Genomic DNA, 72,089 nt, shown 5'->3' with positions numbered 1-72,089 from the left:
TTCTGATTGTGTACCAATTTATATTATCTATAACATTGACTCAATAACAGGAGGTAAGCCTCTTTAGACTACTTCTGCATCCATTGTATGAGACAGTTGATTTTTATTAGCCTTCCTAGAAAGAAATATGCTTTCAAGTGCTGTTGTCAGCATTTTGTTAGTTACATAAAACATAGGGTAGAGTTTATTTTGCTATACTTGGGATTTAGAAGAGATTACGTGGCATATCTGGGTTTGAACTCTAGCACCCAGGACCCCAAATTTACCCAGAAATGATTCCTGAGCACAGAGCCAAGAGTAAGCCCTAAGTCCTGCCAGTTGGGGACCCAATGCCAAAAGGTGTGGTGGGGCATACACAGAGACGGAAATGAAGAAAGAGATATACATGGAGAATATGACTTCATGTGTGACCTTATGTTATTTTTCAAACGATGGCTGCTACAGGATGCTCAGGAGTTCCTGGGATCCTAGTCTGGAACTATTGGCAAAACTGCTAGATGATTCAGTGCAAGAGTTTGAGAGTAAGATGCTCCTTGGACCCTATGACAGCAGAAAGGAATGAGCCCTAATCACATCACTATCTCCAAATCAAGTATGAGTTCTTAAAATGCTTAATAATCCCATTTATGTAACAATCCAAATATAGTATTTTTAGTTTTTTTATTTACAGTATTTTAGCAGTGTGATAAAATTTATTAACATTTATAAAACTTCAGATTTTTTCTTCTCAAATTAATAAATGAACAACTTCGTCTTCATGTTCAAATTCATTGTCACAAAATTTGTATACCAATCTTTCAAAAATTGTCTTGGTGCTTGTAAGATACAAGATGTTTTATTTTTCAGTCATGAACCTGCAACCATTTTTGTCAGTTATTTTCACAAGTATTTTGTAAATGTCAATAGTCTGTCAAAGAAGCAATTCTAGATGTTACTTTTTTGATGTTTATTTCAAGTTTGTCAATTTTACAGTTTTATGTCTTGACTATATCTAGTCTTGTTTTTCACTAAGCATACTAATCCTTTTCTTGGATTAATTCACACTTAATTGGAAAAATAGTTGCACTTTTTTCATGTATTTTCTATTTATGCCAGTTGCATAAATTTTACCAGGTCTAATCTGAATAATCTCTCCTCTGATAGAATTTGTGTACCTCTTTTGTCAATAACAGATTTGCATACTAAAGTTGACCAACAAAGATTTGAACAATTTGCTAATAATTCTAACTATATATTGTTTTGCTTCTTACCAAGAACTTATGCTATAGAAGTTATTCGTGGTATACCAACACTTCATATCACGCACTCTACCTCCAAGAGCATTACATCACATTTGATGGGGTTCAAAACAGAAGGCAACTAATCTAAGAGGGAAATATACATATATATTTTTATATGCATATAAGCACACAAGGCTCAACCTTTAACAACATGTTAGTGATCTCTTATAGAGAGACTTAATGACTCCTAGTTGAAATACAACAATCTTCACACTCGTTCCCCTTAGGAAACTTTTTGTATTATTTTCAGTGGTTTTACATAACAAATAATTAAAAATATATTATTTCGATTCTGCTTTGGGGCAGGGGTTGGGATTTAGGATAGAAGCATTCAAAATGTGGTGGAAAGGTGTAATGGTGGTGGGATTGGCATTTGAATCTTAAATATAATCAAATATTGTGAATTACTTTATAAAATAAAAAAACTAAAAAATAAAAAGATGGTAAATTTTTATTTTTAATGGAAATATTTCTCATTATAAGATTTACATGTTTATCTGTTTGCTTGAACTTACAGTACTGTTATTTTATATAAACTTTCATTTATGATTGATGGTTTTTAAAAAATCGCTGACAATCTTTCCATCGATTATATTTAATTTGTAAAATTCATAGATATTTTAGTTGGTTCTGATTTTTGTTACTTTTGTTGATAATTTCTGATACTATAGACCTTCGAATGAAAACATCTAGTCTATCTGTATATATACACACACACACATATATATATATATATACATATATATATAAAACATGGTTCATTTTTCCATATTTATAAAGTGGCATGGCCGCCACTGTGCCTAGCTGTCCTCACTGGGGCCCCTTGGAGGGGGACGCGTTGAGTTTCCCTGCAGAGCCCTGGCAGCTGAAGACCTCCTGAACCAGCCACAGCCATGCTTAAGACCACTCAGACGAGCCTCATGCATGAAGGAACCAGCAGAGGAACCCAGGTGTGCATGACCCATGGCTGAGATTCCCAGTCCTGCTTGGATCTGGACTGGACCTCCTCCACCCAGATCCCCCATCTTCCAATAGCTACACAGTTACAACCACCAACTGACCCTGGAACCTTGTAATCCCATCAACTGCCAAGATCCAGAGACTTTAAAACTGAGCTCCCAGAAGCAAACGCGGCCGCGTGACCTCTTATTGTCCAGTTCTTTCTCTTGGAGAACCAGGCAGGCTACCGAGAGTATCTTACCCACACGGCAGAGTTTGGCAAGCTACCCGTGTCATATTCGATATGCCAAAACCCAGTAACAACAATGGGTCTCATTCCCCTGACCCTGAAAGAGCCTCCAATGTGGCATTTGCTAAAATCTCAGGGCTAGGACAAATGGAGATGTTACTGGTGCCTGCTTGAGGAAATCGATGAACAAGGAGATGACAGGGATACAGTGATAAAGTGGCATTTTTTATGATTTTTACTGATTACTTTTTAAATTCATGCTTTTAAAGTTTTTATGATTAGCCATTGTATTACTATGTTTATACTTGACTGTTCCTTTTACTATACTTGCATTTCCTCACTGAAAGTAAAATATTACAATAATACATTCAATTTCCTCCCAAACTATAATCTGTAATATACAGTCATAAAAACTAATGTTAGTGGTAAAACAGGTATCATCAGTAATAGTAGATGAAACCATAAAAACTAATGTTGGTAGCAATAGAGGTATTATCAATAATAGTAGATGTAATCATAAATTAATTACACAATTAACTAGCACACTATTATATACTATTATATATGTTTTAAAAAAATTATGCTCATATTTTTTTCAGACAATGTCACACTTTTAAATATATAGTTTAACCATTTGATCACTTGAACACTTGACATCCTGTTACTCATCAATTTGCTTGAGCAGGCACCAGTAATGTCTCCATTCATCCTTGTCGCATGCTAGTGTAGCCCAATGGCATCTGTTCACTCCAGAAACATGAAGAGCCTCAAAGCGATTTTTGAGGGTCTTAATGAAGAAGTCTGACCATCTTGTAGGTGAGCGGCCTCCTGATCTTTTGAAGTCCCGTGGAATCCAGTCTGTAAGGCTCTAGTCTTCTAGTCATCTCCAAATCACATTATGTTCCCAGGCCATCTGATTTTCGACGCCTTGGCAAATGAGACAGCATCTCTGATTCTCCATCATCAACAGAGGTCAGAACCTGGATTCTTTCACTTGAGCGAAGTGTGATACTCCAAGCATAGCTCTTTCGATTCCTCTTTGAGAGACCCAAGTACATTCTCATCCTATTGTTGTAGGGCCCAGGTCTACGAGGCATATGTTAATGTAGGAAGAACAGTGGAATCGAAGAGATGTGCCTGGAGCCAGAAGTTTTTCATCCTCTTAGCTATTTCTTCAATGCTCTTGAAAGCGTTCCAAGCCGCTCTCTTCTGCCTGTGCAACTCAGGTGCCAGGTCATTCGTCATGTTGACTTCTCAACCTAAATACATATAACTATTGCATTCAGAGATGTTCATTTCATTGAGAGTGAATGGAACATCTGGAACGAGACCATTATTTATGAACATTGTCTTGGTGACATTCAGCTGTAGTTCGACCTTTCCACACTCATGGTTGAACTCAGCCAGCACTTGTGCAGCTTGGCTAATATTTGTTGTTATTAGAAAGATGTCATCAGCAAAGAGGAGGTAGTGTAGTTGCCGACCGTCTATCAATTCAATCATCAATTTGCTCCAGCGGGCCCAGTAACGTCTCCATTGGAGACTTTGTTGTTACTGTGTCTGGCATATCATACGTCACGGGGAGCTTGCCAGGCTCTGCCGCGCGGGCGAGATACTCTCGGTAGCTTGCCGGGCTCTCCGAGACAGGCGGAGGAATCGAACTCGGGTCAGCCATGTTGGCTGCGTGCAAGGCAAACGCCCTACCACTGTGTTATCGCTCCGGTAGACCGTCTATCATCACTCCTATTCCTTCCCATTCCAGTCGTCTCATTACGTTCTCAAGGGTGGCACTGAAGAGTTTTGGTGAAATGGTATCAACCTACTGAACCCCTTTCTTGACATCGTTGATCACTTCCTTGTAGAATGGTGAGATTCTGGTAGTGAATTCATAATACAGCTCACAGAGTATCCTGATGTATTGAGTTTGAATGCCCTGTTTGGCTAGGACTTCAATGACCACTTCAGCCTCAAGAGAATCAAAGGCCTCTTTAAATTAATGAACATTAGACAGAATGTTATCTTGAACTCCCAAGAAACCTCAATGAACTTGGTTACCATGTCGTTAACCACTGCCTGCTATTCATTCAACTTGCTAACTATGTAGTTATATAGACATTAAATTATATTATATTTAGATGCCATATAATGATATCTTATAACATTTAAATTATTGATTTAAATAGTTGGCATGTGTAAATATTATATTTACATGCTAAATTATGTCATAAAGGACTAAGCTATAGACCTAAAACTAGAAACCAGAAACCATCAGCTCCAATATCTTTATTTCGGATTATTCAATAATCCCTAGACAAATATTAGAATACATTTATCTCAAACACTGATTCATGCTTCTCAATTGATTGAGCACATATTGAATTTATTTATATTTTCTTGTCAAGAAGTATTTTATTTCATTATTGTTTCCTTAAATAGGGGTCAGAAAATTATCTTAGAGTTATAGTGCAGTTCTAGTGTTAGTAAAGCCTGAGGTTGATCCCTAGCACAGCAAAATCCTCAAGCACTACCAGATATGAGCACACTGAGTCCTTCTGGGTCTGAGCTGCACTGCATTACCACCTGAATTACCTTTCTGGGTTTTCTGTGAGTAGAATTGGGGACCCAGAGCATTGTTGGGGGGCACCTCTATCAAAAATAATTAAGTAACAAACAACTTACCTTGTTCTTTTTGTTCTTGCACATTTTATGCTACCAGCTACAAAACTGTTTCATTTTTTTCACTACTGTTGATGATTGGTGTCCTAAAAAGTTGTATAAATCACAGCTAAGTTTTTTTTTTAATTTTTAATTCAATTTTATATATGGCACTGTAGGATAACATTGCTTTGTTCTTTCTCCCTTGCCACAAGGAGCTTAGGTTTATCAGGTCACACCCATCAAGGTGCTCTCAAGTCACTCCCATTCTTTTGTTTATCTGTAACCACTTCTCCATGCTCTCTTCCCAAGCAGTTAATCAGCTCATTCCCCTAATAAGTTTCTGTTAATTTGTAAGGTCAGATCTTTCTAGGACACTGAACTTGTATTATAAATTAATATTGCCTTTTACCTCTCCTTATGTCTTTTGAATAGTTTATATTTTTTTAAATTTTTATTAGTGAGACGCAGTCTCCTGCCCCCGCGCCTGACTGTCCTCGCTCACCGGGACCCCTTGGAGGGGAGCGGGTTGAGCTTTTCTCCATGCCCCGACCAGAGCTCCGGCAGCCAAAGACCTCCAGGACCAGCCACCACCATGCTGAGACTACTCTCCACACACATGAAGGTACTGGCAGAGGGACAAAGTCATGCGGGTTCCGGGGCCGAGATCTCCAAGCCTACTCGGATTTGGGCCGAGCATCCTCCACCCAGATCCTCCAAATTCCAGTAGGCGGGGTCACACCCACCAACTGGCTCCCTGGCGCCATGTAATCCCATCAACGGCCAAGACTCAGAGACTATAAAAACCAGCTCCCGGAACGCGGCCGCGCGACATCCTATTATAACATCTTATTACCTCATTCCTACTTTGGACAAACTGGCAGGTTACCGAATGTAGCCTGCCCACACGGCAGAGTCTGACAAACTCCCCTTGGCGTACCCAGTATGCCAAATACCAGTAACAATGATGGGTCTCATTCTCCTAAAGAGCCTTGAATATAATCTCAGGGCTAGGATGAAGGAGACGTTACTGGGGCCTGCTCGAGGCAATCGACGAATAACAGGATGATTTGTGATTTGTGATTGTATTTAGTGAGACACCATGAGGTACAGTTGTAGACTTACAAACTTTTGTGCTTGGGTTTCAGTTATACAATGATCAAGTACCCATCCTTCCAAATTTGCTCATATTCCACCATCACTAATCCCAGTATCCCTCCCACCCCCTTATTCCCTCATCCCACCCTGCCTCTGTGGCAAGGCAATGAATATTTACTTTAAAGCAATGTCCTTTTGTATAGACCAAGAAGACAATTAATATTATGCTTTTGTAACTTGGGATTTAATTGGCTTTGGATATTATTCATTCCCGGGCATCAGCTTACTCAACGTAAGCCTCAGTTGCCCTTACTTCCTAGAGCCCCCAAAAGCAGAGTCCCAACGAGGGACTGGATGGAACCAGGGCAAGCGGTAAGCTATGTGCTACCCTGGCATCGAGATGGGCCTTGCCAAAGTGCCACGATTCTTAACTATAAGTTAAGAGTTTGGTTATGGACAAATGCCATCATGATCCAAGAGTAACGGTGTGACTAGGACCCTGCTATGGATAGAAAAGACTAATCTAGCCTGAGTACTGTAGTCTGAGATTGGGATGACCCCAGGAGAGCAATTCTATAAGCTTAATGCATGTCTTACTGTGTCCATACAAAATGATTAATATTATGAATGCTTATATGTTTGCTGGACAAGAGAGGAGAAACATACACATGGGATTCCTACTGAAAGAGAATCTGTCCTAGAAGCTACATTCCCTGAGGGAAAGAACTTTAACCCTATTGATTGTGACCACACCTATATGTAAGCCCAGCCCCTCATGGTTTTAGGATTTAACTAGACTGTAAGATTGGGCTGGAGGATCAAGATTCAGAGCCAGAGCTAGGAAAGAGGGGTTGCAGATTGGGCCCAGGAGAGAAGGAGAGAGAGAGAGAGAGAGAGAGAGAGAGAGAGAGACAGAGACAGAGACAGAGACAGAGACAGAGAGACAGAGAGAGAGAGAGAGAGAGAGAGAGAGAGAGAGAGAGAGAGAGAGAGAGAGACAGAAGTGAATGGGGATGCGAATAGGATAAATGGCATCTGATCAATCCATCGGCTTGGCCCTAGTCTCCTCCACCATCTGCCCCATGGCCCAGGCCACCCCGGCTGGGGGAGCTGCCCGAGCCCCCCAGAACCTGGGAGGCCAGGGGAAGAGCCTTTGGGGCCACTCCATTTCACTTCCCCAGTATTTCCCCCTCATACCACAGTTCATTATGAAAATCTTCTTAGAGCATTTATTTCCATACTGCTCTTTAAATACCCACATATGTGAGTAATCTTTTTGTGTCCATTCCTTTCCTTCTAACCTCACTGAACATGATACTCTCCAAATCCATCTATGTAGCAATAAATTGCATGCCTATCTTTTCCTAATACCTGGTTGTAATCCATTGTACATTTGTGTCCCAAATTCTTTTATCAATTCATCTTTTCTTGTTTTCAGATTTTGGGCATTTTAAATAGTTGTGCAATGAACATAGGAGTACAAATACCTGATTAGAGTTTGGGGTTCTTCCTAAGAAGTGGAATGGTGGGTCAAATGCAAGCTCAGTTCTAATTTTTGAGAAGTATTCATATTGCTTTCCAAAAAGGTTGAATCAGTTAACATTCCCACCAGCAGTGAATGAGGTTCTTCCCCACCATTTACTCCATTGCTGGTTGTTTAGGTTCTTTGTGATGTATGTCAGTCTCACGCATGGTGCATGATATCTCATTGTTGTTTTTGATTTGTATCATCATAAAGATCAATAATGCAGATAATTTTCTGGTCATTATTTCTTTTGTGGTACAGATGCTTCTTAAATTGATGTCCCATATTTATATCTTTGCTTCCACTAGCTTGTCTTAGGCATTGAGTCACTGAAAATTCCTCTAGATTCTATGTCATTAAGTGTTCAGTCTCTGTTTTCCTCAATTTAATTTATGGAATCAGTTCATATATAACGGTCTTTAATCAGTATGATTTGGCTAGTTTGCAGGGAATAAAAAGGGGCTGCATTCATTTTTTTTTTCTCTTAAATTGTGTCTGAGCAGTTATCCCAACAGCATTTGTTAAAGAGGCTTTATATATTCTATATTTTGACCATTTTTCAAGGAATAACAATCCACATACCTGAGGATTTCTCTTAGGATTATCAGTTCTATTCCAATAATCTGAGAGCCTGTCCTTAAGTTATGTGCTCTAATTTCCCCTAATATATTTGTGCTTATTGACTCTGTCAATATCATTACTATGCACCATTATGAAAACGTTTCCAAGTATGAAATAGAACTATTAATCATATCTCTGAATGTTGTTTGCTCAAATAGTCTTTGTTTATAGTGCAGTAAAATATATATAGCATAGAGATATATCAATTCCATTTATGTTCATGGCAGAAATTAAAACTGTGTTTTCAATGCCAATCAACTGTTTAACTCAGGAAATTTGTTGAAATTCCTTTAATTCCTGTATATGGTATACCAGTTACTGTATGGAACTTTAGAGATATTTTTGAAATGTTAATGCTCTAAAAAAACTGGAATTTATATCAAACATATTGTTTTAATCAAACAGTGCGTTCAAAGTTCTTTGGAACTTAATTATAAATGAATTCAATTTCAACTCTCATAGTCTTCAGTAAAAGATTTATTGTAACATTTAATTCACAGTCTTTTCAATGGTATAATAATTTTCTAGCTCATCGCTGCTATTTAAAAATGACATAAAAGCCTGGACATATAAAATATCTTCTTGTTAATAATGATTTATTTTTGTTCTTCGTAGGTGTTCCAACTAGCTAATACAATTTTCTAATTCATTATTATTGTTTTAAAAAAGGATTTTTGAGTTCCAGGTAACTGCATCAATAATTTCTATGAGAAAGCATCTTATTTGATAATCCTAAAAGCAATAGATGAAGTTATGTAGATGTCATGCATATATATATATATTAACATCAAGACTGTATTAAATGTTAGAAGGTATTCTTGGTATTAATACATATAATTTGATAAAAACAAAGATACTGCTTTGTGAACTATGGATCTGATCTCTAGCAGAATAAAAAGCTAAGGGATTTAATATTCCCATTATCCCTAAGAATTTCCAGAGTTGGTGACAGTAAATTATGAAGTCCCTTTTATATGCAGAAATTCACTTCCCTTAGAAGTTTATTTTCCTTTATACCTACCTTTATATATGTTAGTCAGACTTCAAATTTTTATGATATTTAAAACTTTTTATTGTTCTTTCCAATAAAAACATTATTTCTGATATAAGACAACTTTATATTTTATTTTGTTCCATAAAACCAGATTTTCTCATATGGAATCCAATATGTATAAGTCTTATGGAAATTCTTTCATGATCAAAGTTCCTGACACCTGTCTTAGGTTTTTTCCATGACAAGTATAAGTTATGCCTACCTGTAACAGCATACGACAAAAGAAAAACTACTCACCGCATTTTTAGATTCCTTCACAATATTGCTTCATGTTTCTGTAATGTACAAAATTTAAAGAAATTTTAGACTGTATTTAGACTCATAGACATTCAGAAATAATGCACTAGAAAATGATTATGGTATACTTGACAGGTGATTGCCTAGACATTTCCTATTTGAGATTATTGACCTCTTAAGCAAGCTAAGCATTTGCCTTTGCTTTATTAAGCTTGTTTTCTATTTTTCATTTTTTTTCTTTTTTATTAGTGAAACACCATGAGGTACAGTTGTAGATTTACAAATTTTTGTGCTTGGATCTCAATCATACCACGATCAAATACCCATCCCTCCACCAGTGCCCATTTTCCACCACCAGGATAATATCCCTCCCCCCCCATCCTCCCATCCCCCCATCCCCCCCTGCCACTGTGGCAGGGCATTCCCCCCTGTTCTCTCTCTCCTCCTGGGCGCTGTGATCAGCCAAAGAGGCATTGAGTGGCGAACATGTTCAGTCCAGTCTACTTTCAACCTGCATCTCCCCTCCTGGGAGGATCCTCCAAACACCCTCCACTTGGTGTTCCCCTTTCTATCTGAATTGTCCTTTCCCCTAGAATACCCAGCTGGCCTCTAAGTTATGGAGTAATTCTCCTGGTGTTGCTCTCAGCTATTCTTGGGTATTAATCTCATATTTTATTATTTTATATCCCCCAGATGAATGCTATCTTTCTATGTCTATCCCTCTCTTTCTGACTCATTTCGCTTAGCATGATACTTTCCATATTGTACCACTTGTATGTAAAGTTCATGACTTCATCTTTTCTAAGAGCCACATAGTACTCCATTGTGTAGATGTACCAAAGTTTCTTTAACCAGTCATCTGTTCTTGGGCACTCAGGTCTCTTCCAGTTTCTGGCTACTGTAAAGAGTGCTGCAATGAACAAATACAAAATACTGCTTGAACTCCACAAGAAGAAAACATCCAACCCCATCCAAAAATGGGGTAATGAAATGAACAGAAACTTTCTCAAAGAAGAAATCCGAATGGCAAAAAAGCACATGAGAAAATGCTCTACATCATTAATCATCAGGGAGATGCAGATCAAAACCACAATGAGATACCATCTCACACCTCAGAGACTGGCCCACATTCAAAAGAACAAAAGCAACCGTTGCTGGCGCGGATGTGGCGAGAAAGGGACACTACTTCACTGTTGGTGGGAATGTCCACTGGTTCAGCCCTTCTGGAAAACAGTATGGACGTTCCTCAAAAAATTAGAAATTGAGCTCCCATTTGACCCAGCGATACCACTCCTGGGAATATATCCCAGAGAGGCAAAAACGTATTTTTCATTTTTTTTAATTTTCAAAATATTTTTTATAACATAAATTATTTTTATTTATTTATTTTTTTTCTTAATCATTTTTTTTATTAGTGAAACACCATGAGGTACAGTCACAGACTTATAAATTTTTGTGCTTGGGTTTCAGTTATACAATGATCAAGTACCCATCCCTCTACCAGTGCCCATCCTCCCCCACCACGGGTCCTAGCATCCCTCCCACCTCCCATCCCCCCAACTCCCCTCTCCCACCCTGCCGCTGTGGCAGGGCATTCCCCCTTGTTCTCTCTCTCTTCTTTTGGGTACTGTGTTTTGCCAGAGAGGCATTGAGAGGCAATCATGTTTGGTCTATAGACAGCTTTTAGCATGTCTGTCCCACCCTGGGAGGGTCTTCACAACACCCTTTATTTGGTGCTCTCTTCTCAATCTGAGCTTCCTTTTCACCTAGCACATGTGACTGCCTTCAAGTCATGGAGCAAAATTCCTGGTACTAATCTCAGCCATTCCTGGGTGTTAGTCTCCCGTTTTGCTTTATGTTCCCCAGATGAATGCAATTTTTCTGTGTCTATCCCGCTCTTTCTGACTCATTTCGCTTAACATGATACTTTCCATGTAGTACCACTTGTATGTAAATTTCATAACTTCATCTTTTCTAACAGCTACATAGTACTCCATTGTGTAAATGTACCAAAGTTTCTTTAACCAGTCATCTGTTCTCGGGCACTCAGGTTTTTTCCAGATTCTGGCTATTGTAAAGAGTGCTGCAATGAACAAACAATTGCAGATGTCACTTCGACTATAACTTTTTGCCTCTCTGGGATATATTCCCAGGAGTGCTATAGCTGGGTCAAATGGGAGATCAAATTCTAATTTTTTGAGAATCGTCCATACTGTTTTCCAAAGGGTTGAACCAGCCTGCATTCCCACCAGCAGTGAAGGAGGGTCCCTTTCTCGCCACATCCGCACCAGCACCTGTTGCTTTTGTTCTTGTGGATGTGGGTCAGTCTCTGGTGTGAAATGATATCTCATTGTTGTTTTGATCTGCATCTCTCTGATGATTAGTGATGTAGAGCATTTTCTCATGTACCTTTTTGCCATTCAGATTTCTTCATTGCGAAAGTTTCTGTTCATTTCCTTGCCCCATTTTTTGATGGGGTTGGGTGATTTCTTCTTGTGTAGTTTAACCAGTACCTTGTATATCCTTGATATCAACCCCTTGTCAGATGTGTATTTAGTGAATATTCTTTCCCATTCTGTAGGCTGTCTTTGTATTTTGGTCACTGTTTTTTTTGAGGTGCAGAAGCTTCTTAGTTTAAGATAGTCCCATTTGTCTATCTCTGTTTTCACTTGCTCGGCCAGTGGTGTGGCATCTTTGAAGATACCATTAACTTCAATATCGTGGAGAGTTTTGCCAACTTTGTCTTCAATAAACATTATGGATTTGGGTCTGATGTTGAGGTCATAAATCCATTTCTATCTTACTTTTGTGCATGGCGTTAGGCAGAGATCTGAGCCCACTTTTTTGCATGTAGCCGTCCAGTTTTGCCAGCACAATTTATTAAAGAGGCTTTCCCTGCTCCATTTCGTTTTTCTTGCCCCCTTATCGAAGATTAGATGATTATATGTTTGGGAGGAGATGTCAGTATATTCAACTCTGTTCCATTGGTCTGCAACTCTGCCTTTGTTCCAGTACCATGCTCTTTTGATTATTACTGCTTTGTAGTAGAGCTTGAAGTTAGGTAGGTTGATTCCTCCCATTTTCTTTTTCCCAAGAATTGCTTTAGCTATTCGTGGGGGCTTATTGTTCCATATAAATTTCAGGAGTGTTTTCTCCATTTCTTTGAAGAATGTCGTGGGTATCCTTATAGGGATTGCATTGAATTTGTACAGTGCCTTGGGAAGTATTGCCATTTTGACAATGTTGATTCTCCCCATCCATGAACAGGGGATATTTTTCCATTTCCTCATGTCCTCTTTAATTTCCTGAAGTAGCGTTTTGTAGTTTTCTTTGTACAGATTCTTTACTTCCTTAGTTAAGCTGATTCCTAGGTACTTGATTTTCTGGGGCACAATTGTGAATGGAATTGTTTTCTTCATGACACTTTCTTCTCTTTCACTATTTGCATATAGGAAAGCCATGGATTTTTAGGTAATGATTTTATAGCTGCCACTTTACTATACAAGCCTATTGTTTCTAGGAGTTTCTTGGTAGAGGTTTTAGGATTCTCTAAGTATAGTATCATATCATCTGCGGATAGTGAGAGCTTGATTTCTTCCTTTCCTACCTGAATGCCCTTAATATCTTTTTCTTGCCTGATCGCCATTGCAAGTAATTCCAGTATTATATTGAACAGCAGTGGAGAGAGTGGGCATCCTTGTCTCGTCCCTGACCTTAGGGGGAAGGCTCTCAGTTTTTCCCCATTGAGGATGATGTTTGCTGTAGGTTTGTGGTAGATGGCTTTAACTATATTGAGCAAAGTCTCCTCCATCCCCATTTTGGCAAGGGTTTTCATCATGAATGGGTGCTAGATCTTGTCAAATGCTTTCTCTGCATCTATTGATATGATCATATGATTTTTATCTTTTCTTTTGTTGATATGATGGATTATGTTGATTGATTTCTGAATGTTGAACCATTCTTGCATCCCCGGGATGAATCCTACTTGGTCATGATGTATGATCTTTTTGATGAGATGTTGAATTCTATTGGCTAGCATTTTGTTGAGAATCTTCGCATCTGTGTTCATCAGGGATATCGGCCTGTAGTTTTCCTTTCTTGTGGTGTCTTTGTTTCCTTTTGGTATTAGAGAGAAATGGGCTTCATAGAAACTGTTTGGGAGAGTTTCCGTTTTTTCAATTTCCTGGAAAAGCTTGAGAAGAACTGGCAATAGGTCCTCCTTAAATGTTTGGAAAAATTCGCTAGTAAATCCATCTGGACCTGGGCTTTTGTTTTTGGGAAGACTTTTGATTACAGTTTCAATATCCTTGATGTGAATAGGTCTATTCAGGTACTCTATATCTTCTTGATTCAGCTTTGGGAGATGATAGGAATCCAGGAATTTATCCATTTCTTCTAGGTTCTCTTGTTTCGTGGCATACAGACTTTCAAAGTAGTCTCTGATGATCTCTTGAATTTCTTTAGTTTCTGTTGTGATATCCCCATTCTTATTTCTGATTCGATTTATTAAGGCTCTCTCTCTCTGTTTCTTTGTGAGTGTTGCTAGTGGTTTATCTATCTTATTTATTTCCTCGAAGAACCAGCTCTTGGTTTCATTGATCTTTCGGATTGTTTCTTTGTTTTCCATGTCGTTGATTTCTGCTCTAAGTTTTATGATCTCTTTCCTTCTGCCTGATTTAGGCTCTTTCTGTTGATCCTTTTCTAAGGTATTGAGCTGTGAGTTCAAGTTGTTTATGTGCATCGATTCTACAGTCCTAAGATATGCTTGCAGAGCTATAAATTTTCCCCTTAATACAGCTTTCGCTGCATCCCATAAGTTCTGGTAGTTTGTGTCTTCATTCTCATTTGTTTCCAGGTATCTTTTGATTTCGTCCTTGACTTCGTTCTTGACCCACTCATCGTTCAGCATCGAGTTGTTTAATTTCCAGGTGTTTGATTTGGTCTCCGTGTCTGTGTGTGATTCACTTCTATCCTCAGTGCATCATGGTCTGAAAAGATGGCTGATACTATTTCTATCTTCCTGATTCTGTTGAGGTATGTTTTGTGTCCTAGGACATGGTCTATTTTGGAAAATGTTCCGTGCACACTGGAGAAGAATGTGTATTCTTTCTTTTGGGGGTGTAAAGCCCTGTATAGGTCTATAAGCCCTTTCTCTTCTATTTCTTCTTTCAAAGCCAATAATTCCTTGCTGGGTTTTGTTCTTGTTGATCTATCCAGAGTTGATAAGGTGATGTTGAAGTCTCCAAGTACTATTGTGTTGGTAGCGATGTCCTCCTTAAAATCTGTTAGCAGTTGTTTTAGATATTTAGCTCTTCCCTCATTAGGTGCGTATACATTTAAAAGTGTGATTTCTTCCTTCTGTATGTATCCCTTGATGAAGAGAAAATAGCCTTCACTGTCCCTTCTAATCTTTTTCAATGTGAAATTAATGTTGTCGGATACTAGTATGGCCACCCCAGCTTTTTTGAAGGAGCTGTTTGCTTGAGGATTGTTTTCCATCCTTGACTTTGAGTCTGTGTTTGTTCTGGCTGTTGAGATGAGTTTCTTGTAGGCAGCAGAATGTTGGGTTCTGTCTCTGTATCCATTTTGCCACTCTGTGTCTCTTGAATGGTGAATTTAGACCATTGACATTGAGAGAGAGTATGGTTATGGGGTTCTGTGTCATTTTCTGTAGGGTGTGTTGTGGTTGTAGGTTTTGTCTTGTCTTATAGTAGCCCCTTTAGGCCTTGCTTTAGGTTTGGTTTTGAGTCTATGAAGTTCCTGAGCTGCTGTTTATCTAGAAAATAGTGTACTGTTCCTTCGATTTTGAGGGAGAGTTTAACCGGATAGAGTATTCTTGGTGAAGCATTCATTTCAGTGAGTTTTTTGACTATATCTTGCCACTGCCTTCGGGCTTGCAGGGTTTCCTCTGATAGGTCTGCTGTGAATCTCAGGGGTGCTCCTTTGTATGTGATTTCCTTCTTTGCCCTTGCTGCTTGCAGTATTGTGTCTCTATCGGCAGCATCAATCATTCTAACTATGATATGTCTTGGAGTGTTTTTGTTGGGGTCTCTTTTAGCTGGCACCCTTCGGGCTTCTTGAACCTGAATGGCTGCATTGAGGAGCTCTGTGAATTTTTCAGCAATGATTTGACGGTGTTTTTTTTCGTTGGGATTGTTTCCCTGAGCTTCAGGTAGTCCCATGATTCTAATGTTGTTCCTCTTGGAATCATCTGCTAGGATTCTGATTCTCTGTAAAGCTATTTTGAGGTCCCTTGCCACTGTTTGTTTTTGCTTGTTGGCTTGTTGCAGCTGATCTTCCAGCTCACTGATTCTCTCTTCATCTGCGGTCATTCTATTTTTAAGAGAAGAAACTGAGTTTCTCATTTCATCTACGGAGTCTTTTAATCGTGACATTTCTGCTCTCATTTCTTCACGTAATTTGTCGATTTTTTCTGTGGTGTTACTGTCTGTCTGTCTGACCGTTTCATTGAGTTGATTGAACATCTTGATGACTTTGCATCTGAATTCTGTGTCACAGAGGTCCCTTAGGTGAGCTGTATCGACAGAATCTTCTGGATTGTTTTTGTTGTCCTCCACTTGTGGTGGGGATTTTCTTTGTTTCTTCATATTGCTGAGTAGGTTGGGGACTAAATTCCTTGGGAACTAGGTTCATTAGAATGGGTAAACAACCTGTGGCCGCATTAGCGGCCGCCAGCCAGAAAATAGGCCACGCCCACTCTGAAGCCACGCCCACTTCTGAAGAGACCACACGTCTACGGAAAACTGGGTTTGAGATGAGACGGGTGCCGAGTGAGAAGTGAATAGGGGACAGCAGACGCTCACAGCTGCGTTTCTCCAGGCGTCTGCGGGGACGCCTGAGGTCCAGAAGGGAGAGATGGAAGTCCCGGGGCCACAGACCAGGGGCTGAGCTGACCTAGGTTTGAGATGAGATGGGCGCCGCGTGAGAAGTGAAGAGGTGACTCTCTATTTTTCATTTTAATTAAAATCTTTGGAGATGGTCCTTTTCCTGACAAATTCTTTCATCAAACTCCTGGAGGGATGGGCACTTGATCATTGTATAACTGAAACCCAAGCACAAAATTTGTAAGCCTATAACTGTACCTCATGGTTTTTCACTAATAAAAAAAGAAAATAAATAAATAAATAAAAATACACCCCTAAAAAAAATTCCTAAGAATTTAGTTTTAATTTGATTAGAAAACCCAACATAAGAATTTTATATTAAAAATGTTTGAGTCAGTTGCACATTCGTCATTGAAAACATAAGCATTTAGATAAGAGTTCACAAAATAAATTCCATTTTCAATTTTGACTGGAAAAGTTTGTCTATTTAGGCAAACCTATTTACTTTCCTTCATCAGATAGAGTCTACTTATAGACATATACTGAGGCATGTTACCATTTAAACCTTAGCTGCCAGGAACAGTAGTGTTAACTTTTTGTTGAATAATAGTAATCTCTATAATTCAGCTGGAGAATTCTTCATCAATTGGTCCATCGACTGTCTGATTTTGTTTCATTTTTAATTTTTAATTTTCTGTTTTCCTTCCTTCTGTTGATGTCATTGTTGTGAAAAACTGGAGTTGCACACGTGTTTGGTTGTAGTGGTAACCCATTTGTTAGTAGCACTCATGGGAGTTCATATTCTTGAGTTGTCATGCACAGACACAGTGTCCATGACAACAGAAGCCAGAAATTTCTTGTGATACTGGGAATCACAGTCAACAAAGCTACCAGGATTGTGTTTGGCTCATGCAGCAATGGATATCAAATTCCACTGCCTCCTACTTGTGAAATAGGTACTCCAGTCAATAGGCACTTGCTTTCTCTGCATCTCTTACATTTTATTTTATTTATTTATTTAATTTTATATGGTGGTTAACAATATTTGATTATAGTTAATATTCAAACATCAATCCCACCACCATTACACATTCCCACCACCATATTTGGGATCTTTCCATCCCAAGCCCCAATCCATGTCCCAAATCACAACTGAAATAATATATTTTGTATTGTTTGTTATGGAAAACTGTCTTATGTCATTCAGGGCCATGCAGTCCAGGAATACATTCACTTGTACATGAGGCTCAGACCAGCTTGTGGGGAAATGGCCTTGAGTGTGGTGGCGGCCTGGTCCTGGAGGTTTTCGTCTCCCTGGGCTGGGACCCTTGGGGCAGGATGGCTCTCACCCACTCCCCTCTGGGGCACCAAAAGTGAAACAGCCTGGTGCAGAGTCCAGTGGCTTGGCTATGGCGGGATCATTACATTTTATTTTTAAATAATATTTTAATGAGAAATACTTACTTGCAATAAACTTCACATTTATAAACATTTCATATTGATAAATCATGATATATGCATGGCAAACTACCGAGAATACCCCGCCCTCACAGCAGAGCCTGCTAGCTACCCATGGCGTATTCAATACGCCAAAAACAGTAAAAACAATGGGCCTCAATCCCCTGACCCTGAAAGAGCCCCCAGGATGGCAGCATTAAGAAGGATAAGCAAGGAGAGGATAATAAAATCTCAGGGCCAAACTAGGCTGCCAAAACGAAGAAGGGCTAAAATAACTGTCTGTACTTTAAAAGCATGTAAACTTGCATCAAAAGAATCCATCAAGGACCTGATGGTGCAAGCACAGAAGATCACTGCACTCCACTGTACTGTCCACCCGTTTTTCATCGATTTGCTCGAGGGGGCCCAGTAACATCGCCATTTTAAAACGTGTTGTTATTAACACTCCTGAAATTTATATGGACAATAAGCCCCCACGAATAGCTAAAGCAATTCTTGGGAAAAAGAAAATGGGAGGAATCAACCTACCTAACTTCAAGCTCTACTACAAAGCAGTAATAATCAAAAGAGCATGGTACTGGAACAAAGGCAGAGTTGCAGACCAATGGAACAGAGTTGAATATACTGACATCTCCTCCCAAACATATAATCATCTAATCTTCGATAAGGGGGCAAGAAAAGCGAAATGGAGCAGGGAAAGCCTCTTTAATGAATTGTGCTGGCAAAACTGGACGGCTACATGCAAAAAAAGTGGGCTCAGATCTCTGCCTAACGCCATGCACAAAAGTAAGATCGAAATGGATTTATGACCTCAACATCAGACCCGAATCCATAATGTTTATTGAAGACAAAGTTGGCAAAACTCTCCACGATATTGATGTTAATGGTATCTTCAAAGATGCCACACCACTGGCCGAGCAAGTGAAAACAGATATAGACAAATGGGACTATCTTAAACTAAGAAGCTTCTGCACCTCAAAAGAAACAGTGACCAAAATACAAAGACAGCCTACAGAATAGGAAAGAATATTCACCAAATACACATCTGACAAGGGGTTGATATCAAGGATATACAAGGTACTGGTTAAACTACACAAGAAGAAATCACCCAACCCCATCAAAAAATGGGGCGAGGAAATGAACAGAAACTTTCGCAAAGAAGAAATCCGAATGGCAAAAAGGCACATGAGAAAATGCTCTACATCACTAATCATCAGAGAGATGCAGATCAAAACAACAATGAGATATCATTTCACACCACAGAGACTGGCCCACATCCACAAGAACAAAAGCAGCGGCGAGAAAGGGACCCTCCTTCCCTGCTGGTGGGAATGCTGGCTGGTCCAACCCCTTTGGAAATCAGTATGGACGATTCTCAAAAAATTAGAATTTGATCTCCCATTTGACCCAGCTATAGCACTCCTGGGAATATATCCCAGAGAGGCAAAAAGGTATAGTCGAAGTGACATCTGCAATTGTTTGTTCATTGCAGCACTCTTTACAATAGCCAGAATCTGGAAAAAACCTGAGTGCCAGAGAACAGATGACTGGTTAAAGAAACTTTGGTACATTTACACAATGGAGTACTATGTAGCTGTTAGAAAAGATGAAGTTATGAAATTTACATACAAGTGGTACTACATGGAAAGTATCATGTTAAGCAAAATGAGTCAGAAAGAGCGGGATAGACACAGAAAAATTGCATTCATCTGGGGAACATAAAGCAACAAAACGGGAGACTAACACCCAGGAATGGCTGAGATTAGTACCAGGAATTTTGCTCCATGACTTGAAGGCAGTCACATGTGCTAGGTGAAAAGGAAGCTCAGATTGAGAAGAGAGCATCAAATAAAGGGTGTTGTGAAGACCCTCCCAGGGTGGGAGAGACATGCTAAAAGTAGACTATAGACCAAACATGATTGCCACTCAATGCCTCTCTGGCAAAACACAGTACCCAAAAGAAGAGAGAGAGAACAAGGGGAAATGCCCTGCCACAGCCACAGCGGCAGGGTGGGACGGGGTGGGGGGGTGGATGGGGGTGGGAGGGATGCTGGGACCCGTGGTTGGGCAGGATGGGCACTGGTAGAGGGATGGGTACTTGATCATTGTATAACTGAAACCCAAGCACAAAAATTTATAAGTCTATAAATGTAAAAAAAAATAAAACGTGTTGTTATTGTGTTTTGTATATTGAATACATCACCGGTAGCTTGCAAGGCTTTGCCAAGCAAGCGAGATACTCTCGGTAGCTTGTAGGGCTCTCTGAGAGGGGTGGATGAATCAAACCCGGCTCGGCCAGGCAGGCTGCACCCAAGGCAAATGCCCTACCACTGTGCTATAGCTCCAGCCCACACAAAAGATCAAGTTTGATATTATTGGTCTGACTGAGACGAGAAGGCATCAATCATATCACGCCACTTTCAACAATAGAGAAGAACTGTTCCTCGGAACATGCAACAAAGAAGCTTTGGTGGTGTCGGCGTCCTTGTCAACATGAACTTAGCCAAGAGCATTGATTCGTTTGAATGCCTAACATCATGAATTGGATGCTTATGTTTGAATAGATGTAGCTCAATGCTGGCAGTTTCTATCTTCATCGTCTACACACCAACATCCAACTATGATGAAGAAATCGAGAAATTCTAAATGGAGCTGGAGAAGTTCTATAAAGAACAAACCTTCTACAAGATCATTGTCTGTTATTTTAATGACAGGATAGGAGCAAAAAGATATCCCGAAGAACTCCACATCAGGACCTGTGGCCTAGAATGGAACAAATAGGGTTAGAGACTGTCTGAGTTCATCATGTCGACCAAAACCATCCCATGGTAACTCAGTTCCAGAAGGCAGAATCTAAACATTTGACATGGGGGTCTCCCAGTGGACAGGTTCACACTGAAATTGACGACATTATATTCAATCTATGTTTTTCTCTGATTGATGTCGCTGTTGTCACAAAATTCCAAGCAGGATCAGGCCACCGTCTTCTTTGTGCAAAATTATACTTCATGGAGCGGGGAGAAAAGGCTGCAAAGTTTCAGAAGAAAACTCCCAGAACTACCACCAACTGGGAGCTCCTTGGCACTATTGTGGCAACATGGGAAGATTCTGCCACTGACAACATTGACGAAGAATACGATTGACTTGTTCAGCACCTCCACGATTGTGAAAGGAATGCTGATGGAGAGAAACCACAAAAAGACGCCTGTCTTCAAAAACTCTTGAGCTCATTCACCAACGTGGCTGTGCACAAGCTTCAGGCAACCACGAGCTAACATCTGAGCTGGCAAAGCTGTGCAGAGCAGTGATAAAGGAAGACCTCAAATAGAGAAGAGCAGCAGTGCTGTCCGATGCAGCAGATGCTGGGAAAAGTATTCGTGAGTCCTGCCTGTCCCTTGCCAAATACAAGACCAAGATGACTGCACTTCAACATCCTGATGGATCTATTACATCTTCTAGAAGGGCAATGGAGAAGATTATCCACAACTTCTACTCGTATCTCTTCGATAGCTATGTCCTCCTGCCCACACACCAAATTCCGAAGGATGGATATGTCATTCCCAATGTTCTACCTTCTGAAAGCCGACATGCCTTTTCTTTGGCAAAGAAGCGAACAACACCCGACCCAGACAAGCTCAGACCCGAACACCTGAAAATTCTGCTGTCAGTACTCATCAGTACACTGGCTCAGCTCTTCACATGCTACCTGTCTGAATGCAAGGTTCCATCCCAGTGGAAAACCAACAGGACTGTTTTACTGTAAAGAAGGGAAATATCCACAAGATTGTTAACTATAGACTTATCTGCCTGTAGTCCATCATCTACAAGCTGTTCACTCAAATCATCCTAAATAGGATTGGCAGATCACTAGATAAAGGACAACCATGTGAGCAAGCTGTGTTCTAAAAAGAATTCATAATGACTGACCATATCCACATGCTGACCAAGCTCATTGAGGTTTCTTGGGAGTTCAAGATGTCGCTCTGTCTAACATTCATCTATTTAAAGAAGGTCTTTTATTCTGTTGAGATGGAAGTGGTCATCGAAGCCCTAGTAAAACAGGACTTTCAAACTCAGTACATCAGGATCCTCCGTGAGCTGTACTACAGATTCACTACACAGATCTCACAATTCTACAAGGAAGTGATCATTGATGCAAAGAGAGGGGTTTGGCAGGGTGATATGATTTCACCAAAACTCTTCAGTGAAACATTCGAGAACGTCATGTGATGACTGGAATGGGAAGAAATGGGAGTGAAGATAGATGGTTGGCAACCACACCACCTCCACTGCAGTGATTACATCATTCTAATAACACCAAAAATTAGCCAAGCGGCACAAATGCTGGCCAACTTCCACCATGTGTGTGGAAAAATTATACTGCAGCTGAATTTCAGGAACACAATGTGTATAAAAACGGAACTAGGTCCTGATGTTTCATTTGCTCTCAGTGGAATGAACATCTCCGAATGCAGCAATTATGCGTACCTAGGTCAAGAACTTAACTTGACAAATGATCTGGCACCTGAGTTGTGCATGAGGATGAGAGCAATGCGGAACACCTTCAAGAGTGTCAACAAAATAGCTAAGAGGATGAGGAACCTTCGGCTTTATGCACATCTCTTCAACTCCACTGTTCTCCCTGCACTAACAGACGCCTCTGATACCTGGTCCCTATGAAAACAGGATGAGAACACTATTCAGGTCACCCAAAGAGGAATAGAAAGAGCTCTGCTTGGAGAATCATGCTTCAGTCAAGTGAGGAATGGAATCTGTAGTTCTGTCCTCCATCAATGATCGAGAATCAGGGATGCCGCCTCATTTGCCCAGGCATCAAAAATCAGATGGGCTGGACACATAATGTGATTTGAAGATGACCACTGGACTAGAGCTCTTACTGACTGGATTCCACATGATGGCAAAAGAATGTGTAGCCACCCACCTACGAGATTGTCAGACTTCTTTGTCAAGACCCTGAATGAATTGCTTGAGGCTCTCTGTGTTCCTGTAGCGAGCAGACACCATTGGGTTACACTAGTACGCAACAGGGATGAATGGAGATATTACTGGCACGGCTCTAGCGAATTAATGAGTAACAGGATATCAAGTGATCAAGTGATCAAGAACTATGACTACATAAGCTGAACTCTTGTCTGTACTCTTCCATTCAACAATTATTTAGTTTCATTCACATGATAACATTTCACATTTAAGTAATTGTTATACCTCAGTAAGATTGTATCATTTGGATATATTTAATCAGTACTGTCAACAATAATTTTTGGTATTTTAAAAACTACATGAGAAATGGGCAGGATACAGTAGCACTGTCGCACTGTAGCACTGTACTCCCGTTGTTCATCGATATGCTCAAGCAGGCTCAGTAAAGTCTCCACCATGAGACTTGTTGTTACTACTTTTGGCATATCGAATACCTCATGGGTAGCTTTCCAGGCTTTGCCGTGCAGGCGAGATACTCTCAGTAGCTTGCCGGGATCTCCAAGAGGGGCAAAGGAATCTAGCTCTGCTCAGTCAGGTGGGCCGCATGCAAGGCAAACGCCCTACCACTGTGCTATCGCTCCAGGAAACAGTATGTATACAAAAGCTCCTTCCTAACTTAATTCTTTACTAACATGAGAAAAAAGTGGAAGCATCCAGGTTGTCACTTGGAAGTTAAAATATAAATAAAAATTCGGGTTTAAATTATTTTAAGAAATGTTTTAGCCATATACAGTTATTCCAAATATTAAGTGTAGAATTCAGGAACTACATTTGATCTGGAGTTATATATTAGAAACTTATCTGCATATATGGAGTACTTAAGCTCATAAAAATTGATGAAATTACCTTGGAAATGAACATATACAATAAACTTACTAATAGTGCCACCAACATACATATTTGGACTTGAAAGAATGAAATTAAATAGCTATACTTACCCTAAAGTGAAAAATTAATATCACAATGATAGTCTTGATTTAATGCTGAAACAGCTATTTGGAGTTGCGAATAACGACAAAGACTTATTCTTAGGGATGAAGAAAAATATGCATCACATCTATGAGTGAACATTGAATTTATTCCTAGAGGCTTTTGGATAAACTAGGTTATTTGAAAGCCTCATGTATAGGAAATCTGCTCAAGTTTTGTATTACATAGTAAGATTATGTTCCTGTAATCTACCTAATTTTTTAAATTTTTTAAAATTTTATGTTATTCCACAATATTTGATAACATTTAATATTCAACAACCTATCCCACCACCATTACACTCTGCCACTGCCAAATTCAAGATGTTTCCATTCCAAGCCCTAATCCCTGTCCCAAAACACAAACAAAAGAATATATTATGTAATGTCTGTTATGAAGAACTGCTGAACATGCTTACAAAAAAGTGCTCATATAGAAAACAGAATGAAGATTGTTCTACTTTGGCAGGAGCCATTAAGAAATTATATAGGATATTACTAACATGTTGTAAAGTTTGGGTGATGTCAGCTTTGGTATATATGTCTGAAAATATGTATATATGCATATAGATATATATTTCCCTCTATGATTTGTTTTCTACTGACTGCACCCTGTTAAATATGGCGTGGTGATTATGGAAAATGGGTCGGGAGTGTCTTATGATGTGTCCAGGAATATGTTCACTCATATGTGAGTCTTGACCCAAGCATGTGGAAAGCAGCCTGGAGCATTGCATGGCTGGGTCCTTTGGGGTGGGGAGGGCTCTCACCTACCCCGCTCCTGGGTGCCCTGAGTTAAAACAGCATGGCACAGAGTCTGGTGGCATGTTTTTGGGGGCCTCATTTATGCTCCCTTCCGGGAGAAGCAGCCATGAGTTCTGGAGGGTGGCCAATGAGATTATTTGGCACTGGCCACTACCTAATATGGAAAAAAATTACTATATTCGAGCTACAAAATTTGGTAGTTTTTTTGCAATTTTTATACATTTTATTTTCATAAAGTAGTTCACAACAGTTCATTAGAGATAATATTCAAACACCAGCGAGTATCTTCTCACCACAATAAAAAAGAAGTGTGTGAAGGTTGTTGTACTTTAGTCTGGATCCCTTTAAGAGAATACAAGCAAGTATGTTAAAACCAAACAATTGTGTGCTGCTTTAGGTACATCAGTGGACTAGAGTATAAGAGGTCACTTGGCCCCAAATGCGGCTGTGCGCTCCAGGTAATACTGCATCTCTCTCTACCAGGAGCTATATTTTATAGTCTCTGGATCTTGGCCATTGATGAGATTACATGGTGCTGGGAGCAGTTTGTGGGTATTGATTGCAAAGCTACTGGAAAACTGGGGAACAGGGTGCAGGGTGTCCAGTCTGGATTCAAGCAGGCTTGGAGATCTCAGCCATGAGTCCCGCATACCTGGGTTCCTCTGCCAGTTCCTTCATGGGTGAGGCCATCTGAGCATGTGGAGAGTGGCCTTGAGCATGACTGTGGCTGGGTTCTGGAGGTTTTCGGATGCTGGGGTTCTGCTTGGGGTAGGGAGGGGAACTCAACCCCCACCCCTCTCCAAGGTGCGCTGGTGAAGAAACCCTGTCACAGGGTCAGGAGATTCTGTCCAAAATTTTCTGATTCTTACCAAAAAGGATAATTAGGTTTAAATTAATGTATTCCTCATATTTCTAAAGTTCAAGCCTATTTTTTCTTATAACTCTTTACTACTACTAAAAACCTAATGTTCAGGTAATTAAAAAATGAAAGCATCTTTATATATCTATAAGAAAGCATAGCATATATATTAATATATATTATATATGTTTTTTACCTCTCTATCTTTTTGTATATCTTCACAGATTCTCTCCTATTTGTTCTTTAACAAAACTTAGATACACAATAGAAAAAAAGATTAAAATCTTGGGTCATAGATGTAATATCTTCCTCATAAACAAGAAAACTTATAATGCTGGAAATTTATAGGGCCTCCACAAACACACAAAAGTTAAATATGAACATTGGCACTGTCCTCCAGTTATTGATTGATTTGCTCAAGTGGGCACCAGTAACGTCTCCATTGTGAGACTTGTTGTTACTGTTTTTGGCATATCAAATACGTCACTGGTAGCTTGCCAGGATTTGCCATGTGGGAAAGATACTCTGGGTAGCTTACCAAGCTCTCATAGAAGGACGGAGGAATCAAACCCGGGTAGATCCTGGTCAGCTGCATGCAAGGCAAATGCCCTACCCGCTGTGCTATTGCTCCAGCCTAAAAGGTTCCTATTCCTCCAAATTACCATTCCTTTCCTGAAAAGTATAGGATAAATTTGCCAGTATCTTCAGGCCCTTTTTACTTTATCTGTGGGGAACAAGTAATGGATATCTAATGCACAAATGCTTCTTTTTTCTTCTTTCTTTCTTTCTTTCTTTCTTTCTTTCTTTCTTTCTTTCTTTCTCTTTTTCTTTTTCTTTTTTTTGCTATTGCCTTGCACGCAGCCAACATGGCCGACCCGAGTTCGATTCCTCCGCCCCTCTCGGAGAGCCCGGCAAGCTGCCGAGAGTATCTTGCCCACACGGCAGAGCCTGGCAAGCTCCCCGTGATGTATTCGATATGCCAAACACAGTAACAACAAAGTCTCCAATGGAGACGTTACTGGGCCCGCTCGAGCAAATCAATGAACAACGGGAGGGCCTTTACTTTACTTACTTATTTGTGTCACACCCGGAAATGCACAGGGGTTACTCCTGACTCTGCATGCAGGAATTACTCCTGGCGGTGCTCAGGGGACCATATGGGATGCTGAGAATAGAACTGGGGTTGGCCACGTGCAAGGCAAACGCCCTCCCTGCTATGCTATCGTTCCAGCCCCAAAGGCACAAATGGTGACACTCCAGCTACTGGTGATGCTATGAGTAATAATGAGGACTTTTAATTCCTCATTCTGCATTGTCATAACTTAAATAAATATCCATGAACCCAAGAAAGGGTACATAGTCTGTTTGGGGTAAAAGTCCATACACTCTTTGTTACTTACAACATTCTTTCTTAGCTTCAAATATACTCATTAGCTGTTTTCGCATTCAATATCTCTTTTGTCCCTATCTCCTGAAAAGATATTCCAAGCCATTTAACTTTTCCTGTTCTCCTAAATAAACCTTAGATAATACTTCTTTGAGAAAGTCCCTATCAAATTTTAACAGGCTTTATTTATGCACCTATAGCATCATACATCTTAATAGCAATTTACTTTTATTTTCACTTCTATAGGAACATCTAATGTTATTCCCATGTAAAATAACAACAAATCTATTTATTCTTAATGTACTAAGAGTCAACAAGATGCGGATTAAATTAAATAAAGGCCCTCCCGTTGATCATCGATTTGCTCAAGCGGGCCCAGTAACATCTCCATTGGAGACTTTGTTGTTACTGTGTTTGGCATATCGAATACATCACGGGGAGCTGGCCAGGCTCTGCCATGCAGGCAAGATACTCTTGGTAGCTTGCCGGGCTCCCCGAGAGGGGCGAAGGAATCCAACTCGGGTCGGCCATGTTGGCTGCGTGCAAGGCAAAATGCCCTACTGCTGTGCTATCGCTCCAGCTCTTATTATCATTTGGATTAAAAAAAAAACTTGGTTCATCATAATGGTTAAGTAAATTAAAGAACAAGTATCATGATTTTATATATTTGCATATATATATAATTTAACTTTGTGATTTATTTTAGATCTGCAATTTTTTTCTAGTTTGAAAAATACCTAATCATATTATTTCATTCTATTAACAAAATATCTAAATATTTTAGTCTTACTGTACTCCATTAAATACAGACAATATCATTACATGAAATATCTGTGCTTAGCAGATGTGGTGTGTCAAACTATAAATATGTCTGGATAACGCTCCTGTCTCCTTAAAATGTACATTTCAATCATTACCTAAGCATGGTATAGGAGCAAATGAACCTATGAGGGGAGATTGTGCCCTGTTGTATTATATCACTGAAATTGTCACATTAATCTTTTTCGGATACCAGCTAAACTTTTAATTTCAATTTTAATAGCAATTTTATAAAAATGAATTCAAAGAAAATGATACAGATGCTGGGTAAAGTATGAGTTTTCATAGACGAGCACAGCTGTTCCATGGGAGTTCCTGTGTATGCTGTTTTTAAACAGAGCTATGTCTATATTTAGATCCTGACTATATTCATGTAGAAAAGAGGAACCAATTTTTTACCCTGTACAAGTTCATTGTTTAGCGATCAACAATTCATAGCAGACCATAAGTCAGAGGCAAAATTTAAATTTTCTAAAACCACTGCTATAATATTTTGTAATTCTTTTCCCAACATTGGATAAAATTATGCCCAATATGATGCCTAAAAGACTTTATGAATAGATACACATACTACTAGAAATAAGTAAGACACATGACTCAATTGTGAAGGGAGACATACCTGTATGCACTTATACCATTACATTATGCATAGAAAAACATTTCTCCTAAAATATTTTCAGAATCTTAACTTTTCTGTATCTGCATGGCTTCTGCAATAATCATACAGAGCAATCTTCTTTAAAGACACCACTAGATATTTTCTACACTGGTGCTTACTTATTACTTGGGCAAAGAATTTTCTTTACTTTCTAGCCATGTAAAATCTCCTTGCTCCCTCAGTTTCTGCTATTCTCATCAAGGCTTTAAATGTACTCAGACCAAATTGCTTAGCTGCAAGTACTGCATCATTTTTCCCACCTCTTATCTTGATAAGAAGAGACATCTGTCATGAGATCAGGGTGGAGTAGCGCGAAAGGTTTGTGGCTCATTTCTTCCATTCATACCTCAAAGTGAACCTTTCCATTGTGAACTTGCTAGCTAGGTTCTGCTAAAATTATCAGACTTTTTTGTTTTATACTTGGGGAAAAGAAAACTTGTGATGCATAGCATTTATTTTTGACTATTTAAAACATTTTAATCATATCCAATGGTCAAAATCCTTGCATCTGTGGTGTTAGAAAAGCAAGTTGAAATATTTTCTAGATGAAATAGATTGTTAGATTTGGTGAGAAGTTGTTTTATGTTTGTCTTCCTAAATCTTATCTGCAAAACAGTAAAAATAAGAATATTAATCTGTCACTGCTTTCTTGGGGGGGGGGCAGGGGGACACACGGTGATGCTCAAGAGTTACTCCTGGCCTTTCACTCAGAAGTTATACCTGGCAGTGCTCAGGAGAACATATGGCTGCTGGAGATTTAAATTGGGTCAGTCACATGCAAGGCAAGTGCCCTATCTGTATACTATCTTGCTGGCACAGTGTTTTTAATTTTTTATGTGACTGAGTTGCTCAAAAAAATGTATATGTATACATATATGCATATATGTATATAATTTTATGTAAATTTAACATTCAGTAAATTAACTCCAGTACATAATTATTCATTTAATTATACCTTATAAACATCATGTCATTCATACATAATACTACAAAGACATATCATATACCTACAATGAGGAAGAAATGTATGCTATCTCTGTGTTAACCGAACAGATGAGGCACGTGTTGTACAAATGATATTTTAAAATATTCTAGCAAGGACAGATTTGGTGACTTGAAATTTTTTCAAATGAATCATTGGCAAGATGCAGCTGTGACTTGAAGGCTTTGTTCAATATACAGTAATTAGAACTTTTTCCACTTTCATTTGCTGCAAATGATACACAGTAATTGATAGATTTCCCTTTGTGCACTAAAAGAAAGTCTCTCAGATACTTATTGAACACATTTAATGTGGTTTTTAAATTAAAGTAGAAGAAATAAATATTTTAACTTCAAGACAGATACCCCAAATATTTATCCTAGGGAACTAAGCCTTGCAAATTGAGATGTCTTATCATCTTGGCAGTAGGCATTAGCAAACACATTGCATCCCACTCAAATTGATTGTCTTTTCACATTGTAAAATTGTGTTATCTTAAACTCATTTTGCTGAAAATTTTAATTAGCTTGTTAAGCATTTTAAAAATTTGATTAATACTAATTTTAACAAAAAACAGTAGAAAATATTTTTATTCATTAATTTCATGAATTTAAGAAAGTCTTCAGGCAAATACATAATGGGGGGGGGGAGAAAATAAGGGATTTTTTTATCTCCTTGGTTTAAAATATGAAATTCCATGGGTTTATCTTTGCACCTCAATCCATAAATGATTCTCAGCACTCTAACCCCCAAATCTGACCAAATCTGACAAATTACCTGGCACCCAAGCTGCGCAGGAGGAAGAGAGCGGCTTGGAACGCCTTCAAGAACGTCGAAGAAATAGCTAAGAGGTCGAAGAACCTCCGGCTCCAGGCACATCTCTTTGATTCCACTGTTCTTCCTGCATTAATATATGACTCAGAGACCTGGGCCCTATGTAAATAGGATGAGAATGCTATTCGGGTCTCCCAAAGAGAAATTGAAAGAGCTATTGTTGGAATATCACGTTTCACTCAAATGAGAGAAAGAATCCGGAGTTCCGACCTCTGTCGATGATCAAGAATCAGGGACGCTATCTCATTTGCCAAGGTGTCAAAAATCAGATGAGCTGGTCACGTAATGAGATTTAAAGACGACCGCTGGACTAGAGCTGTTACCAACTGGATCCCATGTGATGTCAAAAGACCGCGTGGCTGCCCACCTACCAGATGGTCAGACTTCTTCGTCAAGATCATGAAAGATCGGTTTGAGACTCTTCATGTTCCCAGAGAGAACAGATGCCATTGGGCTACACTGGCACGTGACAGGGACAAATGGAGACATTACTAGCGCCCGCTTGAGCAAATCAACGACTAACGGGAAGTTAAGTGATTAAGTGATTAACCCCCAAAGTTCTAGTGTCATCTCAACTTCAAAAAAATTTTTCTTCTCATTCTACTCAACCCTTCCCATTTCTGTCACATAACCTACATCGTTTTTAATGAGTCTTGACGTTTAGTTTTGTGTTTCATGCCAGTTATTTATTTATGAGTAAAGAAATTTAAATTTAGAAATGACTGAATCATCTATAACTGTCTTTTATTTCCTTATTTATTTTACTTACTCACCCCACGATCCACTCAGGTTTGTACCAAGAGTCTTGTATAAATAAAATGGCACACAATCTTTTACTTCTTTTGGAGAGGGAGGGAGGGGACTGTCACACTGACTATGCTCAGGGCTTATTCCCGGCTCTGCATTAGGGATTGTTCCAGGAAGTGTTTAGGAAGCCCTACAGAAAAGCAGGGGATGAATACAGGTTGGCCATGTGCAAATCAAATGCCCTACTTGCTATACTATAGCTCCAGACCCTACACAGTCTTTTTCAAAAGAAGCATAAAATCCAAAGTAAATTATATTTTTGTGGTGTGCATACAATTTTCGTATTATTTCATAACTTGATTATCATTTTTTTCTTTTCTTTTAGAATTACTGTCTATTGAGATCTTTTGCTGAGATTTTGAGATTCCATTAAATTTTAGAATTGCTTTAAATACTTTAAATAGTGATCTTTTATTGAGATTCCATTAAATTTTAGAATTGCTTTAAATACTTCCTTGAAACCTTCCATGGCATTTTGTACCAACATAAAAAAACACTGACCCCCAAATTTAAGTTCTATAGAAAGTAATTCTGCTACATATTTTTTGAGTTGAACTGACTTGAATGTTGTAACTATTAATATAAATGAAAATGGTTTTGAAAAGGTAAAAAGATTATAGGATATAGTATTATTTTCTTTGAGATTTATACAAATGAATATTTAATATTCTTATGTATTTCAATAAGATTGAAGGAACACGGGAAAAAAAGATATGGAGAAATGTATCACACATTAAATGCTAAAATATTCTAGTTCAAAATTTCAGATTATGCAGAATTCTATGTCATATATGTTTTTCAGTAATGAGGACAGAATAGTGTTTCAATGCATTATCCATGTCTTAAATGTTTGCATAACTTTCCAATTTTTCAGAATTTTAAATACTAATTTCCAGAATGATATTAGGAAACGTGATGGTTTATAAATAATTATTCATCCCAACAAAAGTATCAAAATTTTATGAAAGAGATCTCGTAATTTCTTTGGCTGATCTACCATGTGAGGATAGACGCTGGTTATGAATTGGGAAGAGGGTCTTAACTGGGAGGTGACCATTGGGAACTTATTTTCAGGATTTTGACCTCTGGAATTGTGAAAAATCAATGTAGTGTTTGCAAACCACTACCAAGTCTCTTGCATTTTTTTTTATTGTAAAGGTAAAGGTAAAGGTAAAGGCCCTCCCGTTGATCGTCGATTTGCTCGAGCGGGCCCAGTAACGTCTCCATTGGAGACTTTGTTGTTACTGTGTCTGGCATATCGAATACTCTCGGTAGCTTGCCGGGCTCTCCGAGAGGGGCGGAGGAATCGAACTCGGGTCGGCCATGTTGGCCGCTTGTAAGGCGAACGCCCTACCCGCTGTGCTATCGCTCCAGCCCCTTTTTTATTGTAGCAGATGAAATAATTTAAAAGAGCACAGACTCTTTTTAGGAGAATAAAATGTAAATCCAGATTTTAAAGCAGTGCTTCCTCCACGGGGGATTGTATGGCTCTCTTCAAACTCACAGAATAGTGAGAATGGTGCTACAGGCAAGATTACATAATGGGTGGGGGGTGGGAGGGTGAGGCCAACAGCACAAGATATGGGGATGACTTGTTGGGGAAACCAAAGAAAGCAAGTTTGGAAGCAGGCACGAATGGAAAATGTTGAGAAATACTGATTTTAAAAATTATTGGAAAACGGAGCAGATGTTGTGTGGGCTGAAGTATAGCAGACAGGGGTCTCTAGTTTAAAATACCAGAGGAAAGAAAAGACGTTGTCACAGACTTCAGAAAAACAGAAGTTTGGAACAAAATTTACAAATAATGGATAAAATTATGGAGAAAACAGCTTAGTGTTAATTAACTCCATTTTGAACAGCACATAAGTAGTTTTCATCCCCTCCTGTTAATCTATTTTATTAATATATACCATACTCAGACTAAAATTTAAATTTTTTTCTATAAAGAAAATTAAAAAAATATTTCTGGGTAGGATCTATTTTAGATCTTCAAGTCTGTCAGAAAAGCAGACAGATACTTGAAATGACATTGTGTCAGCACAGTAGACTGTGAATAAAGAGAAATAATGAACAAGTGTCCCAGAGCCTCTTATAAATGGGTTTCTGCCCCTGAATTACAAATAATCTATTTTGGCAATTAGAAATAAGTGTCCAGAAGCTTAAAAGTGGCTTGACCCTATTTTTTAGAAACAAGAAAGAAATGTGCTTAAAACGTATTTGCAAATATAATCATTAAAATAATTCTAGGAATAGAAACTGGATCAATTGCAATGAATAATTATATAATTATTAAAAAGTGTTTATGAAGAACATTTAGGTGACACTGGAGACGGCTATGCATGACACTTAAATGTGAGTTGGAATTCTCTGAGTGAAAATATGGGTGGTAGTGTTCTTTAGAAATTTATAAGAATATAAGAGAGAGAGAAAGTGAGAGCAAGAGAGAGAGAGAGAGAGAGAAAGAGAGGCAGGCTCTGGGGGAGGGCTGGTAGGAGGAATACAGGACACTGATGACTGGAAAGTTATACTAGTGAAGGGTGAATACAGGTGTCAGAACATTGTATAACTGAAATTCAATCAAGAACAACTTTGCAACTGTGTATCTCATGTTGATTCAATTAAAATATGATATTAATATGCATGGATAATATTAATAATATAATACTGATATTATACTATTAATCGTATAAATATGTTAACCCAACATATGAATAAAATACTGACATAAATATATACCATATATAATTTTGTAGAACAATTGGCATATTATTGAAAAGTATTATTAAATACTTATACATACTACATTCAGTCAAAAATAATTTGTAACAAATGTGAGTTGCATTTTCTTAAAAAATGAGTACAGAGTCTTTTAGTACAAGTATATGAGAGCACAAAAGAATGAAAGTTTTGGTCTTAAAGTAATTGTTTAGAAATATGTGAGACAAAACAAACATCACCATCATGAATCAAAAATGAGAATGATGACAAGGACAGAGAAGGTTTTGGATTTGAAAATATTACATAATTAGTTTTTATTTTAGAGAAGCAAAGTTTTTATACCGTTTCGGAGTAGAATACATTATGTAATGGTATCATTTTATTATTTTATATGTGTCCGATTAATATATGTAATATTAAGTATAAACTTCAGTGTAAGTTTTAAAGTTTGGGAAATAAATAGTGTGCTCATATGCATATAATCATGATGATAAATGTATCACTTGTGGGGTATCAATATGGGGTGACAGGCAGTGTATTTGGAAATTATTTTGTTTCAAATGCAGCACTGTAGCACTGTCCTCCCATTGTTCATCAATTTGCTTGAACGGGTCCAGTAACATTTCAATTGTGAGACTTGTTTTTACAGTGTTTGGCATATCAAATATGTCACAGGTAGCTTACCAGGCTTTGGGTGCGGGTGAGATACTTTTGGTAGGTTGCCAGACTCTCTGAGAGGGGTGAAGGATTCTAACTCGGGTCAGCAAGGCGAATTTCCTACCGCTTCAAATAAAATGAATTTATAATTTAAGGTATGCATTTATATATTATTGCTTGAAAACTGCCCCACGTAGAGCATGGGGGCCACACGGGTTGGGATCATGACATGACAGGGATTAAACCAAGGACTTCCACAAACAAAACATGCACTCCAGTCCCTGAAGCCTTGCCCCTGGTCCAAAATATACTTGAAATAGAATAGGATGATGATGAATACATAGGATGTCAATGACATTACATATAGGTGAAGCTTTAAAATAAGTTCATTTTATAAAGATCAAGAAGTTTTTAGTTATTTTCTCTTTCTTACATGTCCTTATTTACAACATATTGTGATTGTTATGCCATAAATTCTAGAACATTTTTTCTAAATAAACTCATTGCTAGTAACTGTACTGTGATTCAACATATGGGTGAGATTATATAACATTTATCTTGCTCTGCCATGTTTCTCTTAAGATACTGTCCTTGAGGTTTCATAAATGTGGTTAGATGTGACATGATTTTCTATATAAGGGTGAGAACTATTGAATTCCATACATACCTGTAATTTTCTTACTAAATGGGACCCTCCTATTATTTTTATTGATTAAAGTGTGGATGAACGTTTAGGTTCTTCTCTTTCTCATTTGGGGGAACGCTGTACTCAGTATGGAGAGCAGATATCTCTTCAAGACATTTATTTCCTTCCTTTGCAATATATACCCTGAAGTGAGATTGCTAGACCATATGGCACTTTTTCATTATAATTTACACTTATAATTTCTTTAGGTGATTCATTGTTCTTTTGCATAATGGCTAAATCAATTACATACCCTCAAACAGGGTACAAGAGTTCCCTTTAAGTTCTTGTCAACTCTTATTATATCACATTTTTTAAATGATAGCTGTCCTGGAGCGATAGCACAGTGGTAGGGTATTTGCCTTGCACGCAACCAACCCGGCCAAGCCAGGTTCGATTCCTCCACCCCTCTCAGAGAACCTGGCAAGCTACCGAGAGTATCTCGCCTGCACGGCAAAGCCTGACAAGCTACCTGTGACGTATTCAATATGCCAAACTCAATAACAACAAGTCTCACGATGGAGACATTACTGGGCCTGCTCGAGCAAATTGATGAACAACGAAAGGACAGTGTTTGTTTGTTTGTTTGACAGCTGTCGTAGTAAATGCAAAATGCTAACTCATTATGGTTGCATTTGCATTTATTTCTTTGATTAGTTATGTTGAGTATCTTTATATATACTATTGGAAATTAGTATGTGTTTTATGGATAATATCTAAGTCATTAGCTCAAATTTAACTTAATGCACTTAAAATTTCATTGTTTAAGTTCATAGAATTAATATTTTATATACTTAAAGTATCCCCCAATTTATGACCACAGTTAAACTAAGATACAATACATTAATTACAACATAATTCTCTTTCTCCAAGTAATAGGAGCAAATTCAATCTTGCAAATTCTACCTGTGTCATATTATAAAAATTCAGTTTTTACCATATACACCAAACCTATATTATTTTGTTTATTCAATCGCTATTTTTCTCACCCATAAGACTTCAAACTCTACTGGAGTTGGACTTGCCATACTTTATTATTCAATATATATAATTATGAACTAATATTAAGTGCACACATATATGTGTGTACAAAGACATTCATTAAAATAATTCTACAAAGAGAAAATGGATCTATTGCAATTAATAATTATATAATTATCAAAAAGTGTTTATGAAGAATATTCAGTGACACTGGAGATGGCAATGCATGACAATTAAATGTTAGTTGAAATTCTCTGAATAAAAATGTGGGTGGGGTCAGGGGGAGGACACTACATTCATTTGTCAGGGCTTACTCCTGGCTCTGAGCTTAGGGAATACCAGACCAGTACTCTGCAGATTGGGTGTGGAGGCCAGGATCACCACTCAGTTGGCCACATGCAAGATAAGTACCTATTTGCTATATTATATCTACAGCCCTGTATAAAAAGGATCTTAAATTTCAAATTATGTATTTTGGGGCTGGAGCAATAATACAGTAGAAAGAGCACTTGCCTTGAAAGTGACTAACCCAGGTTCAATCCCATACGGTCCACTGAGCAGTCAGGAGTGATTCTGAGTATATAAAATGCAGTAAGCTCTAACCATCACTGGGTATGTCCCCAGAACAAAAATATGTGTATTTTATAGGCTCCAAGTACGTTATAGTCTACACCTTCTACTTTAAATTTCATGTTTTCTTTTCTGTCATGTTTGGAATTCTGTGACTATTTGTATTCCTGAGACAATCGTTTTATGGTATCTGTTCTGATGGAGAAATTGGATTTATACCTAAACCAATTTTGAAACAATGTTCGTATTTATCTGTGAAACCCTCTACAGTAAACATGAGTCATAAAATATAAGATATATAATAAGATTAAAACATTACACTAAACTCTTTGGGGAGTGTTGTCAAATTTGTTATCCAGTCTATAAATGGAAGAGCAAATATTCATATTTACACACATTAAGCAAGATTTTGCCACTTACTTTTATAAAAATTAAATTAACATAAAACATAAACCTAACACTAACAATTATTCTTATTTTGAAAAAATAATTGAGTCTCCTTAAGTATGGCATTCACCTATGTGAAAAAGTGGTTTGTGTCTGTGATAATCATTGAAGCCCCACTCTGAAATTCAATTTCTTTCTAACATCTGTGATTTAATTTATTGTTTAATGTCAGATAGAGGCCCATATCTGTAACAAATTTTAAATTAAAATAATTATCCTGGGTAGATTTTCATTATTTTACATTCAATTGGAAAATACAAAGATGTGAACATTGATTCATGTATCCCCAAAGTAATAGTAATGTTACAACCTTCTAATATAACTTAAAAGATTGAAATTGAGTGCCTAATAATAGGTGTTTTATTAGGCACCAGAGTAGAATAATGGTGAATAATGCACAAAAGTAATGACTAACATTTATTGAGTATTTATTATATGTCAGCTACACTTCTAAGTGCTTTTCATGTATTAATTGATTTAATGCTCAGCAAAAAAAGAAAGTTTTCTTTGTTTATTACCTCTTTTTAACTTTTTTAGTGATCTATTTTGAAAAGTAGTGTTATTCAATATGGAAATTAGCGGACAAATCTGAGCTCACATGTTCAAGCATGAAAACATTTCTCACATGCATATTCATGACTTTCAACATTACGTATTATTATTGTTATATAGGATTAGAGTGTTTTGGGTTTTAACATTTATTATGATCTAATGATGACTACATAGTCTACAAGTTATATTATTGGCTTGATTATCCAGGCTTTGTAAGGAATTCAAGTCCCAATGAGGTAGAGTAATAGAAACTCCTAGATTTGCTAAAATTTTCATTGAGTTGTGTTTCAAATTCTATGGGAATCTACTCTCAATTACATCATACCCACTGCAGAGGTGGAGATGAAACTATAGAGAATAATTTGCCTGAAATGTCACAGCAAGCAGACAGATAATATGGCTTCAAGATGAATTGTTTGAATTCTTTTATCTTACTTTGTTTGTTTTAAATGCACACACAATATTACAGTAAGAAGGAAGAAGCAGAAAAAAGATGAGATTTTACAGATAAGAGACTTGACTGCTTTACACACCTCTCACTTTCACAATTTCAAGCTGTGAACTGCCCAGCAAGTCAATTAAGCATGCCAAATCTCAATGTCTTTGTATGTAAAAATGTGATAATTCAGATTTTTAGTGAGAATTAGAAATCACACCTGATTATCCAAAATGTGTCATAAATCAGGATAGCATCCTGGGCTGTGTTTTGTAGTAGTATTGCTTTTGGGTACCTGAAATTCTTAGTAGTTTCTCAATGTGATGTTGTTGCTAGTTCTTTTGACTTGAGTCTGTGTTAAAGACAAAACATGGAAAATGAAGAAGCCCATGCCAAGTCTCATATCATCCAACCAAAACACAACTTATTCTTTTGCTCTCTCAGTCATGGAATCTCAGGACTAGTCACTCAGGAATTGCCTAACCAACATTAGTTTATATAATTCACAGATAAATTCTTTATTTACATTATGTCATTCAGGGCTGGAGCACAGCAGGTAGGGTGTTTGCATTACACATGGCCTACCTAGGTTCGATTCCTCCATCCCTCTCAGAGAGCCCGGCAAGCTCCGAGAGTATCCCTCCCACATGGCAGATCCCGGCAAGCTCCCTGTGGCATATTTGATATGCCCAAAACAGGAACAAGTCTCACAATGGACACATTACTGGTACCCGATCGAGCGAATAGATGAACAATGGGAGGACAGTGCTACACTGCTACAGTGCTATGTCATTTGAGGTAAGAAAAGTAACTGTGCTAGTGAGATAGGAAAGTGATGAAGTTCTTAACCTTGCATGTATCAGTTGAATTTCTAGTACAAATGTCCCCAAGCCCTATCAGAATGATTCTTGAGTCAGGAATAGCCACCAAGAAACAGTACTGTGGGGTTTGGCCTCCCACCAAAAGGGGAAAGGAATCTTAAGAGGGCCTTTTGATTTGTGCTATAAAGGTGAAACTGACACCATGGCAGGTAGCAGAAATAAAAAAAGTCAAGTAGGCCTCAGGTTCAGTTTTGGGAACTGAAACGCTTCAGGTTCCCAGCAACAAAACAATGCATAACTAACCAACCTGGGAAGTTCCCACTTGTGAAGTTCCTGGGCCCGATAATTGGGCTCAATCAATCATTATGTCTCAGCTAAAATGCCCCAGAAATTATCTTTTGTTAACTGTAAGGAACAAGTATGTTTTGCAAGCTTAAACTGTTAGTGGAACTTATTGTTTAACTTTTGCCTGACCACTGTTACCCTAGACACTTGCAAAAACACCTTTGTTTGGTAACTAATATTTTTTTTTTTCTGAATCAATAAGGCATATACTGCTTATGTAATCAAACCCTGCTTGTACTTGGAGGTTGAGTTCACTATCAAGAGACCACACTGTGGGTGAGATAGTTGACCCCAGTTAACTGTAATAAGACCCCTTCTGCTTTTGCATTTTCTTGTTCATGTCTCTGTGTGTCTTGCCACTTGGGAACCCATAGTTCTGGACTTAACAGTTCCTTGTACAAGTCCTTAGTTCCTTTTCCTTTATACAAATCAAATACCCTGTATATTTGGAGCTCTTTGTATATTTAGAACTCTTTTCCATCACTTCAGAGCCCTTTTCCATTACTAGATTGAGCAATGAACATTTATGAGTTGTTGATTAAAGCATAAATCCCAAAACTTATCTGACCCATCCTTATTAAAAAAAATAAAATAAATGACGCTCAACTCTAGCAAAAGTCAAATTTTTTTAGCAAACAAAAACAAAGCCCCTAATTCCATCTGATGTTACTACTGTGCCCCCGGATTATGCCAGTTTTGGGGAGAGTTAACACACACTTTGGGGAAGACTAGATAAAGCAATATCAAGGCCTTTACACTTTGTTTACTTGTATATGACTTATTAATTCTCTGTTTTGTGAGATATTTTGGTTTGCAAGAAGTATCAATAATATCCAAAAGTATCCAATTTAATTTCAGTTATTTTTCTATTTCTTCCCAGTCATCTTAATTTTTTTTGGAAATAAAAGTCACACAATGTTATACTTGCAGAATGTTCTGGTATATTTTATTTTTTCCCATAAGTGATGACTGCTACAAAATATTTATCAGAGTTAAATCAACCCTTTTATTTATGTCTTAGAGCATAATTCGATTTGCTCGAGTGGGCCCAGTAACGTCTCCGTCATGAGACTTTGTTGTTACTGTGTTTGGCATATCGAATACGTCACGGGTAGTTTGCCAGGCTCTCTGCCGTGCGGGCAAGATACTCTTGGTTGCTTGCCGGGCTCTCCGAGACGGGCGGAGGAATCGAACTCGAGTCGGCCATGTTGGCTGTGTGCAAGGCAAACGCTATAGCACTGTGCTATAGCACAGTGGTAGAGCATTTGCCTTGCGCGCAGCCAGCCCGGCCGAGCCAGGTTTGATTCCTCTGCCCCTCTCAGAGAGCCTGGCAAGCTAACGTGAGTATTCAATATGCCAAACACAGTAACAAGAAGTCTCACAATGAAGACATTACTGGGCCCACTCAAGCAAATCGATGAACAACGGGAGAACATGTACCACTTATGTATCACAGAGCATAATTAACACTATTCTAGTAAAAGACAAGGCATTTAAAAGAATTCTCTGAGTAGTCTGGGGGTTGTTGAAACCAAGTAAGAGTAGCAGAAATTTTGCCCGTTCACTGTTGTCTACAGATTTCTTCTTTCTACTATTTTATTTTATTTTTGCTTTTTCGGTCCACCTGGCAATGAACAGGTCTTACTCTTGGCTCTGTACTCACGAATTACCCCTGGGGAACTCTACTATTTTAATTCTTAGTAGAATAGTTTCAGTTGCAGTAGAATGGCAGCTGAAAGTTGTGACAAGCAAAACCTCTATCTTGTTTGCACTTCACATATGACCTTGTTTCCTTGTCTCACATTAGTAGAAAGGATCAACATCCTAATCAGAAACCTGTGTAAGATGTCAGAGAAACCACCATGCCAAAAACTACAGTCATAAATTACCAACAAAACTGAAATAGTCCCCCCACCCCCCATTCTGAAACACTCACTGAACCTGATTCTTGCCAATGTCAAAAGTGTCATGACTGGGGCCAGAGCGATAGTACAGTTAGAAGGGCGTTTGCCTTGCACACGGCTGACCTGGATTTGATCCCCGGCTTCCCATATGGTTCCTCCAAGTACTGCCAGGAGTAATTCCTCAGAGCAGAGCCAGGAGGAACCCCTGAGCTAGATGTGACCCAAAAAGCAAAAAATAAACAAAATACAATACATTATTTAAAAAAAAAGGTTCATGATTAGTGCAAAAGGTGGTATAACAACTACTGTGACTGGAATCAAATGTTCTATGGCTTGCACATCATGGTGGTGATAGATAAGACCAAAGGATTCTGGTTGACAGCATAAGGAAAGTCTGTGGTGAATAGTATCGTTAATACAGACTTGGGATGCTTGAAGACTAAGCTGGTGAGCTGTGGAGTAGACAAATCTCTCTCACCCAGTCAGAATTATGGTAGGCTGGTAGCCTCTTTTCAGTAAGAACACAGGAGAAAAAGAAGAGAAAAAAAATAAAAGTATTTGATATGGTTCGGAAGCCAAGGTGTTATATTACACTGTTTTCCTCTCTACCATTCTTGGTTCATGTGCCTAGCAGCAGACTTCCTGAAGAGAAAAGAGTAACAATCCAGGAGTTAAGGTACTTGACTTGGTATTTAGCACATTCTAGTTCAATCCCAGCTTGCTAGGCACCTCTAGTCTAGGCCAAAGGAGTGATCCCTGAGCACAGAACCAAACCCTGAGTACTGAGCATCTGGCTCAGTCCCTGTCTTCACACCATCTCCCTCCAGCATTGTTAATTCTTCAGTCCAGGAATACATTGTATTAAAATCAACTGTTATTCCTTTTGTTTATATGTAATTATTTCAGTGCACATTTTTTTTTGCCTGTGGTTTTAAGTTGGGCTGGAGTGATAGCACAGCAGGTAAGGCACTTGCCTTACATGCAGCCAGCTGGTTTCAATTCCTCTATCCCTCTCAGAGAGTCTGGCAAGCTACCGAGAGCATCCCGCCAGCATGGTAGAGTCTGACAAGCTTCCTGTGGCATATTCAATATGCCAAAAATAGTAACAACAAGTCTCACAATGGAGATGTTACTGTTGCTGCTCAAACAAATCTATGAACAACAGCAGGACAGTGCTACAGTGCTACAGTTTTTAAGATCATTTCCAGGTATATATGCCCTTTGATGCTTTTGTTAATTAGTTGTCTTTTAAAAAATAAATCTTTCTAGTGTGTGTTTAGATATAATAATGCTACAGTTTTTTATATTAGTTTGGTTGCATGTCACTTTTTTGTCAGCTTAGTTTTCTAATAGTTTTTTAGTGAAATATGTACTTATTACTTTCTATGTACAATACGTCATCAGAAAATGGTGTTAGTTTTATATTTTATTCTCTCAATTGATTTCATTAGTTTCATTTCCTTGTCTCATTGATCTGGGTTGAGTTTTTCTTTTTCTTTTATTTTTCTTTTGGCTCACACCTGGTGGTCTTTATGGGTTACTCTTGGGTCTTCACTCAGAAAAGACTCCTGGTACCCCAGAGACCAAATGGGATGCCAGGGACTGAACATGCAAGGCAAGTACCCTAACACCTCTCTCCCCTGGGTCAGGTTTAATACTTTTCTGAGAAGTACTGATCAGAGTAGATATCATCTTGTGTCTGAAGTTAGAAGAAAAACTTTCATTTTTTTACCATTGATATGGTGCTGTAAGTGATTAATTTATCACATATAGATATAATATGTGAGGAAAAGTTAATCTATTTTGAGTTCCTTTAGTCATATAAATATTTTTAATATTGTTAAAAGATTTCTCTGCAACTCTTATTTTGACCATTTAAGTCTTTCCTTTAAAAAAATCAATGTAGTATATTACATCAATCAATTTGCATGACTTAACATAATAGATTTCTTAATAAATTATTTATAATAATTTTTAAACAATCATTATAAATGGTAATCAATTAATAATTATTATTTATATCTTGATTTATAGACAACTGAATCAAACAATTTATTTGTATCCCTGGAATAAATATTATCTGGCCATAATATAGACATTTTTGGAACTTTTATAAATCCCATCTATAAACCCAGGTTGGAGTGATAACACAGTGGTAGGGCATTTGCTTTGCACACGGCCGATCTGGGTTCAATTCCTCTGTCCCTCTCAAAGATCTGGGAAACTACTGAGAGTATTCCGCCCGCACGGCAGAGCCTGGCAAGCTCCCTGTGGTGTATTCGATATGCCAAAAACAGTAACGACTAGTCTCACAATGGAGATGTTACTGGTGCCCACTCGAGCAAATCAAGGAACAAAGGGAGGACAGTGCTACATCAATTAACCTATACTAGGTCAGTCAATATTTCTTAACACAGAAAAACCTTGTACAAATTTCTGTTTGGAATCTCATAGTTCTGAAATTCTAAATTTAAAACCAGTCAGCAGTTAAAATAAATCAGTAAGTTTTAGGAGGTACAATAATTAAATTATTGTTTATTAAATGTCTGGCTACATCTCTGTATTTTTAATAACAAACATTTGAATTTTTGCCTAAAATTAAATTTTTATTTTACAATATGACATAGAAAAAGATGTTACCAAAAATTTAATATACAGTGTTATCTCCACTAATCACCATAAAGAACACATCTTGAAGTAAACAACAGACTTCCAAAGCTAGATGAAAAGCTTCATAGCTTAAAAGGCTCAGTGAATTTTTCGAGTTCATACACAAATTTAGTGATATTCAAAGTGTCACTTGATTTCAGAACTTTAAGTTTTTAAGGAAGGTGGGTAGAATATTTCAATACAAGTTTAACAATATAAACTGTAGAACTCAAGATAAACATCAGTTATTCTGATAATGAAATAAAAGTAAATTTGGAGGAAATAGGAAGCTCTCTTTTTTATTCTCAGAGTTATGTATATTTTACTTTTTATTTTTAAAGTAATCTCTTATAGTATATAATTAGCATATGGTTAGTACATTATGTCAAAGGTCCCACGAATTTGCTATGGAGGTTTTGGATTGGGATACATTTTAAAAGTGTCCTCTGAACTTGTTTACCAGGTGGCGGCTGAACTGCTTAACAAATCAAAATATTGAGATAAAAAAATGAATTAAGATTTGCGGGTAGACAGCTTTCCAAGAACTAATGATGACAATTCACGAGCATTTAGACATATTCATAGATTTAATATGTTGTTTATAACTGTCATTCTTTAGAAGTCCACGTGCTGGGAAACTATAAGCCTCATGCTAGAACATGCAAATTTTCTAAGATTAAGGCACAGCTCTGATTGTGTCTAATTCATCATCCTACCATCTGTTTAATATGAATTTATCACTGGTTTCTGGCTTGCAGTAAGTAATCTTTCTAAAAATCTCTATTCAGTTTGAACAGTGATCTGTAAACTTTCATCCATGGAGCCTCTGTAGGACTTCTATAACTCAGCCAGTAGCAAGTTTGAAAAATACAAAGGGAAAGCAACAACAACAAAACAGATTGATATCCAGCTGTGGCCAAATTGTAGCTCATTGCTAACTCTTCCTTCTATGATTCCAAATATTATTAAAAAGAACAGCTGCATGGGATCAATTCAAAACTTTCAGAGTGGATGCTTATATCTTAAATAGAATGCTTCATTACACAACTAGGTTAAGTTACTTAAATTGAAAACACACTTACAGCATTTGATGCATATTTAGTCTGATAGGGCTGGAGCAATAGCTCAGCGGTAGGGCGTTTGCCTTACAAGCGGCCAACATGGCCGACCCGAGTTCGATTCCTCCGCCCCTCTCGGAGAGCCCGGCAAGCTACTGAGAGTATCTCGCCTGCATGGCAGAGCCTGGCAAGCTACCCGTGACGTATTCAATATGCCAAACACAGTAACAAAACGTCTCACAATGGAGATGTTACTGGGCCCGCTCGAGCAAATCGATGAACAATGGGAGGACCGTGACTTAGTCTGATAATATGTCTAAATTATTATTGATACTTCCAGAAGGTATCATTTTAATAGTCCAAACAATTATGCAATAAACAAACTATTTTAGTGTTCTTCTTTTACATTTTTCATATAATGTACAATAAAAATAAAATCATAAGCAGAAAAAAAGAGTCAGGATTCCTATTATATGTCTGTTGAAATTTGTGTGGGACTATATCAATACCTACATATTATATTTAAGGATACACTTATAACTAAGGTTGTAAAATAAAATCTTTTCTAGGCAAATGATATTGCTAAAATAAAAAAATATTGAGTTTAGCAGAATTATTAGTACATTTGATAACAGATCTTTATGAAAACATATGGGATGTGGAGATTTAAGATAGGGTAGTAAAGGATATGGTTCATTTATTTTGGAGAAAGATTTCACTAGGAAATAATTATTTATAAAAAGATAAAGTTAAAAGGGGAAAAAGGTTCGTAGTTTGAAAAATAATTTAATGAACTAAAGTGCATGCATTACACACAGAGTTCAATCCCCAAGAGAATTCCTTGTGTACCACCGGGAGTGACCTGAAAAACTGAGCAATTCCAGCTATAATCCAAACACTACAAAAAAGGAAAATAGCATTTTAAAAAAGGTACATTGTCAATGCAAAAATCACATAATAGAAAAGTTCACTTTAAAATTAGATGTGGAAAAAGGAATATAATGATTCCAGTTTCGGAGAAATTGAAATGTATTTGATTCTTGAAGAACTTTGGTAAAGTATCGTATCATGCAAAAAATTGAAAATATAATACTGTTTATAGGGAGACTTGATCTTTTACATTTATTCTACTGGTTAAAGACCATGACACTTATTTCTACACCATGCATTACAAAAAACTGTTGTATTGTTTGCTCTATCTACCAGTTTGTCAATCAAGGTATCCAAGAGGATATTCCTGTGCGTACATTAGGCTGGAGCTATAGCACAGTGGGTAGGGCATTTGCCTTGCAAGCAGCCAACATGGCCAGGCGAGTTCAATTCCTCCGCCCCTCTTGGAGAGCCCGGCAAGCTATCCAGAGTATCTTGCCCGCATGGCAGAGCCTGGCAAGCTACCTGTGACGTATTTAATATGCCGAACACAGTAACAGTTGTCACAATGGAGACGTTACTGGGCCTGCTCGAGCAAATCGATGAACAATGAAAGAACAGTGACAGTGACATTACTTAATGTCATGTAATCGGAGAGCCCAGCAAGCTACCGAGAGTATTCGATATGCCAAACACAGTAACAACAAAGTCTCCAATGGAGACGTTACTGGGCCCGCTTGAGCAAAGTAATACAAAATATTTTAAATTATTTTTAATTACTCTCAAGGAACATATTTCCCTCTTAGATGGAAAGCAGTTCTTCTGGACTTCAGCAAGACCAGTAATGAGAGTTGAAATATTTTAGAGCATTTCTCCCACTATCCTCTCATTTTCTATGATTTAGGTATAATTCAAGCCACTATATTTTCTGAGCTTCAGTAATTGATTTGAAGGACATTATCTGAAGAAAAAATCTCTCAGAGAGGAGTTCTGCTTAAGGTGTTTTGTCAGGTAATGCCACTGTACCAAGAAAATGTGCTAAAATATAGGAACATTTTATATAAAGTGTTTTTACTTGATAATCGTCCAAATGGAAGAAAATGTGTGATCTCTGAAAACCTTATCAAAGATACAAGCCTTAAAAATAGTAAATAGTTTATGCATATATGCATGTATGTATCACTGTATGACTGTCATCATGTCGTTCATCAATTTGCTCTAACGGGCACCAGTAACATCTCCATTCATCCCTGTTGCTTGCTATTGTAGCCCGATGGTGTATTGGGGGCTTTATCAGGGTAAGGGGAATGAGAACCATCAATGTTAGTGTTTTTGGCATATAGAGTACAATATAGGTTGTTCGCCGGGCTCTCCAAGAGGAGATTATGCATACATGTAGCACTGTAGCACTGTCCTCCCGTTGTTCACCGAGTTGCCCGAGCTGGTCCAGTAACGTCTCCATTGTGAGACTTGTTACTGTGTTTGGCATATCGAATATGTCACAGGTAGCTTGCCAGGCTTTGCCATGTGAGTGAGATAGTCTCGGTAGCTTGAGGGGCTCTCCAGAACTGGCAGAGGAATTGAACCTGGCTCGGCCGGGCCAGCTGCACTGCTGTGCTATCATATATATATGTATATTGTATAAATATTTCTCTTTGTTTTAGAGGAAATTCTAGAAGCCTAGGTTTTCAAAAAGTAACTGACTGATGGTGTATAGAAAAGTCTCTTTATTTATTTTTTTATGTAGGAGTACTGCTATTTATTCGGCCACTGATTAGCTGATTGAATTGGGCATGAACTCCACCTTACTTATTTTTTCATAGTTTTATTTATTTATTTTTCATCTTATATTTATTTATTGAATCACTGTGGGAAAAGTTACTAAGCTTTCAGGTTTAAGTCTCAGTCATACAATGATCAAACACCTTTTCCTTCAACAGTACTCACATTTCACCACCAAGAACCCCAATATACCTCCCCTCCCACCCCACGCAATGCCTGTGAGGCAGATAATTTCTACTTAACTCTTCTCTACATTGATTACATTCATCATTTCGAAAATAGATGCACCATTATTGTTTAGATTTTCCCCTCCTACAATCGAAATTGCTGAAAAGGCATTGTGAAATACTTTGTTTTCTATAGCTGGTTATGAGAATCATATAACGTTCCACAGCCACTATTGAGGCCTCGCAATTTTGGATTTCTGCAAAGAGCCAGATAATTTAGAGATTGGTTCCTGTGCATCTGGTGTTATGGCTGTGCCAGAGAGCCTCTCGTGGGGGTTAAGTCAGGTCCTCAGTAGGGTGTGAAGATCAAGCCGATACCGCCCTCCTTCCCATGAGACTGCAGTTGCCCCGTCACTGCCGGCTCATACCGGGCTTTCCAATAAACTCTGAGGAGGTGGCCACCTTGCTGACAGGGGCAGGGGGGGGAAGGTGGAAGGGAGCAACAGCCTCTCCCTCCTGGGGAGGCATGGTGCCATAGTTTAACGCATGGTCCATTTACTTTTCTGCCACAAGCTGCTGGTCTCTGGACTATGTCCTTTTGCCTCTGGAGCCATAGTGCCGGAGAGCCGCTCGTGGGGAGCAACTTGTGACCTCGGTAGAGCATGAAAGACAAGCCGGTACTGTCCCCTTTCCCATGAGACTGCAGTTTCCCCGTCACTGCCGGCTCATACCTGGCTTTCCAATAAGCTCTGAGGCAGCGGCCACCTTGCTGACGGAGGGAGAAAGGTGGAAGGGAGAAAGAAACACCCTTTCCCTCCCAGGGAGGCATGGTGCTGTAGTTTAACACATAGTCCATTCACTTTTCTGCCTCAAGCTGCCGGGCTCTGGATTAAGTCCTTTTACCTCTGGAGCCATGGCTGTGTATATGGTCCAGATGCATTTCTGCCAAAAGTCACTGGGTTTCAAGATTAGTTTCTTAGTCTCTGGGATTATGGCCATTAATCAGCTTGATCAGCAGCCAGAGAGGCCGTTTGTAGGCAGCACCTTAAGGTCTCCCTGAGATGGGGAGGAGTGGGCCAGTTCCACCCCCATTTGGTGAGACCCTGCGTGTCCCGTCACTGCAGGCCTAAACGTGACTGTCCTGTGGCCTCTGGAGGATGACGATCACTGGGCTACCAAGGGGAACAGGCCAAGGCACAAAACCTATTCCCACCTGGAGTGGCCAAGCCCCAGTAACCTACTGCAGGAACAGGACTCATTTCTGCCAAAAGCTTTTGGGTTCGGAGATTCGTTTCTGAGCCTCTGGGATCATGGCTGTTAAGCAGTTTGATCAGGAACCAGAGAGACCATGCCTCCAATTACATAGCTGAGCCGGAGGTGGTTTGTGGGTGTGTCTCCCACATACCTAACTTTTGGCCGTTTACTTTCTTGGTAAACTTTACCCCAAGTTTTTGGGGTCTGGCCAAAGGCACAGCAGCAATTTTGGCGTATCTGAAATTCTGACTGAACCATCATGCTGCTGATGCAGTCGCCTCACAGGTACAGATTGACCTGCTGGCGGCACCATACCCCCAGAAAAGTCTCTTTAATGTTCAAACACTAAATACACTTCTAGCGCCATTTCAATGTTGTCAATAGTCTGTAAGCTAAAATTCTCTTAATAAATTAAAAACAGTAAACCAATAGCTTGGAAAACCAATAAAATAAATGAAGATGTCAGGTGAGATGGTTGTAGAAAATACAAATAATTAAAAGTAAATGATCCATGGGGGTATGGTGCCGCCAGCAGGTCAATCTGTACCTGTGAGGTGAGTGCATCAGCAGCCTGATGGCGCCTTCAGTCTTTCAGATACCCCAAAATTGCTGCTGTGCCTTTGGCCAGACCCCAAAAACTTGGGGCAAAGTTTACCAAGAAAGTAAACGAACAAAAGTTAGGTACGGGGAAATACACCCACAAACCACCTCCGGCTCAGCTATATAATTGGAGGCATGGCCTCTCTGGTTCCTTATCGAACTGCTTAATGGCCATGATCCCAGAGACTCAGAAACAAATCTTGAAACCCAGTGGCTTTTGGAAGAAATGCATCTGGTCCCTGCAGTAGGTTAACAGTGCTGGGCCACTCCAGGTGGGAATAGGTTTCGTGCCTTGGCCTGTTCCTCCTGGCAGCCAGTGGCCGCCATCTTCCAGAGGCCACTGGACAGTCAGGTGGGGCCCCCAGTGACGAGACGCGCAGGGCCTTGCGGGATGGGGGGTGGAGCCGGTCCTGTCCTCCCTGTCCCAATGAGACCTCAAGTCATCGCCCACGAACGGCGTCTCTGGCTCCTGATCAAGCTGCTTAGCGGCCATGATCTCAGAGACTCAGAAACAAACCTCGAAACCTAGTGGCTTTTGGCAGAAGTGCGTCTGGACCCCACAGTATGTTACTGTCGCAGGACCAACCCAGGGAGGAAAGGGTGTTGTGACTCTGCCTGCTCCCTCTTGGCGGCTTGGTGGCGGTCATCCTCCAGAGGCCACTGGGCAGTTAGGCTTGGGCCCGCAGTGACAAAACTTGTTGGGACTCGTGGAATGGGGGGCGGGGGGAGCTGGGCCTGTCCTCCCTACCCCAATGAGACCCCAAGTCATCGCCCACGAACGGCCTCTCTGGCTTCTGATTAAGCTACTTAACGGCCTTGATCCCAAAGACTCAGAAACAAATCTCGAAACCCAGCGGCTTTTGGCAGAAATTTGTCTGAACCATGCAGTAGGTTACTGTTGCTGGTCCACCCCAGAGGGGAAACGGTGTTGTCCCTCCTCCTGCTTCCCTTTGGTGGCTCAGTGGCTGTCATCCTCCAGAGGCCATTGGACAGTCAGGTTTGGGTCCACAGTAGCAAAACTAGTTGGGCCTCACAGGATGGGGGTGGAGCCAGGCCTGTCCTCCCCACCCCAACAAGACCCCAAGCCATCGCCCACGAATGGCCTCTCTGGCTCCTGTTCAAGCTGCTCAATGGCCATTATCCCAGAGACTCAGGAGCAATTCTCGAAACCCAGTGGCTTTTGGCAGAAATCCGTGCAGATTTAAGTGTTGAAATTTCAGAATTTCAAAATCATATGGCCCAACTGCAGCCACATGACATCATAAGTTATTCATAACCAGCAATAGAACACAAATTGTCTACTGTTGCCTTTTTAGCAGATCTGAGTGTTGGGGTAAAATCTCAAATAATAATGGTGGGTCTGGAGTTGAAATATTGAATGTGATCAAAGTAGAGAGAGAATAATGTGGAAATCATCTGCCCCACAGGTAGGGGGAAGGTGTGGGATGGGGGCATACTGGGGTTTTTTGGTGGTGGAGAATGGGCACTGGTGAAGGTACGGGTGTTTCATTGTATGACCGAGACTTAGACCTGAAAGCTTTGTAACTGCTCTCATAGTGATTCAATAAATAAAATTATAAAAAATGAAAAAAAAGTAAATTACCCAAATTCTCCAAGAGTTAAGATTTTCAAATTCATCACTGTCACTGTCATCACTGTCATCCCATTAATCAACTACTCGAGTGGGCGTGTCAGTAACATCTCTATTCCTCCCTGCCCTGAGATTTTAGCAGTCTCTTCTTAATTGTCTGTTCCCAATGATTGGTGGCTCTTTGAGGGTCAGGGGAATGAAACCTGTTGTCGTTACTGTATTTTGCATATCAAATATGCCATGGAGAGCTTGCCAGGCTCTACCCAAGTGAGCAGGATATTCTCGGTAGCTTGCTGGGCTTTCAGGGAAGCATATATTTATATATTTTTCTTTATGATTTGTTGCCTACTGTATGAACCCCATTAGATATAGTGTAGTAATTGTGAAAGATGGGTAAAAGTATAATATAATATATCGGTTCAGAAAGCTCCATAATAATGGAGCGTGGCAGTGGTTGGGAAGTGTAGGTTGGCCACTGGGTCTGGATCCCTTGGGGTGGGGAGGCCTCTCACCCGCCCCACAGTCTCTTCAAATTAAGAGTAACATATTCTGATACAAAAAGTTAAATTTCATAATATTCTTTATACGGGATGGTACTGAAAACCTATATTTCATTATAATGTCTCACAGAATATACTTCGGCTCAACTTTCTCGAAGAATCTTAACTATTGGAATCTACAACAAATAACTAAAATCAATTATCTACAAAACTCAATTGCCTGTTGGCCACCTGTTAGTCTTCCTCAGAGAAGATTTAAAGTAACCATTTGAATGAACTAAATTACTTCCTGCCCCACCCCTATCTCCTCCCCTTCCTCTATAACAGAACTGGGGTAGGCTGATGCCACTGTATGTAAAGCTAGTGCCTCTCTTTCTGATTATGACTCAGGCCTTGTATTTTCAGTAATAGAAGGGATTCTCTGAGCACAGAGCCCTGATATGAATAACTATATTTACTTAGGGCACAAAAGAATAAGGCAAGAGGAATATTGCATGAGTCTGTACTTAGCCCTCCATAGCTGATTCCTATATTGAGAGGGATAAAGTGATTTTTTTCCTAGAGAAAAGTGAATCCTGAAGGTTAAATTAATGACCATCACCAAAATGAACAGCTCTCTACCACTGAGTTCACTCTTGAAACTCAATGATGAAATTACAGTTGGGCAGTAATTCAGGATATTAAATGGCCAAGTGTCATATCTCAAATACACTGGAAAAGAGTTTAGAAAAGGAAAATCAAGCATCTAGGTTAAGGTGATATAATCATTTATTTATTCTAACTGAAACATGGAGGATGATTTAATTATTCCAGGGATTTCTATGTTCATTAAAACACAGTTGAAATGGAGGGGCGATATTTTTTCTTTCAGTATGCTCTGCGCAGAATTTTCTTCAAAGAGCCATTATGTGCTATGATGCATTATCTCATACAATCCTATCTCTGTAACTTTTGAACTAGAAGGATGAAGAGTTTTACTGAGGTTAGGGGAAGTCATGAGGCAAGGGGAATAAGGACTAAGAGTAATGTATGTATATTTAAATTTTAGATTCAGAAAACAGCCAATGATAAGAAATCTTTAAAGTCATGTTGTTTAGCATGCAATTATACATTGGTGTATTGGTATTTTTGTCACTTGAAGGCCAACAGTCTTATGAACCCAATCTCTTTCCAAAATGGCACATTTGTAGCTATAATAGGCAGCTAGCAATGGTTATTCATGCTCTGAATACATCATAATAATATTATTTATTTTCTAAAGTTGCACCCAAACTCCTGTTACCTCAAACTCTAATTCATATCCAAATATAGAAGTAATGCTTACGATGACAAAAACAACATCTCTGCTGCTGAGTGCTGAAGAAACAAATCAGAACAGTTCTGCATCTTAAGATTTACATGAAGTGGAAAGAAAAACCCAACATCATTTGCTTATCCAGTGCAAGGGCAGAAAATATCAGATGAAAATGAAATGTAGGAGTGTAAGTTAGTGTCTAACGCAATGAGAATTATAATCTTTATTCAAGATTAGATAAACTAATTTTTTTATTGCTAAAGAAAATTTTACACATATCTTCATTGAGAGACACTAAGAGTTATTTATATTAGGTTTACAGTGTGGTATTATTTGCATAATAATTATATTTATTTGCATATTAGTACTTATAAGCTATTCATAGTACACTTCATGGTGATGAACCTACATTTTTGAATACTTTCTTTTATTATCTTTATACAGATTCAAACAAATTAAACTTTAACATATTTTAAGTCCAGTTTTAAAATGTCAACTAAATTGATCCTGGAATTTCTTCCCCAAATTAGCAGATATTATCTGTGAAAGAATTATTACAGCTTGCTCTTACTTTTTTATTTTTTTATTCACACATAAATATTGGCAAGGTGTAATTTTAAGCAGTATCAGTTAAAGACTCTTTCCCAGAGATGAGAAACTAACTCATACTGAAAAACGCAGTAGACTGGGCAAATAAGGTCTGGTTGTTACCTTCATGTGCAATATGATGGGATGTGATATTAGTGACCTGAGACCAACTTAAATGCACTCTCCTTTACTACTGGCCTCATGTATTTCCTGAACATTTTTTTCTGACCATCTACATGAGTTCTAACTCTTGCTAATGAGTTTTCAGCATTGTAATATAAACATAGAAAAAGGGAATGCCCTGCCACAGAGGTAGGGATGGGTATTCAATCATTGTATAACCGAAACCCAAGCACAAACATTTGTAAATCTACAACTGTACCTCATAGTGTTTCACTAATAAAAAAAAAACGGATTTTGGATTTAAACAGCTGCATGTTAAATTATTAAGATTGTTGATTGCAAACTATACAGCATTAAATTATAATTTTGAAAAATAAAAAAAAACAATATAGTTTTGTATATTTATATGTACCCTCTCCAAATTGAGCAGAGCCCCAGCAGCCGAAGACCTCCGGAACCAGCCACAATCATGCTGAGACCGTTCTCTACACGTCCGGACAAACCTCATGCATGAAGGAACTGGCAGAGAAACCCAGGCATGCGGGTCCCAGGGCTGAGATCTCCAAGCCTGCTTGGATCGGAACTGAACCTTCTCCACCCAGATCCCCTATCTTCCAGTAAGTAGGCTTTACACCCACCAGCTGCTGCCAGCGCCAGGTGGTCCCATCAACGGCCAAGACCCAGAGACTATAAAAACCAGCTCCCAGAAGCGCGTGGTCACATATTATTATCTTGTTTTTACTTTGGAGAACCCGGCAGGCTACTGAAAGTATCCTGCCTGCATGGCAGAGTCTGGCAAACTTCCCGTGACATACTCAATATGCCAAATACCAGTAGCAACGATAGGTCTCATTCTCCTAGCCCTGAAAGAGCATTGAATATGGCTCTTTTAAAATCCCAGGGCTAGTAAGAAGGAGACATTACTGGTGCCAGCTTGAGACAATCGATGAACAACAGGATGATCGGGATCGTGACCTCTCCAAATTTTTATGCTGAAGCCATTACCTCTTAGGTGACTCTATTTGCCAATAAGGTCAGCAATACAATTAATAAAGATAAATGAGGATATAAAGAAAAGACTTTTGGAACCTGAGAAAGAGTACAGTGGGTAGAGCTTTTGATTTGCATATGGGAGACTCTCGTTGAATCCTTGTGTCCCAGATGGTTCCCTGACAAGCTCGAGAAGTATTTCCTCAGTGAAAAGCCAGGAGTTACTCACAAACATCACTGGGTGTAGTCCGAAAACAAGCAAACAAACAAAAGGCCCTGCAAAGTTTTGTTAAGATTAGGGTCCTTACAAGCGGCCAATATGGCCGACCCGAGTTTGATTCCTCTGCCCCTCTCGGAGAGCCCGGCAAGCTACCGAGAGTATTCGATATGCCAGACACAGTAACAACAAAGTCTCCAATGGAGACGTTACTGGGCCCGCTCGAGCAAATCGACGATCAACGGGAGGGCCTTTACCTTTACCTTTACCTAGGGTCCATATAAGGAAAGACACCGGAGCTCACTCCAGTGCATTCTCTAGCTATCTGTGTCGTATATCTGTCTCTCTGGGCCTGTGTGTCTGTCTCATTCTCCTTTATAAGTGCCAAGGAACTTTAGTAAGAATAGAGACAATGCAGAAATCTGCAAATTGGAAAGTAAACTCTAAGCTGAAACTTAATTGCCTGTTTTTTTTTTTTAATTAGTGAAACACCATGAGGTACAGTTGTTGACCTTACAAGTTTTTGTGCTGGGGTTTCAGTTATACAATGATCGCGGACCCATCCCTCCACCCGCAATGATCCCAGTAACCCTCCCACACCTCCCATCCCCCCCATCCCTTCCCGCCTCTGTGGCAGCGCATTCCCTTTTGTTCTCTCCTTTTGGTTGCTGAAAATTGCTGGGGTTTTGATCTTGGATTTCGAGTATGAAGAGCTCTGAGAAATGTTTCTATAGGTCAACCAAGAGAAGAACTGTGTCAAGGTAATTCAAACAGATTAATGCATGCACTTTCTACATGATTGGACTATGAGATTTGGTATCCTGGGACTATTATTGAAGTCCAATTATTCTCTGATATTTAAAGTCTGCATGTAGAAACCCTGCGCTGTGAGACATCTCATGAAGAAATCAGACACGAGGAGGAATATTTAGTAGCCAACATCCCTTTCCAACTCTTCCCATGTGTGTGCAGCCACATCAATGATCCATATGACACAAAATGGCTCAGAAGACGCATTAAACTCACTCTAAAAGAAGTGTAAAAATCACTGAATAACTGTGGTTGAAACTAAAGCTTCTGATGGCTTATCTAGCAGCAGCTCCTTACCAAAATATGCAGTGATGTGGGGCTGGAGTGATAGTAGAGCGGGTAGGGTATTTGCCTTGCACACGGCCAACCTGGGTTCGATCCCTGGCATCCCATATGGTTCCCCAAGTACCACCAGGAGTAATTCCTGAGTGCAGAAGCAGGAGTAACCCCTGAGCATTGCTGGGTGTGACCCAAAAAGCAATTTTTTTTTAATTTTTAAAAAATGCAATGACGTGAAAAGAACGTTGTGTTTGGGAACATGCAATGTTCAGTAAAAGTGCAATGGGAAAAAAAATGACTCATGCTTAGTCTTGAATCACTTGGAATGCTGCAAGCAACAACTTTGAATAGAATATTTGGTACAATCATGTTTTTTTTTATTAAATAACAGTTTTATTTCTCCCTAAAACAAATTATGATTGTGGATGCTCTATGTTGGAATACAGATTTCCCCTGCTCTGTGAGAATAGAACGATCTTATTTGGTAATTTTTGTCTGTTATATGTGAGGAAGGATTGGATAACTCTATTAACATTAACTTATGTGGAAAAATTTTAACCATTCTCCCTGAGATATAGTCTACCAAATCATAGAACATTGAAATGCTCTATATTCAGAGAACAGGGTGAGCTGGATCAATGATAGACCAGATAGATTATATTCTCTGCTTTCAAAAGAGTCTAAGGAAATTTACTACAATAAATACCACTCTAAATCTTCCTAGATTTACCCAGTGTATGAAACTAGACATTAAATAGCACCCACATTAGTACAAGTAAGTTGGACAACTTTCGCACATTAGAGACCAAGAGTCATGAAGCAGCACATGATTCAAAATCTCTCCTCTTTCTTTTTTTGTAAGAAAGTATGAGTATCTTAAAGCATAGTACATATGTCATTCTCAATTCTGAAAGTCCGGGAGGAAGGGAGAATTCAGTTGAAAAACTTAATGCGCTGCTCAAGGTTAAGTGTGTGAAAGATAAGTATAAATTCACACGAGATGCACACATAAGGTTAGTGTAGGTGTGCAGTGTACACACATTCATTTGAGCACACACACATTCAAAGTCTCCTGGTTTGTTCTAATGTTATCTTTCTTTCTCTCTGTCTCTCTCTGTCTCTGTCTCTGTCTCTGTCTCTGTCTCTGTATCTCTCTCTCTCTCTCTCTGTCTGTCTCTGTCTCTGTCTCTGTCTCTGTCTCTGTCTCTCTCTCTCTCTCTCTCTCTCTCTTGCTTTTGGGTTCACACCCAGTGATGCTCAGAAGTCAGACCTGGCTCTTGACTCAAGAATTACCCCGGTGCTGTTTAAAGGACGTAAAGCATCCCGGGGATGGAACCCAGGTGGGCTGCATGCAATGCAAGTTCCTTCGATTACTCAGGTCCCAAATTACTTTGATTTCTCTGAGGAAGTCCAAGTTATTTCCTCTATATTACTGCATGCAAATTGAAAATATTTCAACAATCATGAAATGTGAGTAGGTTTCCAAATTCACTTTCTGAATTGTTAAATTTATAAAATTCTATAGGTATAATACTATTATTACATGTGATCTTTTTCAACAGTTTAATTTTACTAATAATAATCAGCAAAGATGACTCAATCCTACTCATGAGTATAACATACATTTTTGCAGTTTTTCAAGAATATGGCACTCATCCAAATGCTTTTGTATTTGATGGAAAACTGTAAACCATATTTAAATTTTGCCCAGGTATAAATAAATGTGTATGACAGAACGGTGGTTTAAAAATGCAAAGTTGGGAATATGTGATAGTTTGGGTAGATGTGTGATTTTCTGCTACTTGTTAGGCTTTATATATCTAAATCAAGAATTGGGCATATTTAGATCAAATAAGACTACATAAGCTAGCTGTAGTCCTATTTCAATATCAAATTCATGTGTTAATACAGAATTTCATGCTCATTAACAAACAAATACAATTAAATGAACCAGAACTTCATTTCTTAAGCTGCTTTTATAAGTCATAAAAATTATAATCTAAATTTATGGTAATGACTATTTAATATTATATATGTCTATTTGTATGTATATGTATATGCAGCTAAATATAGAACTTGCAGAAAGGCAATAAAATTATATTTAGAAAAACTTTACTGTACACTGGATACCATATTAGTTCATTTTATATGCTATAATAAAATATGATTTCTCCAGAGAAAACTATGTAACACATTCTTTCCCATTTTTTAATTTAAAAGATTGAAATATCTATGCTAAGAATCCTGAAAATAGAGCAGTGATTCCTATGTGTTAATGAATTTTTAAGACACATATCACCAAGGATCATCTATAGAAAACTTATAAAAATCTGTACTCTTGTAAGCCAATATTACCTGAATGAAAGTGAAACCCAAACCAAAAGAATAAGTAAAATAACATTCCTTGAAATTATAATAATAATAATAATCTCATACTAGTATAAACATACTATTTAGTTGATATTTTCTATTTTTCATTTTGCTACTGTTGAAGCAAATTTCAATAAATATAAAACCTAAGCAGCATCAGTTCAGCTGTTATCACCTTTCCATAGAAATTTCACATTTCTAGTTACAATGCACATAAAGTCTATGCCAGTAGATTTGGCATCCTTTATAAATATACTATTAACTAGTAGAAGAATGTGTAGAGGAGAAACTCAGATGATGTAAATAAAACTTAAATATGGACTTATGGACTTTTCCTACAGCTCATATAAGGAGGTAATAGAACTTCATTATGGTCTGCTCCTACAGTTCAGTAATAGAAACCTCATGCAAAATTCTAGGATAGAAATTTGTGCACTTAGTTTGAATTTTAAATGTAAAAGTAAAGATAAGCGAGTATGAAATCTTCATATTATAACTTTTGCAGCTATCTACAGACATGTAGAATAAGATTTGTTAATTTTAGTTTTTAAAGTAATAGCAAAATTTATTATGTGTATCTCAATCATGCTAAATAAACATGATGACTACCGTTGTTCTTTTTATTTTCTCTTTTCTAAGAGAGAAAATATGGGTGATAATATGGAATTGGACTTAACTAATTTTTATTATTTTTTAATTTTTAAAAAAATTATTTATTGAATCACTGTGAGAACAGTAACAAAGCTTTCAGGTTTAAGTCTCAGTCATACAATGATCAAACACCCATCCCTTCACCAGTGCATATTTTCCACCACCAAGTACCCCAATATACCCACCCTGCCACCCTTCCCCATGCCTGTGAGGTAGATGATTTCCACCTAACTTTCTACATTCAGTATTTCGAAAAAAGATGCACCGTTATTATTTGGTATTTTTCCCCAACAATCAAATCTGTTGAAAAGGCATCATGAAATAATTTGTTTTCAATAATTGGTTATCTAATTAAGTCTGAAGGGATTTCTGTCAAAAGTAGAATAGTTCCAAGATTGGTTGTGTGCCTCTGGGTCCATAGCCATGCAGGATTGCCGCTCATGGGGGCAACTTGTGGTCTCGGCAGGGCAAGAAAGACATGCAGGTTTCGCGCACCATTCCACGAGGCTGCAGTTGCCCCATCACTGCTGGCTCATACCTGGCTGTCCAATAAGCTCTGACGTGGTCATCATGCCCCCGGGGTGGGGAATGGCAGAAGAGACAGATACCCTTTCCCTCCTGGGGGGAGGGGTCATGGCACCATAGCTTAGAAGCTGCTGGGTTAGAATTGGACTTTTTTAAACATTTGGTGGAAAATGAGTCCTAAATTTTACACTTCAGGTATCATATAGCAAATCTTGTTTATGTTAATTTTGAATGATCATTATTGGCCTTAATTTTGATATACACTTAACTATAATATGGATTTTATACATTTTTTGTTTGTTTCTGGGTCTTATTAATATGGCTACACTAAGGACTTCCTTCTGGCTGTATACTCAGACCACACCTGATGGTATTCCAGGGAACATATGGGATTCGATAATCAAAGGTGGGTATGCAGTGTGCGAGGGAATCGCCCTACTCACTATGGTATCACTCTGACCCACTAATCTGATATCTTTGGTAAAGTATTCTGGTGTCTTTGATGACTGCCAATACAATTTTTTTAAAAAAAACTCACAAATATTAGGGTCAATTCTCCTAAATATTATTGCCTCTTGCTTGTTCTTTTGAAGAACAAGTTATGCTAAAGCAACACAAGTATATTTAAGGGGATTTGCAGAAAACAGTTCACTATGTTACTATGATCATCTGTAAAAGGAACATAAAATGTTAAAATCTAAGTTTTAATACAGGTTCAGGAATGTCTCTTCTCTCTCTCTCTCTCTCTCTCTCTCTCTCTCTCTCTCTCTCTCTCTCTTTCTCTTCCTAACTACTAAACTTATTCTTAAGTAAAATACAAAATACTTATTACATAGAACCTGTGTAGAGTTGAATTATGCCTTATTCTACTGTTGTGAACAGAACAAAAATTGATTCCCACTGTTTCCAGGAAAATTTATTTTTTTGTAAAATCTGGCCATTGATCTATTTTTAATTATTACCCAGGGGCTTAGCTGATTGATAGAAGACAAGCATTGATTAAATATCCTCAATGTACTGCTGCAAATATAGTAAATATCCTAAATCTATCAAATTAGTTCTCTTGTTCTTTTTTATAAAATTAAAGTTTTCCTCAGATGGCAATATGAAAATAAGCAAGCTTAATTCTCTTATCTTAGTCTCATTCCTCATTTTTGTATGTATTACTTTATTATTAGATATCCAGTAGAATCTCTGTTCTCTTTACTGTTTCATTTAGCTTAGAACCAATAGTAAGATGGGAAATTGATTATCGAATACAAATAGCTTTAAATTGTGTAACGAAAATAAATTATATTAAATATTGGCTATAAAAATTCTCAAAAATTTCCAAAAAACTCTCAAACACCTCACGAGCCAATGAATTACAAATAAAATGAAGATTTTAAGACTAAGTATCATTTTAAATAATAACACATTCATTAAGTATAAATTAATTTCTAGGTTAATATATGGATTATAGTATATCCAACTTATTTGTTGAAAATTACTATGTATGTGCAAATATCACATTTTCCAAAATGTCTAAGAATGTTTTAGTGGAAAAAGAACTTTATGTTGTATCAATAAACATAAAAATTTTATTATTGATGATTGAATACTAGAACAGTTGATAAAATAACTTTCACAGTCTTCTGAAGAATATAAAATATTCTAATAACAATTATGATCCCCACCTTCTCTATAACAAATTATAGCATCTTAGTATATTGCAATGTATTGGGAAATGAATGTAAGCATTAAATATTTAAAGTCTTTGTAAAAAATTATATTTTCTTGCTGCAAAACCAGATCTCAATTATAATCTTCAGAAAATATTACACTGCGATTCAAATGTAAATATGATGCATTGTGCTACATCTTGCATGTCCTAAATTATTAGAATATATTAGCAAATTAACTCATACCTCACCTGAGATTCAAATAAAATGTTTAATGTTGTTTGAAATATTATTACTGTTTAAGAGATTTAATACCAATTCATTAACAACATCAGTGCACAGATTCCTTAGGCAACATTAAATGCAATTATAAACTTTAACAGAATATTGAGGACCTGAGAGAAGTAAAGAAATCTGCTCTCCATCAATGAGGCATTAATAGCAAGATATTGAGTCTGTTGTGTTTCCGCTAGATCTTGACATACTGACAACTTTCTATTTTTAGAAGATGTGGGACATGACTTTTGGTTTTAAGTACAGAACAATGATGTAAAAATACTACAGCTTTCCCAAGCCAGAAGCTACCAGAATGGAATAACCATTTATGCCATCCAGTTCTTCTGATACATGAGGTTCTATTTCCCACAATATTTAAACCACCATCAGAATGATATATATTGAGATAAAATTGGTTCACAACACCTTCTGCCCTTTTGTACTCTTAGTCTATTATAATTGTTTGGATTTGTTTTGTTTGTCAAGCCTGTTTCTTTCTATCACACAAATAAGTGAAAAAACCCCACATTGTACTTATCTTTTTGACTTGTTTCACTTAGCATAGTTCCTTGTAAATTCATCAATGCTACATGTGATAAGATTTATTTTTCAGATCACTGAGTGATGTCTAGTTATCTATATATCCCATCTTCTTTTATCCATTGTTCTCTTTTTAGTCACTAAATCACTTCTGTATATTAATTACTATAGTGTTTTTTTTATTAACATAGGGTGCCTTTTTTACTTTTTAATTTGTTTTGTATTATACTAATACACAAAAAAAGAAATTTCTGTATAATATGGCAGCCCTATATTTATTTATTTATTTTTGAGCAATCTGCATGCTACTTTTTTCAGTAAGGATGAAATAAGGAATCTGAGATACAGTATAGCAGGTAAAGCATTTGTTTTCAGCGCGGCTGACCCTGATTCCTGACATCCCTTATGGTTTCTTGAGCACTACAGGAGTGATTCCTGATCACAGAACCAGGAACAAGAACTGAGCACTGCCAGGTGAGGCTCAAAATAAACAAAAAACCCAAGGACATAACAAATTAATTACCACTAATAGTTTCAGAAATAACACTATGCATAATATTTCTAAATTTATTTCATTATTGTATAGCATTATAAATCACCTTCAGGTATTTTAAAACATTTTGGATTTTTTATGGTATACTTCAATAAATAAATTACTAATATTAAAAAGAAAACAGGTAACTTCAATTATGGGAGCTTAAGAATGAAGTTTGGATCACCATCATAACTCATTTTCACTTTAGTCAAAATGCTATTTTAAAGCCTGTCAGACTCCATTTTGTAAGTAATTAGATGAAATAATTTAATAATATAATTTAATGAATATAGCTTCCTCTTGAAGGTACACATAACACTAAAATCACTGAACAGAGTATAAAGATATGTGTGTAATTGTATGTAAAATGATACATACTTTAAAGTAGGGAAATAGCTGGAGTAATAGTACAGCAGACAGGGCACTTGCCTTGCACACAGCCAGCCCCGGGTTCTATCCACTGTCTCCTGCATGATCCCAAGAGCCCACGGGGAGTAATTTCTGAGAGCAGGGCAGGATAAGCCCTGAGCACTTTCAGGTATGGTCCCCAAACAACAACAGCAACAAAAAAGTCAAATTCACTCTAATGATTAATTTTTCAATAGCTGAAAGTAAATTTATTTAAGGGGTAATATGATGACATATGCACTCAAATATTCTAACTACATAAAAGCAGGAGCGATAGCACAGTGGTAGGGCATTTGTTTTGCACGCAGCCTGCGTGGTCGACCCAGGTTGGAATCCTCTGCCTCTCTGGGAGAGCCAGCAAGCTCCTGAGAGTATCTCGCCTGTATGGCAAAGCCTGACAAGCTACCCCTGGCTTATTTGATATGCCAAACACAGTAACAACAAGTCTCATGATGGAGAAGTTATTGGGCCCCCTTGAGCAAATCGATGTACAACGGGAGGACAATGCTACAGTGCTACGGTGCTACATAAAATCTAATTACATTGCTAAATAAACAGAAGCTCATAATATATATTTAACTTTTCTAAACGGATTCAAATGTTTAAAATATAATTCAGTTTTAGGGATATTATAGCAAGCACTAAATTACTAGAAGTCTCACAAAAGTGACTGATTTTTTTTTTTACTTTTAAGGGAGCCATACAGAGTTTGGACCCTATAAATAGGTAAACGATTAATATATATTTTGTAATTGATTTAATCGTATTATTAATTTTAAGAATACTCTAAACAAAAATATGTGCATTTTAAGAGCTATGCTTCCTCTTCAAATAAAACTATTCCTTAAAGTCATGTCTAAATATAAAGGTTAAAAGTTTTGATTAATTTGATTTATTGTCACTTATTAAGTTAGTCACAAAGGATAGTGGGTCTAGAAATTCTAAGATACAGAAATCTCTGTGAATTAATCCATTTTATATACATAGAGGAATATTGTTCTTTATAAGGAAAAGTAAAATCTTGCTGTTTGCTAAAACATAGATGGAACTAGAGGATGTCATGCTAAATGAAATTCAAGAGTTAAACAAGCAATTTAGATGATCTCACACACGGGTGAAGCAGAAGCAAAGCAAGAACATGGGAAATGGATAATGAAAACAAACTGTTGGAATTCTAGCAACAGAACTGAGGTTTCCAAGTGGGGAATGGAGAAGCAAGTAGGAGGATCCTATGACAACGGCAGAGTCAATGTCATCTTGAACATGGGTGATAATGTAACTCTAAAACATTCAAATTTAGGCCAGAGAGAAGGATTGATAAGGCAGCAGCAGGTAAGGCAATTAATTAAGCAGATAAGGTAAGAGCAAGTCTAAATAAGAAAAAACAAACCTTTGTAAAATTAAATTTTAAAAATTATTGCTAAAAGATGAATTATTTGGATTCTACACAAATAAAAGTCAGAAGTAGCTCAGTTGTACAGTAGTCTAAACTGATTCTGAAGCAAATTCCTATTAGAGAATATAAAAGTTAATCTACCATGATATGGGAATCAATGTTTTACTTATAAATATATCTGGTCTTTAATTTTGATTAATAGTCTAAACATGTTTGTCATTATTTTTACATGCCCTGTGTCTGTTTTTATAACTGAAAAAACTGTTAAGTCAAAACCTCTAGCAAATATTTTTATTACCATTTTTATTACATTTATATCATTCATTCTGTGCCATATTGTAACTACATCTTTAATGGAAATTATAGCAGAAATTATTTATTATAATAAAAAGAAGTCACATGTTACCATATTCTTACTGTTTATTAAACAAGTTAAATAATCTTAAAAATTTCTTAATACATAAAATCAATATATTTTATTTAATTTGAAGAATTAGTATTGGAGGAATCATAAATGTAAAACAAATCTAGATATTTACAGTGAAGAAATTTCCCAAGGCAACGATATCTTGTCGAAATATTACTTTGCCCAAATAAAACAGAAGAAACATTTGTCTACTGACAGTTACATCTGCATGGCTCTTCTCGGCAGAAATACTGACTCCCTGCTGTCCATATAAATCATTAAAAACATGCTTTCATTGAGAAGAGAGTGATTAAGGAACTATTTTTATTAAAATAAGCCATGTCCTTGTGGAAGTGAAACATGATTTGGATAGTTTTGCAATTTATTATATGTTTATTTTTAAATTTCCTTTCACTGTATGTCAGGAGTGAATTTGGTTGTTGTGTCACTTAGTGAACATAAATTTTATAAAGATGCCTGGGAAGCCTGATATATTATTCAAATAAAATTGTATAACAGGAAGTCAATTTTCCTAGGCACAAAACTGCAATCAAAGGTCCAGATATTTTGTTTTATTGTGCCTCTTTAAAGTCTTTTATTTTTATATTTTGCTTATTATTTGAAGTAAAACAGATTTTATTTGGAGGTTTGTAGGAAGGGGAAGGAGGGAGAGAAAGTGAAAGAGAGTAACTCACTCTCTTCACTGACTCAGGTGAAGAGAGAACCTGGCTTCTCCAAGGGCTGAGAGAGTCCCTCAGCCCAGCATTAGATAGGAAAGCATGAGAGTACATCTCTCAAGAGGAGAGATGCTGGCAACACGGGTTCTAAGCTGCCACATGTGCTAGGCCAGACCACATGGATGCAAGCAGCCCCTGTGCTTGGGCAGCATATACGCCTAAAATCTTTTTTCAGTCTTTCTTCTTTGTGTAGGTGTCATCTTCCTGATGATAGAAAAGTGCCATTAGCAAAACCAAGGTTTGAGTTCTACCCAGACAATGAAGGAAAACCATGCATTCCTAGAGAATTTGATAGACTCAAAGGATCTTTTCAATCAAATGCCTATCACATTTCATCGGCTAGGATGAATGTGCTTATTTCTGCAATGATTCCTGACAAAATAAATGGGATTCCATTAGATCTGGTATGGGAGACACTGGGAAGCCAGCTAGCCAGATTACCCCCCACACACAGAACTGCAAAGGTGGAAAACTAGGGACAAATGGGACAATAACAAACAAAATCCTGCAAGACAAAGAGAAGGATCATAATACTAAGCATTCTTTTTCTGTTTGTTGTTGTTGTTACTGTTCTGTTTAGGGACCATACATAGCCCTGCTGAGGGCTTACTCCTGGCTCTATGCTCCGAAATCATTCCTGGCTGAGCTAGGGGAACATCTGGGGTGCTAGGGATAGAATCCAGATCAGCTGAGTGCAAGGCAAGGGCCCCACCCATTGTAATAGCTCTCCAGTCCCTATTAAACATTCTTTAAAGTACATTCCTATTTTAAGTGGCTAAAGTATTGGCTTTCACTAAACTTTGAAAATGAAGTTGATGGGGATTTATTATAAGGAGTAGGCAAACTTAGGTTTGATGGAAGACGCAATATGCCCAGTTGAATAACCTCTGACAGAGTATTGGGGAAAAAAAAGGTTGTTAAAGCAAGAATAAGGGATCAAGTAGTTTCCAGATATAGCATGAGAATATGGGTTAAGTTTTTTGTGCAAATACTGTGAAACACTGAAAAATTACAGACCCTTAAAAGGATGAACTTTAACATTTTCCTTGTCATGGATTGTTATTACCACCTGTTATTACCTCCATTTCTCCAATTCCCTGTCCTAGTTATCTTCCTTCTCTTCCCTCTTCATCCCTGACCACATGCAGGTTTGTTTAGAGACTAGACCCAGAGTGCTATTCAGGAACAGTGGAAGCTGAACATCAAATCCAGGGCTCCAGCATACAAAATATGTGTCCAGCTCATGGAACCAACTCCCTAGCACTAGTATTCTTCTTTATTTAGAACAAGTAATTTTCCCATCCACTTTTTTATTCTTTCTTTCTTTATTATGATTGTCTCATTCATAAGCATGCTTTTCCAGATATTAAGAAAGGTGCTTTAGGGTCTTTAACCCTTAGAAATGGCAGTTGCCTTCTTGATGAAACAAAAAAGGTAACCACCCCTTCCCTCTAGTATCCAAACCAATATCTAAATTTGATCTTTATTGCCACATCCATAACAAGGATAATGAGTCGAGTCTATGTGATAATGAATAATTCTTTCAAAATGAAAGAATATAAGTTAATGAAAGAACATGGCTATTGCATGATGCATAGAGTGAAAATGAATTTTATCAATAATTTAAGTAAAAAAGGTGAAAGATAAAATTATCGTTAGTGTTGAAGTTTATATTGTCATACAAATGAGAACACTACTTGTTTGACTAATGAGAACATACAACATTGCTCTTGTACAACCATACAATAGATAAGTTGTGACGGGTGGTCTAAAACAGGACTTGAGTGAGTAAGTAATGAGTTGATCGTCGATTTGCTCGAGCGGGCCCAGTAACGTCTCCATTGGAGACTTTGTTGTTACTGTGTCTGGCATATCGAATACTCTCGGTAGCTTGCCGGGCTAAAGTCTCCAATGGAGACGTTACTGGGCCCGCTAGAGCAAAGTAATGAGTAAACAATCTTATAGATGAATGAAAAGGGTAAGCTGAACAAGGCATTGAAATATTGTTGAGAGTTCATTGTTATTATATTAGCAAATATTTCAAATCCTAGAAATGAAGTGATTTAGTGTCATTAACCTCACTATCCATTAAAGTCGATAATCTACATGTGTATAATTATGATAAAAGTGTAGATGAACATTACCATAATAAATTCAATGTATTCTAGAGGTAGAAAGAACATTGCAGTCATTCTCCAAAAACCTAAATCACTTGAGGACAGATATTTAAAAGAAAATTTTGCATTTGATTTCAAGACTAAACAGGAAACTCATAAATTGCCAGTAAAGAAATAGTTTCAAGAATAAAATATAACACAAACAGGTGTTAATATGACATAAAGTAATAAATAAAACGTGGCATTTTTTTCATGTGACATACTTGAACCACACAGATATAAAAAGTAGAATTACAGGGATGTACCATACAATTATCATTTCACTTACATTTGTAATTGATAAGGTCAAGCAAAGGGGAGAAGTATAAATTTTATATTAAGATATGCACAAAATTTATGGTGTTATTATCTAAATACCCTCCCACAGGTCTCAATTTTTCTTAATGTGTGATAATTTGTTCTATAACCAATGTAACATGCCATAAGAGTAATATTAAAACATTGTAAGATCTTAAAAAATAAAGCAGTGCCAGATTGAATCCTGTTGCAATAAAATTAGCTGCTTAGTTTTAACTTGACTTGTTTTCCACAACAAATTAAGGATATTTAAAATCATGCCAGAAAATTTATAGAATTCATTTTTAGTTTATGAATATCAGTTTCAAAGATTTTTATTAAACACATTTTTGTCATTAAAAACAATTTGGTAATTCAAACAAATGATGCTGAACTAAGTGGGCTACAGAGACTATAGTGGACTAATACAAAAGCTCTATACATTTAAGAAATTTATGGCATTGTTGAAAGCTATCATGGTAGTTACATTTATTGTATTACTGTAGCAGAATATAGCATACTAAATTGATTTATAGATGTAAAACTGTATGGTGAAATATTTTAATGAGAAATGGCAATCATTTATTATTTCAATAAAAACAGTAACACATGTTACTATTGTAGAGATGTTACTTTGATACTATAAAATATAAAATTCAAGATAACAAGGACATATTTTTGTCATGTCTCAAAACAAAAATGTATATAAATGAATTAATTTAATCAATTTTTGATTCAGGGCTCACATCAAGCTGAACTTAGGGTTTATCCCTGGCTCTGACTCAGGGATTTTTCCTGGCATTACAGAAAGCCCTAACTGTCCAATGAGATAAGCTGTGTCAAGTCACAGGCCTCGCCTGCTATATCTTTTTCTTCATACATTTTACTAAACTATAATAAAATTACATACAGCACTGTAGCACTGTTGTCACGTTGTTCATTGATTTGCTTGAGCGGGCACCAATAACATCTGTATTTTGAGACTTGTTACTGTTTTGGCATATCGAATACACTACCGGGAGCTTGCCAGGCTCTGCCGTGTGGGCAGGATACTCTCGTAGCTTGCTGGACTCTCCGAGAGGAATAGAGGAATCAAACCCAGGTCAGCCACGTGCAAGGAAAATGCCCTACCCACTGTGCTATCGCTCCAGCCACAAATTTAATATACATATATAAATTATATAATACCTATATGTTTATTAAATTCTAGAAAACAGGGTTACAAAAGTGTTTAAGTTTCTGGTATTGATGCACAAAGTTTCTGCCCACCCACCACCAAAGTACATATAATACCCCCCTTCCATCCCCTTCCATCTCCATCCCTAAGTCAACTTCACTCCAACGCTCCTTCCCTCACCTTCCCTCATTGATTGAAAGTTAATTGACAGTTCTGGTTTTAGTGCATAATGTTACCTTGTTGCACAATCCATATACTAGACAATCTCAGGTCCCCATGATACTTCATTCCCCTCCTCCCTTCCCCTAACCTGCCACTCCCGTATCTGTATTCTGGTATCTGAGCCTTTTATTAATTAAAATAAAATATTTAATAACACAATGTCAAATTAAATCTTCCTCTTAGAAATTTGTCTAGTGGGATTAAAGAAATTACAGAAAGTGATTTTGAATATTGACTTAAACATCGATTTTTGTGTGATGTAATCCCTGTAATATAAAATATTATAATAACATGGCGGACCTCAGTGTAATAAATCAATTTATCCCAGTAATATTTTTAATTTTTAATGTTTTAAAAGAGTAATATCAGAAGAGTTATAATTACCATAGTTATTTTTCCCCTCAAAATTATTGTTCTGAGTATGATCAAACAAGTGCATGGTAAGATTAATTAGAAACCATCTGGGTTCCCTGGGCAATGCTCCACAGTGATTTAAACCAGAGGAAACTCTAAGTGCTAATTGGCAGTTTGTTTTATCCGAGAATATTATGGCTAATTGATTTCTCCTGAGCATAAGAAGAGGAGAAATGCTAAAAAAAATTGCTTCTTCATTCTAATCCCTGATTTCTAGTAAATTTCTTAAGCAAACATACATATATACATACACACACATACAATATCTATCTATATCTTGATCTATCCCAACTCTCAACTTCACTGCCTTTCATGTCCACTTGATTATACCTTCATTTCTCTAAAGTGAATTAAATATGCAGTTTTATGATCAATAAAAAAATTCTGAAAATGTTTCTCTTCTGGAATGATTATACTTACATCGTCCTGGAATAATTAATATCCTGTTCTGAAAAACTTGATCACTGGATCACTGGACATCCCGTTACTCATTGATGTGCTCGAGAGGGTACCAGTAACATCTCCATTTGTCACTGTCACATGCTACTGTAGCCCAATGGCGTCTGTTCTGAAAACCAGACTTGTTAAATTCAGGAAAACGCTGTTAAGCTTACAACTATAATTTTAATGGAAGCAGCATTAGTCTCAAATCCCATATTATAGTTTACAGCATATTTATATTATAACTTAGAAAATTAGCTTGCTATTTTCAGCTATCCTTATCACCCTGTTCCATCTTATTTGACTCAATTGCTTTTCACATAATTTCTATAAAAATTAAATATCAATTCATATTATAGATAACACTTTAATCATTATATTTTTAGAAACATTGTCATTGCTTTAATGAAAATGCTTCAAATTTCTGCTTAGAAAAAAACTAAAACAAAATCCTAGGCCCCAAAAGTATATAATTAATTGAAGATATGAGAGAGTTAATTTTTTCTGTTTTTTGCTTATTTATGGTCCATTCTCTATCCTTCTCCACCTTCAAAAATTTGGATTCGTTAGCTCTGTTCACTAATTTAGTCTATTAACATTTCCTTGAATTTTGTTAATAACAAGCAGTAGGATAATATCAAAAGGACACTGAAATTGAGCTATTTATACCTGGGCTCTTTTGCATCATGAGGAGTGAGTTAGTAGCTTTTTCACACAGAAAGCCAGATCTACCATTTGATTCTCCCTTATTCTCACTTGATAAGCCAAATCCTTTTCTCATCCCTTGCAACCCTTGGAGGTCAGTGATGTACTATTCCAAGAAATTGTGGCTTGCTCCATCCTTTTCTCTATCTCACTCATATTTCTCACACATTTTTAGAGGTACTTTTAAGTTATTTTCAAGTCACAATGTACAGACTTAAGAGTTTGGGCAAAATGATACTCTTAAGTTTTTAGGGAACACTTTTCCCTGCCTCTGTTACTCCTTTTACCCCTCAATTAGTGTCTCCCTACTTCGCCTGGAGGCATTAGAGTTATGTCTTATGACATTGGTCATAACAATTTATGCTTGGTTAGCCAAAATACCCAGGGCTAAACACGGTGCTGACATGATGCTGCTGGGTGACAGAGAGGGGTATATGCATTTTGGGGGTGAAATCTGGGGTTTCACCAAACAAGCAAGCACTCTACCCCTTTGAATAGTGCTTAAGGTTTTTCCCCAGTTCCTTTTCTATTATTTGTCTTATTAACTTGACTGATGTCATTTAACATTTTTAAACAGTTTTAGAAAAAAAACAGTATTAGAATGTACTGTGTCTGGGACCATAGATATACTGCATGTATTTTGTTTATACTTTTTTTTTATGCAGACTTACAGACTTTCATGATTATGTTTCAGTCATACAATGTTTGAGTACTCACCCCTCCACCAGTGCCCATTCTCCACCATCAATGTTCCCAGTATCCCTCCCAACACCCCTACCCTTTTCCACACCCTACCTCTATGGCAGGCACATTCCTCTTTCTTTCTTTCTTTCTTTCTTTCTTTCTTTCTTTCTTTCTTTCTTTCTTTCTTTCTTTCTTTCTTTCTTTCTTCCTTCCTTTCTCTCTCTCGTTCTTCTCTCTCCCCTCTCTCCCTAGTGCTCTCTCTCTCTCTCTCTCTCTCTCTCTCTCTCTCTCTCTCTCTCTCTCTCTCTCTTTCTGGTATTATGGTTTGCAAAACAGGGAGTAAGTGGCCATAACGTTTGTCCATAGTCTACTTTCAGCAGAGATCTCTCATTCTGAGAGAACCCTCCAACCAAAACTTATTTAGTGGTCCCTTTGCTATACTAGCTGACTTTCCCTCCAGCATGAGAGAGCAGCTTCCAAGCAACTCTCCTGGCCCTTATCTCTACTATTCTTAGGTGTTAATCTCTTACTATGTTACTTCATATTCCACAAGTGACT

This window comes from Sorex fumeus, unplaced genomic scaffold, assembly GCF_029834395.1.
Source record: "Sorex fumeus unplaced genomic scaffold, SorFum_2.1 ptg000002l, whole genome shotgun sequence".
NCBI lineage: Eukaryota > Metazoa > Chordata > Mammalia > Eulipotyphla > Soricidae > Sorex > Sorex fumeus.
The sequence above is the reverse complement of the archived record's forward strand: the minus strand, read 5'-3'. Positions refer to the sequence as shown.